Here is a 72,089-nt window from a genome sequence, read left to right as displayed (position 1 = left end):
GGTTGATCCCTGATGTGTTGGCTGCAGCCATCCTGAATAACATAATTAGCGAGGCTGGGCCCCTGGGATTTGTAAGCAAACATGTGCTGTGTGGCAGAGTCTCTCTCCCTCACTTCCGCATGTCCTAGCTTTCCTGAGCTGGCACTTGGAAGAAAGACTCATGTCAAAAGTAAAGCCCAGTATATGTAACACCACAGCCTTGACACAAGCAAAGGACAGTATAAAGGAGCTAATAACAGCTATGGTGGAATTCAACAAACACCCACCATCAGGTTGTTTAAAAATGTTTAAAACCTTTGAAAAGAGCCTTCTGGGTTCCAGGGACTCCCTTCAAGGCATGACTCCTGAGATCTGTCCTGGGAAGTAAATGACATCCCTGCACGTTGTGGTTTATTGGGACCACACAAAACTTTCCAACACAAGAAAAGTTGTCACATTCCCCAGGCACAGAGAACAGGAATAGCCTGAGTCATTCTGCGTGGCCCTGTGGTGACTATCTCCTGCAAGAGGTACCTGCCGCTGTCAGAGACATCTGGAACAATAGTGCAGTGCTGAGGGCTGCGTTTTCCAGGAAAGGTTCTGGGTTCTGCTGCTGGTCGTATTTCCCCCTGTCTTCGTGAGGGTTAATAAAGCTATGCTGAAATGGCTCTTCACTATTTGGATATCCAGGTTGGATATTAGGAAAAACTTTTTCACTAGGAGGGTGGTGAAACACTGGAATGCGTCACCTAGGGAGGTGGTGGAATCCTCTTCCTTAGAAGTTTTTAAGGTCAGGCTTGACAAAGCCCTGGCTGGGAGGATTTAGTTGGGGATTGGTCCTGCTCTGGGCAGGGGGTTGGACTAGATGACCTCCTGAGGTCCCTTCCAACCCTGATATTCTATGATTCTATGATTCTATTTTGGGGCTCCTGGTCATCCCAGACTATGGTTCCCATTGCCAGGAGGTGAAAAGTCCCACCATATGCCCACTCATATCCCCTCAACACCATGCCTCAGACTCATAGCACCTACACTGCACTGAAGGCCTTGTGAGATCCCTGTGGCCATGGGTGAATTTCACCCTTAAGAGTAAAAGGGAATGAAACTGTGCTGGTGAAAAATCCAAAAGGTAGCAGGGTTTTTCGGCACAAAGCATCTTTCCTGAAAATACAGCAGTGCTTTCTGCCAGGAATGGCTGCAGATCATTTCAAGTTTTCAGGAATCACATTTTATAATGGCCAGGGTTCCTTCCCCACTCTGAACACTGGGGTACAGATGTGGGGACCCGCATGAAAGACTCCCTAAACTTATTTTTACCAGCTTAGGTTAAAAATTTCCCCAAGGCACAAATTCCACCTTGTCCTTGAACAGTATGCTGCCACCACCAAGTGATTTAGACAAAGAATTAGGGAAAGGACCACTTGGTGTCCTATTCCCCCAAAATATTCCCCCAAGCCTACACTCCCTTTCCTGGGGAAGGCTTGAAAATAATATCCTCACCAATCGGTATAGGTGAACACAGACCCAAACCCTTGGATCTTAAGAACAATGAAACCTCAATCAGGTTCTTAAAAGAAGAATTTTATTTAAAGAAAAGGTAAAAGAATCACCTCTGTAAAATCAGGATGGTAAATAATTTACAGAATAACAAAAGATTGAAAAACACAGAGAAATCCCCTCTACCTTTAGTTTCAAAGTTACAGAGGAAAAAAAAACAGGGATAAACCTCCCCCTAGCAAAGGGAAAATTCACACGTGGAAAATAAAAGGTAATCTAACGTGCCTTCCCTTATTTACTTACTCTTTGTAATATCAGAGACTTGTACAGGATGGTTTATAGGAGGAGTTTTTTGACTTGATGCTTCTCTGCTTTCCTCAGAGAACACACAAACAAAACCTTCCCCTCCCCTGCCCCCAACATTTGAAAGTATCTTCTTTTCCCATTGGTCCTTTTGGTCAGGTGCCAATCAGGTTATTTGAGCTTCTTAACCCCTTACAGGTAAGGAGGAATTCTAGGCTACCCTTAGCTGTATGGTTATGACATGCCCCCCAAATCATAGACAATGCTGGACAGCCTGCTCCACACTGGCTGTGATTTCTTCCTGGAGGTCTAGGAGAAAACAGAATTAATAAGACACATGCACCTCTAGATATACTTCTGATTATATAAAAACTAACAATAATTTCCACATTTCAAGGACGATTTTAAACAGTTGATTCTGGGAAACTTTCATGGGAGAGTGCATCAGCCACTTTATTAGAAGCTCCTGAGATGTGTTGGATGTCGAAATCAAAATCTTGGGGAGCTAAACTCCACCGAATAAGTTTTTTGTTATTGTTTTTTGATGGGTATGAAGCCACTTCAGCGCAGCATGGTCGGTTTGCAGGTGGAAACGCCGTCCCCAGACACATGGGCATAGCTTTTCCAGAGCATAGACAATGGCATAGCATTCCTTTTCACTGACCAGTGGCTTTCCGTCTCAGACAGTTTTTTTGCTAAGAAACATGACAGGATGGAATTCTTGATGAGGTCCTTCCTGCATTAAAACTGCTCCCACACCACGCTCGGACGCATCTGTGGTTACTAGGAATGGTTTGTCAAAGTCTGGGGCCCTTAGCACAGGGTCAGACATGAGTGTCGCTTTAAGCGGTTAAAGGCCTTCTGACACTCTTCAGTCCACTGAACAGCATTTGGCTGTTTCTTTTTGGTTAGGTCTGTCAGTGGGGCAGCGATTTGGCTGTATTGCGATACAAATCACCTGTAATAACCGACCAAGCCTAAGAAGGATTGGACCTGTTTCTTTGGCTTTGGGACAGGCCACTTTTGGATAGCATCCACTTTGGCCTGTAGGGGGTTGATAGTTCCTTGACCCACCTGGTGTCCAAGGTAAGTCACTGTGTTCAGGCCTATTTGACATTTCTTAGCCTTAACAATTAGTCCTGCCTCCCTTATGCGCTCGAAGACTTTTTGTAGATGTTCCAGGTGTTCTGACCAGGAATCCAAAAATATGGCCATCTCGTCAAGATAGGCGACTGCAGAGTTTCCCAATCCCGCTAAGAGACTATCTACAAGTTTTTGGGACGTGGCGGGTGCAATTTGCAGCCCAGAAGGGAGCACATTAAACTCATACAGCCTGACATGTGTGGTTAAGGCTGACCTTTCCTTGGCGGATTCATCCAGTGGTACCTGCCTGTACCCCTTGGTTAAGTCCAAGGTAGAGATGAACTGGGCCCGTCCCAGTTTCTCTAATAGTTCATCTGTGCGTGGCATTGGATGGTTGTCTGGGTGAGTTACAGCATTTAGCTTATGGTAGTCCATGCAAAAACGTATCTCCCCATCTGGTTTGGGAACTAGAATCACTGGAGATGCCCATGCACTGCCAGAGGGGCGGATTACACCCATCTGTAACATATCCTGGATCTCCCGTTCTATAGCAGTTTTAGCTTGAGGAGACACCCGGTAAGGTTGAGCTCTATTTGGGTGAGCATTACCTGTGTCAATGGAGTGGTATGCCCGTTCAGTCAGTCCTGCGGTGGCTGAGAACATTGGCGCGTAGCTAGTGCACAGGTCCTGGATCTGCTATCGCTGCATACGCCCAAGGGTCATGGAGAGGTTCACCTCTTCCGCACCACCAGCACATTTCCCTTCATAGTAGACACCTTCAGGCCACTCAGCATCATCCCTGGGCTCTAAACTGACAAACCTTTAATTCTCTGGAATGAAAGGGCTTTAAATAATTAACATGGTACACTTTCGGCTTTAGGTATGAGGTGGGGAATGCTATGAGATAATTAACAGCTCCCAGGCGCTCTTGGACTATAAATGTCCCTTCCCATAATGCTTCCATCTTACGGGCCTAAAGAGCCTTCAAGACCATGACCTGGTCCCCTACTTTGAAGGAACATTCTCTGGCATGTTTATCATACCAGGCCTTTTGCTCTTCCTGATCATCTTTTAAGTTTTCTCTAGCAAGGGCTAAAAAGGTTCAGAGGGTGTTTTGTAGGTTGGTTACAAAGTCCAGAATGTTAGTTCCTGGAGAAGGCATAAACCCCTCCCATTGCTGCTTCCCCAACTGTAATGCCCCCTTAACCTCATGGACATATACTAGTTCAAATGGTGAAAACCCTAAACTGGGGTGTGGTACAGCCCTGTAGGCAAAGAGCAACTGCTGCAACACTAGGTCCCAATCATTGGAGTGCTCATTTACGAATTTATGTATCATGGCCCCCAAAGTTCCATTAAACTTCTCCACCAGGTGGTAAGGGGTGGCAACCAAGTGATTTATCCAATGAGCTTCCCAAAGGCTTTTCATGGTTTCTTCCAGGAAATTAGTTCCTGAATCCGTAAGGATGTTGGAGGGCCAACCTACCCTAGCAAAAATGTCTCTAAATGCCTGGCACACACTTTTAGCACTGGTGTTGCTTAGAGCTACTGCTTCTGGCCATCAGGTGGCAAAATCCATGAAAGTCAGTGTGTACTGCTTCCCTCTGGGTGTCTTTTTCTGGAAAGGACCCAGAATATACACAGCTACTCGCTGAAATGGGACCTCAATGACGGGGAGTATTTGGAGAGGGGCTTTGACCTGGTCTTGGGGTTTTCCCACTCTTTGGCACACCTCACAAGACTGGACATAGGTAGAAACATCCTTGCCCACTCCCTCCCAGTAGCATGACCTCCCCAAACGGTCTTTGGTCCTGTTCACCCCAGGATGGCCACTAGGATGATCGTGGGCTAAACTCAAGAGCTTTCCCTGGTACTTAGTTGGAACTACCAACTGTCTCTGAGGATGCCGGTCTTCCTGGTGCTCACCCAGAAGAGTTTCCTTGTATAAAATTCCTCTTTCTACAACAAACCGGGATCGATTAGAAGAGCTGAGAGGCGGTGGGTTGTTCCGTGCTGCCATCAAGCTCTCTGGAGGCTTTCATCTGCTTCCTGTTCGACCTGGAACTGTTCCCTTGATGCTGGAGATCTCAATTCCTCACTGGATTGTGGACTTGGGCTTGGTCCCCCTGGAAGTGATGCAGGGGATGGGGCTGCTTCCATGAACCGCTCTCCGTGGGTGCGCTAGGTCAGGGTTCGGGCTCTGGCTGAGCCTCTTGTGTAGATTTAGCTGCTGCTGCCAGGGTGGGCTCGGTGGTGCCCTCTGGTTTTGGGGTTGAAGACGGGGTTGCAAGCACTGGATTCAGGGCTGTCAATGGTTCTGGTGCTGGTTGCTTTGTCAGTTCTGGTTCTCGGACTGGCTTTGGCTGGGTCTCTGGTAACACAGACTGGGTCCTTGTCCAAGGCTCAGGGACAGAGCTAGGTGTGAAGGCCTGTTTAGCCTGGCTGCGGGTGACCATTCCCATCCTCTTGGCTAGCTTCACATGGTTGACCAAGTCTTCCCCCAGCAGCATGGGAATGGGATAATCATTATAGACTGCAAAATTCCACATTCCTGACCGGCCCTTGTACTGGACCGGCAACTTGGCTGTAGGCAAGTCAAAAGAGTTGGACTTGAAGGGTTGAATCGTCACTTGGACTTTTGTGTTCATTAAGCTGGGGTCCACTAAGGACTGGTGGATAACCAACACTTGTGCTCCGGTGTCCCTCCACGCAATAACCTTCTTTCCACCCACACTCACAATTTCCCTTCACTGTGAGGGTATCTGGGAGGCATCTGGGCCTGAGGACCTTTGGCGTGACCCCGGTGCAATGAACTGTAATCTGTTGGGGTTCTTGGGGTAGTTGGCCTTCCCATGCCCCAGGTCATTAAATTTAAAACATCGCCCAGCTGACTGGTCAGTGGGGCAGGGTGGGTTGCTGGGGAATGGTGTGGTGGGACAACAAGGGGTCTGGGGTTTTCCTTGGGATGTAGGTGGGGCCTTGGGCTGCCCCCAGTGGTAGGGTGTTGTCTCGGGTTGCCCCTTCTGATATCCACTCCAACTGCTACTAGTTTTTTTCTTTTCCTCCACCTCCACCTATTTGGTTCCAATCTCCCGTGCCTCGATTACAGTTTTGGGCTTCCCATCTAGGATGTACCTTTCTATTTCCTCAGGAACACCCTCTGAGAACTGTTCCATTTGCATTAGGGGAGAGACAGATCTTCCCGATATTTAACGCTTGCTCCTGATATCCAGGCATCCCAATTTCTTACAATGTGGTCGGCGTGTTGGGAAAATGCCACGTCTGGTTTCCACCTTAGGGCTCTGAACCACTGCCGGGCATGCTCGGGGGTTATCCCCATTCTAATTCTGGCCTTATTTTTAAAAAGTTTGTAACTATTCATGTGTTCCTTAGGCATTTCAGCTGCTATCTCTGCTAAGGGTCCATTGAGCTGCGGTCTCAGCTCTACCATGTACTGGTCTGTAGAGATGCTGTACCCAAGGCAGGCCCTTTCAAAATTTTCTAAGAAGGTGTCTGTATCATCGCCTGCCTTGTAGGTGGGGAACTTTCTGGGATGGGAAGCGGTACCTGGAGAAGGATTGTTAGGGTTGTCTGGTATATTTTGCTTAGCCCTTGCCATCTCTAACTCCAGTTCATGTTTCCTCTCTCTTTCTTGCTCCTCCATCCTGGCTTTTTCTGCCTCCATCCTGGCTTTTTTTCTGGCCATCTGTCTATCATGTTCTTTTTGTCTCTCTTCAGCTTCAAATCTGGCTAGTTCCAGTTATGAAATATTTCCCATATTTCACTTTGCTGTTTTGTTTTTGTGTAGTAGCGTCAAACAGATCAGACATTTCTCATTACAAAGCTTATCTCAAGAGCCTGAAAGAGGTGTGCCTGGGCCAGGCCAGTGGGTCGATTTTAAAAAACAAATAAAAAATTATCTGAAATTGTGTGACCAGGTGATCTGGGCCTTTCTTTGGGGTGGTATTGAGAGGTGATGTAAAGAGGAGGCAGAAGAAGCCATTTGTCACCCTAACAGGAAGTTTTATTGCTTTTTTAAATCCAGGAACTACGCTGCATATTCTAAGGCACCATTGACTGACATCTTCCCTATTACCTAACTGTTTACAACTGTATAAAGAGAACTGGTGTAAGTCCTGCTTCCCCCACCTCCCACAGATCACATGACTGACCCACTGAGAGACAGGTCTTCTGGGCGACATTAAGGGCAGTCTCAGCAGTGGGGAGAGGCTAGAGATGGGGACCTGAAAAGGGGTTACTGAAGGACCCCAGGGACGATTTTGTGTATGGAGGAACCAGGTTGGTGTCCATTACAAACTGAGCTCACCCCACTTATATCGAATAGCATATTTTCAGGATTATGTCAGTTAAATGGATTTCTACTTGTTATGCCACTTTGTAGTGCAGCTTTTGCTGAAATACCCTTGCAAGGAAATAGCATTAGTCTTACACCCGGAGCTGGAAACATGGAATGATATTGCCAATCAATCTTCATCTTGCCTATAGGCGTATACCCTGAAATTCTCCACTCTGCTACCTGTTAGAGCTTGTCCTTAATGAGTGGGAGACTGTGGGTGCTTTGAACTGTGCTTTAGAACTAACCTCTCATATCTTGTAGACTGAAAAAAATTACAGTAACCCCAGGTCAGGGTAATAATGTACTTTAGTGCTTGAAAATAATGTAGCTATATTAATTTGAGGACAGAAATAGCACTCAATTTTCAAATACTGTGGATGTTCCATTTTCTCAAGAGATGTCTGCTTTATAGGATTGCTTGCCCAATGGAGGTATTATTCAGTATTTGCTAAAGCATTTGCATTCTAACCTATCCCGTTGCGAAAAATAGATCCTCGGTTAACTATTTTATAGCTTGCAGTAGTGAGCTGGGCGTGTGCTTTATAGGACAGATATGAAGTTACAATCCCTTCCCCAGAGAGGATGCAGTCTAACTTGAGATGAGACACATTTTGGTAAGATGGTGTGGCATCCAGCCAGTCGATAATGGTGCTGCTTGGTTTTTCCATTCCCCAGGATTGGTGATGACTAGAGTAGTTTTCAAAACAAAAAGCAAAGCTTAAAAGAGCCAGGTTATGCGTGCTATCAAAGACAAACAAACCTGAGAGCTGTTACTTGATCCAGAGTGCTAGGAAATGTCCCCCACCAAATAACAATAATAAATAATAATCAATGTACATTGGCCATTTCAGCTGGCCATTAAATCAGTTCTTCATAGATTCAAAGCCAGGAGGGTCACCTGTAAGCCTGTAGTTTGACCTTCTGTATAATACAGGCCACAGAACTTCCTTAAAATAATTCATACAGCAGATCTTTTAGTAAAATATCCAATTTTGATTTAAAAATTAACGGTGATGGAGAATCCACCACAAACCTTGGTAAATTGTTCCACTGGTAAATTACTTTCACTGTTAAAAGTTTCCATGTTATTTCCAGTCTGAATTTGTCTCGCTTCAACTTCCAAACATTGGATCATGTTACACGTTTCTCTGCTAGATTGAAGAGCCCTTTGTTAAATATTTGTTCCCTGTGTAGGTATTTTAGCCATGGTGGAACTTTTTTGGTTCTATTACTATGTTTGTTTGTTTTTTTTTAATTTGGGGTATACATTTATGTTGAGCCTCTATTATGGTGTCTTTGAAAAGTTTCCATGCAGCTTGCAGGGATTTCACTTTTGACACTGTACCTTTTAATTTCTGTTTAACTAACTTCCTCATTTTTATGTAGTCCCTCTTTTGGACATTACATGCTACACTTTTGGGCCACTGTGGTGTTTCCCCTGCCACAGGGATGTTAAATTTAATTATATTATGGTCACAATTACCAAGTGGTCCAGCTATATTCACTTCTTGGACCTGATCCTGTGCTCCACTTAGGACTAAATCAAGAATTGCCTCTCCTCTTGTGGGTTACGCGACTAGCTTCTCCAAGAAGCTAGTTAAGGTGTCAAGAAACTTTATCTCTGCATCCTGTCCCGAGGAGACCTGTACCCAGTCAATATGGGGAGAGTTGAAATCCCCCATTATTATTGAGCTTTTTATTTTAATAACCTTTCTAGTCTACCTGAGCATTTCAGAGTCACTATCACCATCCTGGTCAGGTGGTCGGTAATATATCCTTACTGCTATATGCACAATCTCCCCAAGGAGCTACTGGGTGTACAGGAAAGAGGCTACTTCTGGTGGATGTCCTAGGAAGTATGGCACCCAGTATTTCTGAGTTCTTTAGCCAAAGAGTAAAATGGAATGAAATTTATGTACATGTGCTAATACCAACTCCTTCCAGACAGCAGAACTCTGAAGTTCTGGAGAGTGAACTTTCTTTCTTTCTTTCTTTCTTTCTTTCTTTCTTTCTTTCTTTCTTTCTTTCTTTTTGTTTGTGTGGTTAGTCAGTCAAAAGTCAGGGAACGGTAAAGTTAAGGTTGGTTGTTCATGCAACTTTAACTGTGTCCTCATGTGTGTAAATATTACAGTTTAATTGTTAGTTACATGATCACTTACTAGTTCTCAAAAAATATATACTATCAGATTTGTTCTAGAAAATTAGATTAGTAACAACTAATTTGGCTGTGTATTAATCTGTGGGACACTGTCCATGACGTCATTATATCAATAAATTAATCTGTACTGACACAGCTAGTGAGTACACAATAGAGTGGCAGAAAAAACACTGTATGAAAACATCAACATTTCAAAGTTGTTTCTTTTTGTTTTGTTGGTTTTCATTAACTCTTTTAATTGAAATTTGAACCAAAACCACATTCAAAATGGTTATTTCTTTTTTTACTGAAAACCAGATTTCTGTGAACCATTTACCAAAATCTTAATACATGAGAAAATAATGCTTCTATTAATTATTAACTTTTTTTAAAAAAATGCAACTCAAAGCATTTTCCAGTCTCCCCTCTCCCCCCAAAATGGTCATTTTTTTAAATGAAAACTTTCCAATTCGTAAAACTTCAAACAGTTCTAGTATGCAATATAAAATTAGAGTAAAAATGTGTGTGTGTGTGTGTGTATGTGTGGGTCTGTGCGTGTAAATGTTTTTGGCATATATTTGTGGCCTAATTTAACAGATTAGTTACCATTTTAATAGTTGTTTCTTTCCTGAATTGCAGTGAAGAAAACCTATGTTGCGCATGTATAAGCAGTTACATTAGATTTAACTGGTTCATCGCTTGAATTGCATCGGAGGCCTGTTCTACTTCTGAGGAGAAAGTTGTGTAGCATATGGATGCTGACACAATTACTAATGTAGGTCCTTTACAGAAAGAATTGATATGAACGCTAAACATATATACAATAACATTCTTTTGGAAATGTAGAAAAGACTATGGACCAGGGTAGCATAGTGGAAAAGCCAACAGGAACTTCAATGTCCTAATTCTGACGGGTGTCAGCATACAGCCTTTAACAACCTACTAGCATAGTTTCCACATGGATTTTTATATTCTACTATATTCAGTTAAATCATTTGTAGCTGAAACATTTTCTGATACATTCTACATTGCAAAAAGAACATTCACATGAATGGTAATAGTAATCCAGCTATGTGATATCCCCTTCATATGAATATAACTATTATATTCAGTATAAGGCTTTCACAGCCTCTCTCTCAATATGTGGAACCTTCACTCATGTGAAAATTATTCTGCTGTCAACTTTATGGATAATAAACCTCTGTAGCAGAAGGTTGAGTTGCATATCATGGAAATCCTCATTTTCTATAATTTTGCAAGCGTTCTTGTGCGCGAGAGCCTTTCATTGTTCAGCTACAGTCTCACTAGACCAGAATGAAGTAAACCTGTCCCAAGGCCTGTCATTATAATAAGCCATTGGTATGCGCTGCACTATGTATATTGTCAGATGGACTTATCATTTAGTCCAATGTTTGCCAATTTATTTAACAATGTTCTGTTATTCCTAAAATGTCCATTAATTCTGCAGCAGAGGATATGAATGGTGTTAAAAGCCTCCATTCAGGCAGGAATGGTCTTACTTACTCCCTGGTTAATAGATACCCAGTCTTAGTGTAAATTAGACAGTCTGAGTTTGAAACTTAATTAAGAACAATTATAGGAAAAATAAACTCTGCTCCTGCTAGCAGTCACGCAGGGACTGTTCATCAGTGGGTGTAAACGGACAGAGCTCTTCTGATGTCAAATGAGTGACGCTGACTTACAGCAGCTGAGGATCTGACCCACTGTATTTTCAAGGCACCAAGATAGCAAACTGCTCTCACACAAAGAGACACATGGAGGTAGATTTTTGAGGCCAGAAGGGACAATTAGATAATCTGCTCCAAGCCTTGACACAGGCAAAGAACCGAGCCCAATGACCTTTGTTTGACTAAAGCATATCTTCCAGACAGGCATCCAGTCTTGCTGTGAAGACAGCCAGAGATGGAGAATCCACCACTTCCACTGATAGTTTGTTCCAGAGGTTAATCACCCTCCCTGTTTTTTGCCTTATTTCTAATTTGAATGTGTCTGGTTTTAATTTCTATCCATTGGAAGTCACCTCTTGAAATTCTTTCTAATAAACTAAACCAACTGAGCTCCTTCATTTTCTCCAGTCCTCAAACTATTTTTTTGGCTCTTCTCTGAACCCTCTCCAATTTTGCCCCATCCTTTTGGAATTGAGGACACCAGGGCTGGGTACACAGAAATCCGGTGTCATTCTCATCAATGCAATAAACAGAAGTAAAACTCACCTGTCCGCTCCTACTCACCACACTCCTGTTCATACACCCAAGGATCGCATTAGCCCTTTTCGCCACATCCCTGCACTGGGAGATCCTGTTCCGCTGCTTGTCCGCTGTGACCCTAAAGCCTTGGTGTTTAAAATGTAAGGGCCATGTTAAAAATTGAACCTGACCATTAGCGGGGAGATAACTCACCTGGAAGCTGATTAGCAACTTTAGCATGGAGATACAGCAAAGGAAAGGGAGACTGTGAAAAAGGATCCATCATAGATTAAAGAAAAAGTGTATGAGAAAAAGACTAAAGAAAAGTGCACACGCAATGCAAAAAGTGGTGTCTTGTTTTCTGGATAGACCTAAGTCCCTCAATCGGAAGTAGAGGCAGACAAGAGGGACAAAGACCCTTGCTTTGCTAGGGTGGGTGACACTTGTCGAAACCTCAGGCCTGCTGGGAGGTGCCCACGGTGCAGTGCAGCAGAGAGTAGCTGAGGCTTATCAGACGCTCTGTGCAGAACCCAAATGTCTGGGACGCCACAGTGGGGTGTCTGAGCTGAGGTCTCTGTATAGCCTCCGCAGCAGGGCCGGTCTGCTCACCGTGCATTTCAAAGCAAGGCAAGGTTCCTAGGGTTGCGGGCTCTGATGATATTTTGGAAGTCTTGTGATATCAGGTAGCTTTATCCAGCTTCCCCTGTTGTCCGTGAGAAATCCCATGAACTTTTCCCCCTACTCAAAATGACCACCTTTCCCCACCACTTTCTATGGCGAGGGTTCTCGATCTTTCTCTGTCTGAGTCTCTCCCTCCCACCCCCACACATGCTATAAAACTCCAGGGCTGGGGTGGGGTGGCTCAGGGTTTCAGCCACCAGGGGCATGGGAGTGGGGGGTCCTCAGGGCTTCAGCCACTGAGGGGGAGGTCTTGGGACTCCAGACTTCGGCCATGGGGCATGGGGTCTCAGGGCTTCTGCCCTGCAGGATGTCGGGGCTGGGAAGGTGGGGAGCCAGGGCTCCAGTCTTCAGTTCCACAGCTCCAGTCCTGGCTTTAGCCCTGCGGGGAGTGTCAGGGCTCAGGGTTTCAGCCCCACAGGTAACACTGAGGCTCAGGGCTCCCCACAGCTCTGCTTCTGGTTTCAGCCCTGCAGGGGCTGCTGGGGCTCAGGACTTCAGCCCCATGGCTCCACTCCCAGCTCCAAACCTTAAAATATAAACAAGGGCCTTTTTCTTTCCCTTTTTCTAAACGCTTAAACTGAAATAAACTTTGAAATTGTAATGTTATTAAAAAAAAATCCAATCCTAGGCAAAATTTACTCATTAAAAGAAAGATTATGTTGCAACAATTGGACCTGAATATTTATCCAAATTGTGAGCTCAACTGTAAAAAGTATGTAAAAATGATCAAATGTTAAAACAATAATAACAAATATTAATACAAATACAAATACAAAAGAAAGACAGAATAACTAAATTATTCTCTACAATAAAACTTTAAAAACTGTGTTAAAACTATGCTTGTTAAAAACAAGAAATATAGAGCCAAAAATTAATGAGCCAAAATTAGTAATATTAGGCCTAATTAGCAGACAAAATAATAAGGGGATAGGCTATAGCACCCAGCTTGCCCCTTTTGGGGCCTTCAAAAAAATACAACCAAAAAGAAAAGGAAGAAAAAACAAAGGCTACTGGAAAGAGCGTCACCATCACGGCTCCACCCTGACCTTTTCCTGGTACCCCAGGACTTCATCAAGCTGTTCCTAAAAGGTGTCCTGACCAGAACAGGCCAGAGAGAGGGACCTCATTAGCACTTCCACCCATCCTGGCTCCAGCTGCATTCCAAATATCACCTGGGATGAGAGCTGTTATAATCTTTAATACCAGGTAAGCGACTGTCAAACTGGGGAGCTTTTACTTCTAAAAATAAATGTTAACAACAGCATCAACCACATCTCCAGCCCATCCCAACCAGCTTCTCGTCTTTTCCCCAAAGGACAGTTATCGCCATCTAAGAGACTGTCAAACAAGAGGGTATTGTCTTTTAAAAAAAAATATCTACAGGGAAAAGAAATAAGAAATGCTGTTAGAATAAAAGCCTTATTTAACACTTTACATTTCAAATGCTTTCCCTGTTTTACCTTCTTCTCTGCATCTTTAATAAAAGATGGAAAACAAATTAATTGTGAGTTTGCCATGGTGCTAAGCAGGCTGAAGTCTGTGTACACCGAAGCCCAGATGTTGTTTACCACCATTTAATGTCAGACAGTGACTGGGTTATGTTAACACTTTTAGCCCATTGATTCCACCTACATTAATACACCAGTGCCCACATATTTTGAGCAGCATCTGTTCTTGGGAGGTAGCAATTGCTTAGCTATGCAGTCTATTGATTTTTTTCCGTATTATTATGTTATGGAATTATTCTCGTCTTCGATTCTAACCACTTGACTTGTTTGTTGAATTGATTTGGTTTCCAGCCCTGCTCCTCGTGCAGTGATTGACTTCATTGGAGCACATGGGCCGTCTGTAAGGATTTGGGAGTCACAACTAAAGCCAGCTAAGCAGGCGTCACTTCGAGTGGTCAGTTTGGACGAGCTATTACCAGCAGGAGAGTGAGTCTGTGTGTGTATGGGGGTGGTTTTTGGAGGGGGGTGAGGGAGTGAGAGAACCTGGATTTGTGCAGGAAATGGCCTAACTTCATTATCATGCACATTGTGTAAAGAGTTGTCACTTTGGATGGGCTATCACCAGCAGGAGAGTGAATTTGTGTGGGGGGGTGGAGGGTGAGAAAACCTGGATTTGTGCTGGAAATGGCCTAACCTGACGATTACTTTAGATAAGCTATTACCAGCAGGACAGTGGGGTGGGAGGAGGTATTGTTTCATATTCTCTGTGTATATATAAAGTCTGCTGCAGTTTCCACGGTATACATCTGATGAAGTGAGCTGTAGCTCACGAAAGCTCATGCTCAAATAAATTGGTTAGTCTCTAAGGTGCCACAAGTACTCCTTTTCTTTTTACTTCTTCCAGAGTTGTTTTATTGTCACTTATTCACCTTATAAATGCTGAATAATTACGCTGAAGTAATAGAAACCACTGTTTGTTTCAGAAACGAACCCTGCATCATTACATTTCCTGAGCTCCAGTCCCTGGCTAACCCCAAGCGTCTTTGTACACGATTTTGCAGAGCAGCTTTTGGTTTCTTTGGTTGCTCCACGAATGGCGCTTGTCTCTCCTAAATATAAGCAGCGGCTAAAAGCTATGGGCTGGACCATGCTTTCAGCATGCAGCATGTAGCACAGGGTTGTGGGGTGGCAGGGATGCACCTCCAAGGTGACAGATTTCTGCCTTCCCTTGCCCACTGCACCTAGAGACAGCCCGAGACCGGGTGGGCTGAGACCCACTTCACTCAGAACAACTCAGCACCTTCCCCTCTCTGATTTCTCCACTGGGGCATAAAGCAGCCAGTCTAACGGGACTGCAGTCCAGGCTGAACCCCCTCCTCCTCCCCTCGCTCCCCTGGTTGGCTCTCTTCCACCTCTGCTCCCAGGCCCATACACCCAGGGAAAACAGCTCCTGACAGCAGCCTCGCCCACCTCCCCCCGTCAGCCTGCTGGCTGGGCACCCCACGGGATGAGGCTCCTCACCTGTGAATGGCTCTGCTCCAGCTGCCAGCAAAGTCAGCAGACAAGTTTCAACTTCCCCCCCACCATGTCTCCCACCCTCCCAGAGGCAATGCATGGGGTGGTCACGTGCCCCCCCCCCAAAAAAAAAACCCTTTAAATTGTGCCCCCCACAAACAATTATGCATCATATCCGTGCACCTCCCAGGAGAAGAAGTCACACAATGCCCCATAGGGCTTCCCTGTTGCTTTGGGGCCAGGGGAAATGACTGACTGACTGTGCTATCTCTGCTCAAATAAATAAATCTACTGACTATGCTCAAATAAATTTGTTAGTCTCTAAGGTGCCACAAGTCCTCCTTTTCTTTGTGCCCATTATGTGGACAGCTGGATCCACTGTCAGGCTCAGAGGTCAGGTGCACCTATCGGTCTATCTAATCCCTGCCCTCGCCTGCCTTCTCTCCAATCAGTGGCTCCTGGGGGAAGCCCTGAGGGAACAGCCCCTGTGCTCCCCTGAGCACAAAGTCTGTGATTGTTGCTGGTCTTTATGCCTTGTGCAAAGCTGGTGGTAGGGGCAGGGCTTACTCCCATTCCCCCTGAGCAGCCACCTAAACACAGCACACAGCCCAGGCCTATCTGTGTGAGACCTGACCAGGAAAAATCAGTGAGTAAAACAACCTCTCCCCCGTACCCTGAAAAAAATGGGAGAGATGGACAAGGTTAACACTAATCATAGAATCATAGAATATCAGGGTTGGAAGAGACCTCAGGAGGTCATCTAGTCCAACCCCCTGCTCAAAGCAGGACCAATCCCCAACTAAATCTTCCCAGCCAGGGCTTTGTCAAGCCTGACCTTAAAAACCTCAAAGGAAGGAGATTCCACCACCTCCCTAGGTAACCCATTCCAGTGGTTCACCACCCTCCTAGTGAAAAAGTTTTTCCTAATATCCAACCTAAACCTCCCCCACTGCAACTTGAGACCATCACTCCTCGTTCTGTCATCTGCTACCACTGAGAACAGTCTAGATCCATCCTTTTTGGGACCCCCTTTCAGGTAGTTGAAAGCAACTATCAAATCCCCCCTCATTCTTCTCTTCCACAGACTAAACAATCCCAGTTCCCTCAGCCTCTCCTCATAAGTCATGTGTTCCAGTCCCCTAATCATTTTTGTTGCCCTCCCCTGGACTCTTTCCAATTTTTCCACATCCTTCTTGTAGTGTGGGGCCCAAAACTGGACACAGTACTCCAGATGAGGTCTCAACAATGTCGAATAAAGGGGAACAATCACATCCCTCGATCTGCTGGCAAGGCCCCTACTTATACAGCCCAAAATGCCATTGGCCTTCTTGGCAACAAGGGCACACTGTTGACTCATATCCAGCTTCTCATCCAGTGTAACCCCTAGGTCCTTTTCTGCAGAACTGCTGCTGAACCATTCGGTCCCTAGTCTGTAGCGGTGCATGGGATTCTTTCATCCTAAGTGCAGGACTCTGAATCATGTTGTAAATCATAATGTAAATGCCTAGGGAGAAAAGACAATGAGCCAAAGGACAACTACAAATTCATGTGATTGAAGCTAATATCCTAAAGCCGGCACAATCTCGATTCAGGCCAGGATGGGTTGGAAACAGCTTTCATGGTGCTGACGGATGATGTCCTGCTGTAAGTGGTTCGAGGCCAGACATCCATTCTCATTCTCCTGGCCCTCTGCGGCACTGGACACTGCTGACTACAAGATCCTGCTGTCTTGCCTGAGAGAGGTGGCAGGGATCCAGGATAATGTGTTAAAGTGCTTGGAATCCTTCTTGGAGGGGTGCCCCCAAAGAGCAGTGATGGGAAACTGCACCTCCACCTCTAGACCCCTTGCTTTCCGAGTCCCGAAAGGATCAGTTCTCTTTCTGGTCCTATCAACAACTGCATACAACCACTTAATAAACTGGCCACAGGACACAGATCCCAGTGTCTGCAATATCCTCTGACACTTCTAATTCCATCTCTTATCACCTCATCTGCTTGTGGGCAGATGAAACAAACAGTGTCTTTGTTCTTTGTTCACACATATTACTGTCAAAAATCAAACCCAACGTTCTATCCTAGACTAACAAGCAGGCCGATATACTAACAGACCCGAGCAAGACAGTGGTGATAGTCATAGGCAGAGGAAAGTATTCTGAAGAATGTGCAGCTGCAGTGCACGCTCCTTTGATTGAAGGTTCACACCCACAGTATTCTTGGATTCCTTGTTGATGCTGAGCTCCAACATAGCCACATCTCTGAGTACTGCTTTCTGTAATCTTCGGTAGGCTAGGAGACTCCACCCTGATCTGGCCTCAATTATTCACACCATCCTCACTTCTTGTGTGGACTCCAGCAATGTGATATGCCTGGTCATGAAGCCTTCAATGCTTGGAAAACTCCAACTAATAATGAATGCTCCAGCACATCTCCTCTGCAATATGGGTTACCAGGAACCCATCACGTCAGTCCTCCACTCTATGCTAGCTTCCCATAGATTTCTTGGTCCCTATCTTCATAGTACTTGTTGGCTGGAGCCCAGGGTATCTGAATGTTCAACTAAAGCTTTGGGATAAGGAGAGTGGTCATCGACTCTGCTCCTCAGACACAATGGAACTTTCTGCCACAAGAGTAAAGCTTGTCAGTGTGGGAGACAGAAACAAGAGTTCAAAAAATGAAAACAAAACACTCCACTGCACATACAATTGTCCCTGTTAGGAAAGGATGAGAGAGCTCAAACCTCATGTGACAGATGTTAGTCGTGTCACTTAATTCCTGCCTGGAGGGTGTTTGGATACTATGGTGATGAGGGTGGTAAAAGAACCTACATAGAGCAGAATGAAAAAGGTTTTCTAAACAGACTGGGTAACCAATATTGTAATGTGGTGAATTGTATTGCTATCTCACTATGCTAATCTTTATTAGATAGCATGTAAAGTAGAGTCCAGAAGTGCCTTCATATGAGAGTCTTAGGGTATGTCTACACTATGGAATAAGGTCGAATTTATAGAAGTCGTTTTTTTAGAAATCGGTTTTATATATTCGAGTGTGCGTGTCCCCACAGAAAATGCTCTAGTGCATTAACTCAGCGGAGCGCTTCCACAGTACCGAGGCTAGCGTCGACTTCCGGAGCGTTGCACTGTGGGTAGCTATCCCACAGTTCCCGCAGTCTCCGCTGCCCATTGGAATTCTGGGTTGAGATCCCAATGCCTGATGGGGCTAAACCATTGTCGCAGGTGGTTCTGGGTACATATCGTCAGGCCCCCGTTCCCTCCCTCCCTCCGTGAAAGCAAGGGCACACAATCGTTTCGCACCTTTTTTCCTGAGTTACCTGTGCAGACGCCATACCACGGCAAGCATGGATCCCGCTCAGGTAACCGTCACCGTATGTCTCCTGGGTGCTGGCAGACGCGGTACGGCTTTGCTACGCAGTAGCAGCAACCCCTTGCCTTGTGGCAGCAGACGGTGCAATACGACTGGTAACCGTTCTCGTCGTGTCCGAGGTGCTCCTGGCCACATCGACTGGGAGCGCCTGGGCAGACATGGGTGCAGGGACTAAATTTGGAGTGACTTGACCAGGTCATTCTCTTTAGTCCTGCAGTCAGTCCTATTGAACCGTCTTATGGTGAGCAGGCAGGTGATATGGATTGCTAGCAGTCGTACTGTACCATCTTCTGCCGGGCAGGCAAGAGATGAGGATGGCATGCAGTCCTTCTGCACCATCTCCTGCCAGCCAAAGATGTAAAAGATAGATGGAGTGGATCAAAACAAGAAATAGACTAGATTTGTTTTGTATTCATTTGCTTCTCCACCTCCCCCGTCTAGGGGACTCTTCCTCTAGGTCACACTGCGGTCACTCACAGAGAAGGTGCAGCGAGGTAAATCTAGCCATGTATCAATCAGAGGCGAGGCTAACCTCCTTGTTCCAATAAGAACAATAACTTAGGTGCACCATTTCTTATTGGAACCCTCCGTGAAGTCCTGCCTGAAATACTCCTTGATGTAAAGCCACCCCCTTTGTTGATTTTAGCTCCCTGAAGTCAACCCTGTAAGCCGTGTCGTCAGTCGCTTACAATTGTTCCGCACCTTTTTTCTGTGCGACGCCATACCAAGGCAAGCATGGAGGTCGCTCAGCTCACTTTGTCAATTAGGAGCATATTAAACACCACACGCATTATCCAGCAGTATATGCAGCACCAGAACCTGGCAGAGCGATACCGGGTGAGGAGGCGATGTCAGCGCGGTTACGAGAGTGATGAGGACATGGACACAGACTTCTCTCAAAGCATGGGCCCTGGCAATGTGGGCATCATGGTGCTAATGGGGCAGGTTCATGCTGTGGAATGCCGATTCTGGGCTCGGGAAACAAGCACAGACTGGTGGGACCGCATAGTGTTGCAGGTCTGGGACAATTCCCAGTGGCTGCGAAACTTTCACATGCGTAAGGGCACTTTCATGGAACTTTGTGACTTGCTTTCCCCTGCCCTGAGGCACATGAATATCAAGATGAGAGCAGCCCTCACAGTTGAGAAGCAAGTGGCGATAGCCCTGTGGAAGCTTGCAACGCCAGACAGCTACCGGTCAGTTGGGAATCAATTTGGAGTGGGCAAATCTACTGTTGGGGCTGCTGTGATACAAGTAGCCCACGCAATCAAAGATCTGCTGATATCAAGGGTAGTGACCCTGGGAAATGTGCAGGTCATAGTGGATGGCTTTGCTGCAATGGGATTCCCTAACTGTGGTGGGGCCATAGACGGAACCCATATCCCTATCTTGGCACCGGAGCACCAAGCCGCTGAGTACATAAACCGCAAGGGGTACTTTTCAATAGTGCTGCAAGCTCTGGTGGATCACAAGGGACGTTTCACCAACATCAATGTGGGATGGCCGGGAAAGGTACATGACGCTTGCATCTTCAGGAACTCTGCTCTGTTTCAAAAGCTGCAGGAAGGGACTTTATTCCCAGACCAGAAAATAACTGTTAGGGATGTTGAAATGCCTATATGTATCCTTGGGGACCCAGCCTACCCCTTAATGCCATGGCTCATGAAGCCGTACACAGGCAGCCTGGACAGTAGTCAGGAGCTGTTCAACTACAGGCTGAGCAAGTGCAGAATGGTGGAAGAATGGACATTTGGACGTTTAAAGGCGCGCTGGCGCAGTTTACTGACTCGCTTAGACCTCAGCGAAACCAATATTCCCACTGTTATTACTGCTTGCTGTGTGCTCCACAATATCTGTGAGAGTAAGGGGGAGACGTTTATGGCGGAGTGGGAGGTTGAGGCAAATTGCCTGGCTGCTGATTACGCGCAGTCAGACACCAGGGCGGTTAGAAGAGCACAGGAGGGCATGGTACGCATCAGAGAAGCTTTGAAAACCAGTTTCATGACTGGCCAGGCTACGGTGTGAAAGTTCTGTTTGTTTCTCCTTGATGAAACCCCCCCGCCCCTTGGTTCACTCTACTTCCCTGCAAGCTAACCACCCTCCCCTCCTCCCTTCAATCACCGCTTGCAGAGGCAATAAAGTCATTGTTGCTTCACATTCATGCATTCTTTATTCATTCATCACACAAATAGGGGGATGACTACCAAGGTAGCCCAGGAGGGGTGGTGGAGGAGGGAAGGAAAATGCCACACAGCACTTTAAAAGTTTACAACTTTAAAATTTATTGAATGCCAGCCTTCTTGTTTTTTGGGCAATCCTCTGTGGCGGAGTGGCTGGTTGGCCGGTGCCCTCCCCCCCCCGCGTTCTTGGGCATCTGGGTGTGGAGGCTATGGAACTTGGGGAGGAGGGCGGTTGGTTACACAGGGGCTGTAGTGGCGGTCTGTGCTCCAGCTGCCTTTGCTGCAGCTCAACCATGCACTGGAGCATACTGGTTTGATCCTCCAGCAGCCTCAGCATTGAATCCTGCCTCCTCTCATCACACTGCCGCCACATTTGAGCTTCAGCCCTGTCTTCAGCCCGCCACTTACTCTCTTCAGCCCGCCACCTCTCCTCCCGGTCATTTTGTGCTTTCCTGCACTCTGACATTATTTGCCTCCACGCATTCGTCTGTGCTCTGTCAGTGTGGGAGGACAGCATGAGCTCGGAGAACATTTCATCACGAGTGCGTTTTTTTTTTTCTTTCTAAGCTTCACTAGCCTCTGGGAAGGAGAAGATCCTGTGATCATTGAAACACATGCAGCTGGTGGAGAAAAAAAAAGGGACAGCGGTATTTAAAAAGACACATTTTATAAAACAGTGGCTACACTCTTTCAGGGTAAACCTTGCTGTTAACATTACATACATAGCACATGTGCTTTCATTACAAGGTCGCATTTTGCCTCCCCCCACCACGTGGCTACCCCCTCAACCTTCCCCCCTCCCTGTGGCTAACAGCGGGGAACATTTCTGTTTAGCCACAGGTAAACAGCCCAGCAGTAATGGGCTCCTCTGAGTGTCCCCTGAAGAAAAGCACCCTATTTCAACCAGTTGACCATTAATTATATCTCACTCTTCTGAGGATAACACAAAGAGATAAAGAACGGATGTTGTTTGAACGCCAGCAAACATACACTGCAATGCTTTGTTGTTCAGTGATTCCCGAGTACGTGTTACTGGCCTGCAGTGGTAAAGTGTCCTACCATGAAGGACGCAATAAAGCTGCCCTCCCCAGAAACCTTTTGCAAAGGCTTTGGGAGTACATCCAGGAGAACCGCGAATGCCAGGGCAAAGTAATCCTTTCACCTGCTTGCTTTTAAACCATGTATAGTATTTTAAAAGGTACACTCACCAGAGGTCCCTTCTCCGCTTGCTGGGTCCAGGAGGCAGCCTTGGGTGGGTTCGGGGGGTACTGGCTCCAGGTCCAGGGTGAGAAACAGTTCCTGGCTGTCGGGAAAACCGGTTTCTCCGCTTGCTTGCTGTGAGCTATCTACAACCTCCTCCTCATCATCATCTTCTTCGTCCCCAAAACCTGCTTCAATATTGCCTCCATCTCCATTGAAGGAGTCAAACAACACGGCTGGAGTAGTGGTGGCTGAACCCCCTAAAATGGCATGCAGCTCATCATAGAAGCGGCATGTTTGGGGCTCTGACCCGGAGCGGCCATTCGCCTCTCTGGTTTTCTGGTAGGCTTGCCTCAGCTCCTTCAGTTTCACGCGGCACTGCTTCAGGTCCCTGTTGTGGCCTCTGTCCTTCATGCCCTGGGAGATTTTGACAAAGGTTTTGGCATTTCGAAAACTGGAACGGAGTTCTGATAGCACGGATTCCTCTCCCCAAACAGCGATCAGATCCCCTACCTCCCGTTCGGTCCATGCTGGAGCTCTTTTGCGATTCTGGGACTCCATCATGGTCACCTCTGCTGATGAGCTCTGCATGGTCACCTGCAGCTTGCCACGCTGGCCAAACAGGAAATGAGATTCAAAAGTTCGCGGTTCTTTTCCTGTCTACCTGGCCAGTGCATCTGAGTTGAGAGTGCTGTCCAGAGCGGTCACAATGGAGCACTCTGGGATAGCTCCCGGAGGCCAATACCGTCAAATTGTGTCCACAGTACCCCAAATTTGAGCTGGCAAGGCCAATTTAAGTGCTAATCCACTTGTCAGGGGTGGAGTAAGGAAATCGATTTTAAGAGCCCTTTAAGTCGAAATAAAGGGTTTCATCGTGTGGACGGGTGCAGGTTTACATCGATTTAATGCTGCTAAATTTGACCTAAAGTCCTAGTGTAGACCAGGGCTTAGTGCTAAAGACTGTTAAATGCTTATGTCATATCAGTGTCCTTCAGGGGTTTTATTCAGTTTTAATTGATGAACCGGACATATATAAAAAAAGGGACTTACAATACACTTTAACAGGGTCCCTTCTCATGTCAGCTGGCTGGTTTGAAACAGAGTGAAGAATCTAGTCATATCAGCCAATGTAAATGATGTCCATAGGTAAAAGAAATCTCTGAGTGTGTTCAGTAAAACTTTCCTGGCATGGTGAAAGGTAAACCAAGTGCAGGATATTCCTTCCCCTCGTCCTCTCCTGCACAGAACAAAAGACATGAAGGCAAATGCCTGCTCAAAGCCAAGTCGAGGCACTAAAATTGAAAGGCTGCACTCTGCCACCCATACATTGAGTAGTGCTTTACTCCATGAGTGAAGTCAGCAGGACACTCACAGACGGAGGCTTTACTCAGTGTCAGGAAGGGTGGTAGAAGAAGGGCTATGGTCTAAAGATTTTGCCATCTGAAAGACCCATCTAACAAGAGTTCTGAGCCAGATTCTGATCTCAGTTATACCATTTTAAATCTGGAATAACCCCACTGATGTCAGTGGTGCTGCTCCAGATCCAAACTGGTATATCTGAGAACAGAACCTGGCTCAGAATTTCTGTTAGCATCCCTGCTGACAGTCAACCTGAGATCATAGAATCATAGAATCATAGAATATCAGGGTTTGAAGGGACCTCAGGAGGTCATCTAGTCCAACCCCCTGCTCAAAAGCAGGACCCATCCCCAATTAAATCATCCCAGCTAGGGCTTTGCCAAGCCTGACCTTAAAAACTTCTAAGGAAGGAGATTCCACCACCTCCCTAGGCAATGCATTCCAGTGTTTCACCACACTCCTAGTGAAAAAGTTTTTCCTAATATCCAACCTAAACCTTCCCCACTGCAACTTGAGACCATTACTCCTTGTCCTGTCCTCTTCCACCACTGAGAATAGTCTAGAACCATCCTCTCTGGAACCACCTCTCAGGTAGTTGAAAGCAGCTATCAAATCCCCCCTCATTCTTCTCTTCCGCAGACTAAACAATCCCAGTTCCCTCAGCCTCTCCTCATAAGTCATGTGTTCCAGACCCCTAATCATTTTTGTTGCCCTTCGCTGGACTTTCTCCAATTTATCCACATCCTTCTTGTAGTGTGGGCCCAAAACTGGACACAGTACTCCAGATGTGGCCTCACCAATGTCGAATAGAGGGGGACGATCACGTCCCTCGATCTGCTCGCTATGCCCCTACTTATACATCTCAAAATGCCATTGGCCTTCTTGGCAACAAGGGCACACTGCTGACTCATATCCAGCTTCTCGTCCACTGTCACCCCTAGGTCCTTTTCCGCAGAGATGGGGTGGACTAGGCCCAGTGCCCCCCTGCTGGAGGCCTCATTATAGAATCATAGACTATCAGGGTTGGAAGGGACCTCAGGAGGTCATCTAGTCCAAGCCCCTGCTCAAAGCAAGACCAATCCCCAATTTTTGCCCCAGATTCCTAAATGGCCCCCTCCAGGATTGAACTCGCAACCCTGGGTTTAGCAGGCCAATGCTCAAAGCACTGAGCTATCCCTTCCCCCACACTTGTCCCAGGAAAGAAGCAATAGAGAGGTCCTCCAAGCAGCCTAGAGTGGCTGCAGGAGAGGCAGCCAATGAGTGATGCTGCAGGGAGCAGCCAATCAGGGCCCAATAAGGCCCATATAAAAGGAGCTGCGGCACCCAAATGAGAGTAGTCTGCTAGTAGGGAGTGGAGGAGGAAGAAGCGTTCTGGCTAGCTTGAAGGGCTACAAGGGCCAAGGCAGGTAGTTACTGGTGGAGATTAGGGGAGTGAGGGACTAGCTTCTGGCTGGCTGCTGGGACTCAACTAAGACAGGCTATGAGGAAGTGGCCCAGGGAAACATAGAACAACAATTACTAAAGGGACGCTGTATGAGGCTGTTATACTTCCAGGGTCCCTGTCCCCACCAGCCGTGGGAGGAAGTGCCCATGCCCTAAGGAAGAGAATTAGAACTGTGGCACCCTCAGGAAGGGGGCTGCACTGGACTGACTCAGCGGGGAGCTGTGGTCAGCAAACTGAGCCCAAGAGGGGCAGCTCAGCAGGAAGCATAGGCACCAACTTTCCAGTGTGCCGGGGGTGCTCAACCCCGGCTCTGCCCCAGGCCCCGCACCTTCCCCCAAGCCCCCACCCTCACCCCATGATGGGCCCTGTTGGGCTAGTTAGAGACTGAGCCCAGGGAGGGCTGCAGGACATTGAGGACATTTTGGATTGTGTACCCCAGAAAGGGTTTGCCTCTTTCACACACGGACAGAGTGTGACTTGGCTGGAGGGCTGATTCACCAAAGAGCCACCCGACAAGCGTAGCGGCTGACGGGGTACCGTAAGTGGAGACAATTCAGAAAAACCTTCAGGCATACACACACTCGACCCGGGGGCACTCGCTCGAGGTGAGTGCACCCGTTATTCAACCACAGCAAACTTAAATGCCAAAAAACATACTTAGTGGTGAATATATTAATAGTCTGGGGGTATCTGTGTGTCATTGTGAGCTTATATATAAAGACCTGTGCAACTCCAAGTGCACAACAGGACTGTACTGGATTCTCACTGAGTGAAGTAATTGTTCTCTGTTTTTTGTATCGCGTTTAGAAAGTCCGTTAACATACTGGAAAAATGCAAAGAGGTTTTTCTTTTCTTGTGAAAAGTGAGGGCAAAAATTTAGAATCCAAATGCTTCAGACATAATGGGTTAACAGAAATACTTTTAATCAAATATGTCAACAACTAGAACGAACAGCAGCCACACTGCTTCCTTTGTGATGATACTGCCCGACGTTGGCTATGGCAGGGATATAGCACCATGTTCTCTTTGAGTGCTTCCATAAGATTGTCTTGCATCAACAGAAACAAGCAGCTCTGAGATTAATACCTTCTAAATTTCACCCAGCTCCTGCAATAATGCAGCATGTCATTAGGCAGGGCCATCCTTACGATTTATGGGGCCCTATGCAGTATTATTAAACTGGTGCCCCTGTGCCTGACAGCAGCCCGGGCTCGCATGTGTATTTTAGATAAGGGTGGTCTTCAGACTTTTTTTTTTCTTTAAACAAATCCTTCAAAATAACCAAGCATTTAAGGCTAAAGATGAATACTCAGATTGTGCATCTAAAAATCAATGCAAGAATTTTTTAGAGATGTGATTTTTATGATCTTCATCAACATACTAATGAAATATTTTTAAAGCAAATTTTAAACTAAGATCCGGTAGACTGACATGTCCTGAGTAAATATTACAGTAATGCACAACTGTTTTTGTCAGTAAATTCAGAAACTGACAGTATATACCTCCAGGTTGGCAAATGCCTGTTAAAGAGCCATTCAAATGGTCATGAAGCCATTTAACAGTTTCAGTGTCGTGCTAACCATAGAATATCAGGGTTGGAAGGGACCTCAGGAGATCATCTAGTCCAATCCCCTGCTCAAAGCAGGACCAACCCCAAGTCATAGTTCTGGAAGGCCTTTTCACTTTTAAGTTACAAGATCCCCTCCAGAGTAAGACTCAATAGGCTGCAGCAACTAGCTGTGGGAGCCTGCAGGAAGGGTCAGAACAGGAATAGGAAGAGGCGGATGGTGGACACAAAGACGCGTGGTGCCCCAAATTTTCAGGTGTCCTACACATCCGTGTATGCCTAAGGACGGCCCTGCATTAGTGCTTGCTTGTTTCCTAGGAGGTTAAAAAAAGGGGGGGTGGGGGGAGAGGCCTTGAATCCCAGCCCTCTGAATTGGTGAGAGTCGAGGCCCAGCTATGTGACAGCTCCTCCTTGTTCCTTTCAACCAACTGCTAGGAGGAAGCAGTGATAAGCCAACGCTCCATCCCATAGCTTCTGGCATGTCTCCTTTTAGTAGTCGCTCTTCTCCCTCACAACTGCATGGTCAAACAGGCCGATTTGTGTCCCAGGCCCTAGAAGGACCGCTGTCCAACCTGGGGCATGAAAACTGAGGTGAGCAGATGGTAGAATATTCTTAGCAGCTGGCAAAATGAGTATAGAGTGGTGGGATCCCCTTTCAGACCCTTCTACTGCCAACTGATGTGAGGTTAGAAAATTCTCCCTGTTTCGGCTCCATGCAATCACAAGTTTTATAATATGTGTTTTCATAGAATTTCAGGGTTGGAAGAGACCTCAGGAGGTCATCTTGTCCAACCCCCTGCTCAAGGCAGGACCAATCCCCAACTAAATCTTTGTGGTGTTGCAAGGACGTATGGTTAGCACCTGATTTAATCTGAATTTGGAAGTTTATCTTTGTAGGCAGAGGGAGCTCTTCATCATCATGTCTCTTTCTCAAATATTGTCCCATCCAAGAGTCTTTTGAGGTCAGTGAGAATCTTCCCATTGATCTCAATGTGCTAGAGATCGGGGCCTTAGGCAAATTGGAAGGAAGTTTTCTGTAAAGCCAGCTGTGTCAAGGTACTAAGCAGGACCTGCTGAACCAGCCCTCTGTCACACCAGCTCCAATTAAGGGAGGTAAATTGGAGCTGGCTAGAGAAACCTGTGCGTCATTGACAAAGGGGAAACAGCTGCCATCCCAATTAGCCTGGGGCTATATACAGGTCTAGAGGAAGGAAGCGGGGGGGAGCCAGAGAGGGAAAGGAGAGGGGTAGTTCTTCCCTTGTGGGTGCAGAGGCTAAGGAGTCCTCAAGGCTGAAAACCCCAAGCTGTATAGGGTGAGAAGGTGGTGGGATTGCACCCTGTAAATAAACTGCACTCATGATTGCTGAACCTGAGGGTCTCTGAGTGGTTTTTGGAGCAGAGCAGAGGCAGGACCAAGGGGGGGCCCTTTACAGAAGTTGCCAGCTGGTGTAACATGTTTCAGCTTCCTGACCAGCTCAGCCCTTGGGTAAATTGGGTTTTGGTGCCTGGTTGTTTTCATACCTACCTCCACTATCTCTGTATCCTGGAGGGCTCTTCACTGGAGGCAAGAGTTATGCAGGAGGAGGCTCTGACTCAACTAGATGCAATCTATCTAAAATAGAGAAGATGCAGCAATAGGGAAAGGCTGAAAGGTGACTGCTCAATATTGCCGACTCGAAGTGGTGGACTAAGTGTAACTGAATGAGTCAGTATATCAGCATGAAAAACAATGGTTGGTTTAATGGAAAGTTGAGAGATTTAGTACTTCCAATCAATAGGCTTGTTATTATCATAATCACTTGCATATCCTGATCAATAATTATAAGAACATAATCTGCTTACAACTGAATGACAGATACAGGGATGAAGTTAAGAGGCAACTTGCAGCTTTATTAACATTACACTGGTGAGCGGTGTTATTCATGCCTTCCCCACCCCGCCCCCTTTGCCAGCCATTTAATTGGGCCCAGTGCAGGGTCACAGACCTTCCACCATGTAACCAATACTTGGGGTAGCCCCCTCCTCAGCCAGACCGCAGGACTCAGCTCACTGCTGACTCCTCTCGTCTTTTACCTGCCCTGTCAGGGACAGGATACATGGGGGGTCTTCAGTCTGCCAAGGTCCAGGTCTCTTTCCCCTTATGGCAAAGCTCCCCCAGCCATATCCCAGGCCCCGTTCCCCTCTGGGAGCTGGCCCTGGAAGCCTCTATCCGCAGGGGACACCAGCCACAAGTGGTGATGAACTCAACGTTCCCTTGTTATTCCTAAAGTTTGTATTCCTATTCGTACCCCTCCGGACCAGAGCTGGGCCTCCACCATACTGCCAGGAATGTGAAAACCCTCCAGTCCCCGCCAGTTTATCCCACCAGAAAAAAATCCCTTCCTGATCCCCAAACAGGCACTGGATCAGCCACCCTGAATCCTGCAAAAACAGCTCGGTATCCCCCAGCCGCAGGGTGGGGGAGGGGAGCAGCATGGCAAGATGTCCCATGGAAGCCTTGGGAGGCTTTACATTTTGGGGGGGCATGAGAGCCAATCTGCTCCCCTCATACCCCACTCTGGCAGGCTGGCCAATGGGGGCAGAGAAACCCTGGCTACGTACAACCTGAGGCACAAGGAGGGACTCGGCTCCAGCATGTCCCAGGAGCTAGCCCACTTCCTGTTAGTCCAACCAGCTCCCCCTTAGCTGAGACTGGAAGGGAAATGCATTTAGTTTCCTCCCAGCGAAGGTCTGTTCTACCCAGCTGAATGTAGAATAGCTCTAAGGGAAGAGAGATCAGCAGGCAAATGCACCTCCGAGGATTTTAAACATTGTTTCTAAACAAAAAGGGCATTTTACTATCACTGCCAAAATGTTTATAATTCAAATACGAATCAGTATCTGTACTCGCATTGTGAATACAAATAATGTCTCCTTTCCCCTCATTGGTGGTCTATTTACCTTATGACTTGCACCAGTAACCTTAAATGCTGTTAAGAGTTTTGCATAGAGATTGCATATCAGATGTGCTAGAATGAGAGAATGTAGAAAGTTTTTCAAGGTTTTTTTTTTTACTTTGAGTTTGAACTCACAGATGCATTAAACAAATCCTATCCAAGTATGGGAGAATACTCTTGGTTCCTGCTTTCCATCAAACCTATACATTTACAATTTATTTATACATTTAATACAAATATTCTCCCTCTGGGGTGGGGCAAGCTGCTTCTTCCCTCAGGCACAGACCCAGCCATCCCCACCATGTACATGAAGACAAAGGCAGCAATGTGAAGTAGCCACTTATTTTAGACTTTCACAAAGTTTGAATCATTTCAAATGATGTTTTTCAACTGACATTTCCCAGTTGGGTGAGAGGCAGACTTGAATTATAGCCTGAAGTCCTGGGATTTCAGAAAGCACTCAACAGAGGAGACTGTCATCTAAGGCAGGAGGAAGTCTCTTAGTGAAGACCTTTGTCGTAAATCCTTGAGGGCTTTTACCTGCTCATACCGAAAACAACATATTGGGCTCTGCAAAGCCTCTGACTTCCCTGCTCCAAGCAGCTCATGCATTCACTACATGTGTTTAGCCTCTTTCACTGAGAGTATTTTTTCATACTTTTTGTCTTCATCTCTCCTCCCTCCACCTGGCTTCTTCGGTTTTTTTGGAATCTCTCACTGGAAGCATGGGCGTAGTGCCAATGATTTCAAGGAAGACAAAAAAAGAGAGCTCATTTTTAAAGAGAATTCCATTTGGATTTACATTTGTTTTCTCTTGTGTATGACAAATGAAGGATCATTTACATTTTTCAAAGGGAAGCACAAACAGTCAGTGGTTGTTCAACAGAGTGAAACACATCTGCCAGGCTGCATTGAATCAAGACTTGCAAACCAATCTCCTGGTCTCAGCCTTCTGCCTAATGCAGGAGCTCTTTTCATCTCGCTCAGCTGCTGGTGCTGCTGGAAATATCCCAGTTGCTGCTCTGCTGATCATGGCGGTGAAGGGAAGACTCCCATCACTCCTTTTTTTTTTTTTTTTTTTGACAAATGCTGCTTCCTCCTCTGCCTTTCATAAAGGCTTCCCAAATCTCTGGGGCATTAGTTATTTAAACCTATGTGACAGGGTGGGGCCAGATGGCTACAGGAGAGTGATAGAAGGCGGATATATTAGCCTCAGGTTAAGTAGGTCCCTTTTCCCTGGGTAAGGTAACAGGGAAGGTTCCAGAACGGCAGATTTGAGCCACAAAAGTGGCCAAACTGAGGGCTGCTGTGAACCTCTGAGGCAAGAAAATCCACCAATAAGCACAGGACCCACCAAGACAGAGGAGGAACTTTGTCACATCTACTAAAACCAGGTGTCAAATTCTATTAGAAATAAAGGACCTTACATGATACAAATCTTCAGAAGAGTAACTCCCTGTGCCCTCCCTATACATTTGCTCATATATATAAAGCAATAAACCATATTTTGACAGTATATTTCCTGTCTTCAAGGTATATTAGCACCTCCAACTAGCCTTCAACTCTGATAAAAATATGAACTAATCCTAGCCCTCCAATTTCACATTGGCAGCAATCAAGGACAGTGGCCAAGTGACAGTTCTCTAATTCCTCTGAGAGTGGAGAAGCGGAGACCATGAAGAACCCATATTCAGTTTCTCAGTCTCCCAATGGTAATTTCTCAGATGCCTTCAACTGCCAACAAAGAGACTACACTGTTGTACTTGTGACAGGTTTTTTCAGGTGCAGGCAGGTTTCTTATAACTGTGAGCTTTTACTTGCAATTACTTCATTGCATAATGTTGAGTCTGGCAAATACTCTGCAAGGCTGAAAATGACCTTGTGACACGATGAGCAAAGAGAGCCATTCACAGCTACAACCTTTGCGCATGCTTGGTTCCGGGCATTGAAAATGTACTACCACAATGCCCTTAGCTTTCTGGTTGTGTCTGCCTTCAGTACCCCCAACTAGAGTGGTTTTGTGACTACCCAGAGAGACTTATTATTCAAAGGTGGACTTTCAGGAGTCTCCTTTCAGTGCCAAGGGGCCATGGGAGGCTCTCTCTATGTTCCCTGAAAGACAGGCATCTGTGGGCTCATTCGACCCCCCCCTCCCGGTACGTGATGGTTGAGTGTGTAGGTGGCGATGGAAGGGAGGGTGAAGGGGATTCTCTTAGAACAGAGGGCTGAGAAAGGGCACAATGAGGGGAGGGAGGAGAGGATAGAAAGGAGCACAGGGTGAGATTGAAGAGAAGAGACTGCAAGGTAGCAGAAGAAAGCAGCCAATCAGGCTAGGAGATGTGTCCAGAGTAAAACCTGTAGTAGGTCTATCATGCAGACCTCATGGCTGTCCATAGTGACTCACCCTGCAGCTGTGTCGGCACCTGCCAGCTGGAGTTTCTGTCTTGGGGTGTCTGCTTTCTTTAGGCTCCCTGCCTGGGGATGGAATGGGCCCCCATGGGACCTGGTGCCTCCTGAGGGAGGGTTTTCATTCCAGCACAGTTCTGGTTGTGGGGAGTTGGGAGGAGGGATCGCCCCATCTCCTCATGCCCCAGGAGATGCTGTTGAAATCCCCTCTCTGGCTGTGCCTGCCTGTTTGATTCTCTGGTCCCTGGACTGCCTCCACCAGTCTTGTGTTGGTAGATATGAGGACACGAGGTGCAAGCTCAAAGCAGAAAGCCAGGTTCACTGCATCTACCACACCGAGACCAGTAAGTGTTAGGTAATAAGGATCGGAAGGGAACAGCAAGTGGTAGGCGTTTGCAGTTGTTAATCCACAAGCCCTGTTAAGGAGGATATTTTCCATGTGAAACATTGCAAAATGAAATATCATTCCACAGAATTTCATTGACATTCAGGGTTCGCTGCCAAATCTCAGGATACTGCCAAACTTGGCCGGTACCAACAATGCCCTGAGAAAGTGAACCAAACCATCTGCATTAGCAGAGCAGTCAGCGTCTAAATGAATAATGGGGGTCTGAAAAGCCTTTTTCTGATACTTACAAGAATATTGAAAATAGAATGAATTAGTTCAGTAAAATTTTCATTTCCATACAAATCAGCTTGTTTCTATGCAGCATGTGAGAAAAAATCTAGACAATGAAGATACCAGTACCTTCCACAAAAGCTGTATCACTTAACTGTAAGATTGCCAATATTAAACCTTGCCTTGTCTGATGTGCTTTATAGGAGGACATTTAATAGCTATGTTAAACCCTCAGACCTCCCAAAACATAAAAGCACAAACCACAGCCAAATCACTACAAAGATTTCCTTGGAAGGAAAAAAAGACCCTACTACATATAAACCTATAATTTTCAATTGCAGAGAACAGAACGGTACCTGGGTGAAAGAGTAGGCTTATATTCGCAAGAGAGTCCATTGATTCTGCTTAAATATATTCAGACATCAAGCATCTTTTTAGCTCTAATAAATTAAATTTCAGGTTAAATGCAAATATCCTAGCTTTTAAATAAATATATATATATATATATATATATATATATATAAAACCTGACGATTGACTCTGGGGAGTTTTAAACTTTACTAGAAAAAGTATTTTTGTATTCAAATGCCCAAAATGTCTTTTTTTCCTTCTAGTCAGTACTTCTAAGAATAGGACACGTTTTCAAAAAAACCTTTACCACGGTTTGGGGTTTATTGTCCAAACCAGCATAGTAAATATCTGGATTAAAAAAATCATTTTTTTAAAAAAAGATCTAGATGGATGTTACAGTAGTAGCTGCATACAATCTGAATCAGTCATTAGGGTAGATCTTTACAATTTGGGTACAATAAAATTTCTCTTCTGCCAACGGTTTTCAGATCACAGCATTTGATTTTCACTTTCAGTGTTTTGATCAAATGAATCTTTCCTTATCCCCCTCAACCTCTCTTTCTCTCCCCCCCACCCCCCAACCCCACGCACACTGTTCTTATGTGGCTTGGTATGTGGGATTTGTAGCTGTTTTTTCAGGGGGCGGGGAGGGGTTGTGGTTTTTGTTTGTTTGTTTTTTTTTCAAGAAAAAAATGTCTTTTTGGTGTGTGTGTGAAATGAACAATTTTCTCTTTCACTTAGATATAAAAGAAATAATCTAAAGTCACTTCATTTAATGATAGGCAAACAACCTGCCCAGAGAAAGCAAAATGGGCAGCCCCTGTCTGCACTTTGTGCAGCTTGTGATGCTCCACACAAATCACGTTGGAGAACCAGGATAAAACTGCCCTAGACCTGTTCAGCATGTTAATGGCAGCACCTCTGTGCCCCAGCTGCCCCTCTGATTTTAGTCCAAGTGTTAGACAGCATGACACCAACGCAGAGGTGAGGAATGGACAGATTAGGGGTCTGCCAGGCAGCCGTGGGCTAGTGTCATTCAGTGATACAGCTCAGTGAATTATTCCATTTGTCTGATACAAATAACCAGGGGAAAAGTGATATCCAAAATCATTGGCCTGGTTCCACGTTACAATATGGGAAACCCTGTTTGTAGTACATGTTTAGGGCGCTCTCTCCCTGGGAGAATGGAGACCTTGGGAGACTGGGCTCACTGCCCAGGCCGAGATCTGTCTGCGACTTCTCACTTACAGGTTTTGTTGGTGGAAAGCTGAAACATGAACAGCAGTGGAAAAGGGCTCCAGAGCTGTGGTGTACAGGTGACAGTCTGGAGGGTGGGTGAGATGTGAGCTAAGGAGATTCATAATGCAACCGCTGGAACCTCTCTCTACTAACTCACTCTAACTAACCCACCAGTCCTGGACCCCTTGTTCAGGTGAGTGATCCTCACTCGTGTGAGTGCTGCAGCTGAATGAATGCAGCCGCTTGGAGAGCGAAGGGCTCTCAGAACCAGCCCAGTCACTGCTACTGGTATTCAACAGGTAAAACAAGCAAGGGCTGTGCTCGCAGAATGGCCTGTGAGTGAGGAGCGCTAGGTTCTATCCGAGCCGAGCTACAGACTCCATGTCACTCTGGACATGTCACTTCGGCCCAGGGTTTTAAAGGTCTTTGGAGGGTTTTTTTTTTTTTTAAACATGTTTAGGCATTGTTCTGCTCAGCCCCGTCTCACTGAAAGGCACTTTGGAGCTCAAGTCCCACTGACTTAATCACTTCTGAAAAGATGTGGGCTCCTAGGTCTCATAGGCCTTGCAACACTCAGCAGAGCTACTTAAATGCAGGCCTCAGTCCTCCACTATACCATGTGGCTAACGATGATAATAATAATTAATTAATACCTGCTTTCTCATCCTCTGTCTTGTCTGTTTAGCCTGTAAGAGGTAGTCCCCACCCCGAAGAGCTATCTCCGTGTCCATGTTCTATGTGTGGTGCACAATGGGGCCCTGATATCGGCGGGGCCCACCAGGTGCTATTGTAAAGTCACGTTTTGGGGCTGATCGCAGATTTCTTGTGTGCCCAAACTCTTGACTGCGCTCATGACAATTTTACATGTTCCATAAAAGGAAGCTGGGCCTTTGTTTATAAAACAAGTTTAAGTGTAAAACTGGGGTGTGTACACATTTAGGATGGGATTTTCCAAAGCTAAGGTTAGCCTAACTCTGCTCCGGAAAATCAACTGTACCAACACACAGTGCGTTCCAAGATCCAACCTTTGTGGTTTTTTGCACTGTCATCTTTGAAAGTGCACAGCCTGCTGGACTAGATTGCTGAAACCATGCAGCCATCTGCAAGGAATAAAGCATACTTGTCTATAAGTAGTTTATGGGAATGGTTTAACTTTTCACCGTTCTTTGTTTGTTAATGTGGATCACATGATCTTTTTTTTGTGGCTCTACACAATACCTCAAAGTATTCATATGTCCAAACTAAAGTAATATACAGTACAGCTGAATCATAGAATCATAGAATATCAGGGTTGGAAGGGACCTCAGGAGGTCATCTAGTCCAACCCCCTGCTCAAAGCAGGACCAATCCCCAACTAAATCATCCCAGCCAGGGCTTTCTCAACCTTAAAAACTTCTAAGGAAGGTGATTCCACCACCTCCCTAGGTAACGCGTTCCAGTGTTTCACCACCCTCCTAGTGAAAAAGGTTTTCCTAATATCCAACCTAACCTCCCCCACTGCAACTTAAGACCATTACTCCTCGTTCTGTCATGACTATTTATGATTGGATCAATCAACATGTTTCATGTTGATTTCAAACTTTTTAATTTTTAACCCCTTTTTAGTATAAATTCACAACATTTTGAAAAAGAAAATAGTTTCCAGTTGAAAAAATGCAACTTTTCAGCTAGAATATGTTGGAACAGGCCATTTAGACATTTTTGTTTCCAATGTTTTGTGTGAAAATCAGTACATCTCACAGTTTTAGTTTTAACAAATTGATATTTCCCAATGAAAAGGTGTTTCGAAAAATTCCCGACTAGCTAAATAGAGATTTAGCCAGGTTCAGAAAATGTGATCGAAACTGCCGTATATGGTTACCTGCTCACAAAACCACCGCTGGATGAAGCAGTGTGAGTGTGAATTGCACCATGCAATTCATGTGGTCTCAGCTTCTCTGGCCCTGGCCAGCTCTAGTCACAGCTCCTCTATGTCCAGCCAGCCCCACCTCTCCCTGTATTCTGTCCTGCGCATCCCAGCTCGCTTTCAGTGATGGAGCGGCTCCAGTCCTCCTGCCAAGGGACCTGCACAAGCAGCCATCATATCTGACCCAAAATTATTTTTACCCTTAAATAAAGGCTGGCTTCTGAGTTGGTTTGAGCATACAGCGCAAGTTCAGGGTTTTGTTCAGGAATTAGCATTTCTGCATAACACTTATTACATGCAGAGGCCAAATCCTGCTCTCATTGCCAAATGCAGTGGGGTATCATTAACATATTTCAGGGCGGGCTTTGGCCCTCCATATGAGAGATCTCCAATGATGACCGTCCAGGGCCACTGCCAAACTAACCCTACCATGTGCTTAAGGATACCGCTAGAGCTTGTGTCTTTGTGCACAGTCGAGAGAGGCCTGCAGGAGTCACGGGCAGCACTGCGGGTCAGGCCTTGTTGAAGTATGTGACCAATATTGGCTGGGCTTTCACTATCAAAGTTAACAATGAAGAGTACCCTGCTAGGCACAAGGCAACTCAGAGGACATCAGCTGGGCCTGCCTAATGGCAATGGGAAAGGAAGAGAAAAATATCCCCATCAGAGTTCCTATGGCTGTGACGGACACCAATAACATCAGAACCAAGATGAACATTGTTTCTTACAGGGAGGCTGGGGTGAAGGAACTGCAGGAGCAAATGTAGAAAGAGGAAAGAAGAGCAGAGAGGAGAGTGTGTGTGTGGGGGGGGGGGTGAAGATTCCCCCATGACCTTGTGGCCTTGACAACACAACTTACTGCAATGTCAGGACAGTAGATTAGGGAACAATGTCAGATGGGTGCATCATAAATGTAAGGAGAACTGGATAGGGGGCAAGGACAAGCTCTAAGAAGTTATTTTAGAATCAGCTCATACAGGTACATGCAGTCTGAGTGGTGCAGCTTTGGAAAAAATGTGGATGAACCAAACTGGATTTACCAACAAGAACTGGCCAGAAAATAGGGCCAGCGGGGGTTTGGAGGGTGTCATAGAAAAAAATGGACACAAACTTTAATTTTTTTTTAAATTTTCTACAGAAATATTCGTCTTTTCAAATGTTCAAAATATTTTGGCTGAAAACTGAAATATTTTGATTAAAAATGGCATTCCACTGCCTCCTGGGAGCTGTAGTTCAAGGCTCAGTTCTCTGTCTGGACTGCATCTCTCAAGATGCATCACTTTACTCCCTCTTGGTGAGGCCTTAGCCATGTTGCATCATGGGAGAAATAGTCTGGCCAGGGAGCCTAGCCAATGGGGCAGGGTGGACACATTAGGCACCGCGGCTCTCCTGAGGGGGCACAGGTTCACTTTTAACAGAAATATTTCAGGTTTTGGACACTCTTCCCCCCCACCCCATGTTCAGTTGTCTGATGAAACATTTTCTGTAGAAAAACACTTTTAGTGAAAAATTTCATGGTGCCAAAAACCCCGTTTTTCACTGAAAATTTGTTTTGATCGGAAATGTTCACCAGCCCTGTTACCAGCTACGGCAGTTACGGACACCCTCATTCTACTGAGGTGACTGTGGCTCAACACATGCGTAAGTGAGTGCAGGCCGAGGGCTGGCCGCCTGCCCTGGGGTGCATTTCACTCGACGCCCGTAGCACTGAGATCCGCTGTGTTAGTTATCGAGCAGCACAAATTCAGTTTGGGTCCAATGTGGAAAGACCTACACTCCATTTATTTTTCTGTACTTCAAAAACAGATTAAAGGCATGATAGCGAAAATCTTTATTACTAGCTTTGTGAAAACCAGTTGGACATTGACACATGCCTGATAAACAGTCTGGCCAGGCTGTGACAACAGTTTAACCAATCCCATAACTATTTTCCAGCAGTCTGGCCTCTAACACTTTCTTAAATGACAGTATTTCTCTATCCTAAGTATTCATTTCCAACTTCTGCAAAGCCTAAGCTGTGCGAGTTGTATATATCCCATCATTCCAGCCTATCTGCTACTACTCCGCTAGAGAAAAATGCTGCTTTTTAATCTGACAGTCCATAAATGAAGCAGTTATGTGTCAAATAACATCTTATGACAAACTTGCCAGAGGAAAGACTTATTTCTTTTGCTGGTGGTTTCACCACATCTTTTTCTCAATTATTTCTGACATTTTGCCCACGAAATTATGAGGAAGTTCTTCAGAGGAAAGGAAGTAATATCTTCTTCCCATCAAGAGCACAGTGCAAATGTCATACAATGAACATTAGACAGAAAAAGAGCTAATTCTGCAAAAGTAATGTAAAGCTGAGTGAGGGTTAGTGGATCTATTATACTGCTAATGAACGTGCATGATGACTGTTTGTGTACCCTTCTCTGGTTATGCTATAGTATATGTTCCAAGAAATTAAAACCATGTCAGTACTCTACTGACCACATTTTCCAGAGGTTGCAGGTGCACGCATCTTTGGGTTTTTGGTTTTCTTTTTCTCTTTTTCTTTTTTTTAAAGACTCTCACCTCCATCCTCTTGTAAATGAGTCAAATTCTGCCATCTTGATGCAGTCAGGGGGAGTTTTGCTTGCATAAGGACAGCAGAACTGGCAGCTGGCAGAGAGAGAAGGGAGTGAGCTACTGCTAGCTCATTGAACGGAAGAGGAATACAGTGCGCCCTTTGGTTACCTGGCCAAGGCAAGCCCTGTAGGTGCTACAAACACAACCACTGGCAGGTTCTAGCAGCTGGTGGTTCCCCAACAATCCTCACCTGGGAAGCTCTTGAAAGAGTGGCTCTTCCTCAGGCTGGCAGAAGGGAATGAAGCAAACAGTCGACATGTGCAGACGGGCTAGCTGCCTGAAAGAAAACTTCTCATAGGGGAGTCCCATCTGAAGCTCACAAGTGTTCCCAGGAGCCCCACAAGTGAAGGGGAGTTACATTTCATAGCAGTAGTCCAAAGAGTTTTAAAAAAACAAAAAACAAAACCGCCAGGAGCATGTAAGAGCATTGTACACACTGCCAGGGCTCCTACAAACCAAGTGTTTCTCAGCAAAATGACAGGAGGAAAGCTGTACTCTGAGTGCTCCCACAGTGAGATCTCCCCAGTGCCAAACACTCACACTAGCCCCGGTGCATCTCTTAAGCCTCATATTAAGGGCTTAAGTGGTACACAAAGCCTTGTGCTGGCTCTCTCTCTTGCAGTGTATTTCTCCCCATCGAGCAGAGCTGGAGCACTTCAACTCATTTTTCCCCTTTGTAAAGGTGAAAGTCAGCTCAGGCACTGCCCTAAGGAATGTAGACACTTTCTGCTTTCCACAGACATGCTCCTCTTTATTTAAAAAAAAAATCCCCTGCACTTTGCAACTTCCTTATTATCCAAGAACTCTTTTCTCTTAACAAAGCAAGTGTTTCCTTTGCTTCTCTCTCTTAGGGCTACCCAGGTTCTTAGAACAGGGGTGAAGGAGTTCAACAGAGAGGTGGGAGAACTTCTGATCCAGCTCCATCAGCCACTGTCAGCTGATGCCGAGGCAGCAGGCATTCAGGCTCCTGGAATGAGCTGCTGACAGATTCCCCGTCACTTAACAGACGTGCTAGTAAGCGTGAGCTTTTTCTAGGGCTCACAAGACCTTGGAGTAGGTCTCTCACTCTATTTTTTGTTGGGGTACGTAAGGGTTAATTAAAAACCTGGGTAACTGCAATAGGGAGGAAGGGCACAGGCAGGCTCTGTGTCTCTGCTTGATAGACAGAGTTGCCACCCTTTCCCCTCCCCTTCTGCTTGTGAAGGATAGATAAGCGTTTCAGCTGAATGAGGAATGAGCTTGTCTGAGGGACACCCTTTGAGTGAAGAAGTGTTATCTTCCCCGTCCCTTCCTTTCCCAGCTACATAACGAGCTCGGGGTCATGGCTCCTTCCTCCTTCCCCTGTGAATTTCTGATTAAGGGAATGTGTAGCTACAATTACTGCAAAGAAATGTATCGTCAAGGTAAAAATGTCTGTATAATATGCTTAAAGCTGTAAAGAGGGGCGGGGATAATTATATTCAGTGTAAAGCTATTAATATTCATTATATGAGCATTCATATTACTAAATAAGGGTTTGCGGAGTGTTGTAGTAGATGTGGGTATTTACATATTAACTTTAAAAAGTATGATGTAAACACGTCAGTGCTTATTCAACAAGCGGGTTGAGGGGAACAAGTACCACAATAAAGAAGCCCATTTACTCAACCAGCCTCTGGGTCAGCTTGCTCATTCTTTTCATCTCTAACATTTTCCACCGCTGTGGGCTGCTGCAGGCAGGTAGAAGATAAGTGAAAAAGAATAATCATCTTTGGCTAGCTGAAATAGATAGAAGGCAGAAGATGATGCTCTCATACCAGGATGCCTCCTTATCCATACTTCCTGGCATAACCTATCACCTGCCCAATGCCCCTCCCCCAGCAAACCCTCTCCTTCCTGTTGTCTTCTTTGCGAGATGGCTAAGCAGACCCATTCCCCATCCACAATGATATTTGTTTCTGGGGGTGACTAGTGGGCTCACTCCCTCAGTCTGGGTCAGCAGAACCATTCAGTCAATGATTCCTTCTATGTCTCATGCTGCTCCCACTCTTTATTAGCTGAAATACCCAAATTTCTGCCTGAGAGGGAACCAGGAATTCGTAAAATCGCCATCCTCACGAGATCCTTCCATTCCCTGTTCCGACAGTATTACCTTTGGTCTAATATTCATCACATACAAATCACCGCAATCACTTAAAAAATGTTTTGTGGGTGGGCAAGTCAAGCACTGGAAAGAATGGAAATGCTAATTTGCGGTTGCCCGTGCAATCTTATTACTTCCCTTTTTTTTGCATCCATTCTATGCACTGAATGAGGTGGAGGTCCTGTGGGGAAAAACAGTGTGTGATTGTGTTGGTAAAGGCTATAACAGTGCATGCATCCTGGACATCTTTCCCCATTCAACATAAACTCTCACACTCACGCTCGAAAGAATAAATCTAGAGTGTGCCCCAAGACAATGCAGATGTCTACATGGTGCAGGGCAGTAATACTCCTCATTCTCTCATACACTAACAGGGATTAGGCAGATTTTGGGCAGAGACAAGGTGGGTGAGGTGATATCTTCTATTGAACCAACTTCTGCTGGCGAGAGATAAGCTTTCAAGCCACCTACAGCTCTTCAGATTTTGAACAGATCCACCAAGCTTCCATTCTAGTATCAGATCCTTCTCCTTCCTTGGTGATGGAGCTAGAGCCTTCAGCAACCTCTTCCTTTTATCCCAGCCTATTAAAGCCACCTGCTTTTCAGCTTTTGAAATCGTTGCTTTATATTTTGTAATGAAATGTCTTGTGAATGTGAGAGGCAGGAAAAATATGACTATAGATTTTTATGGGTCTTTTGTGTGAAAAGAAAGAGGAAGAGCTCTGACTCTAAAGAAATGATGTGGTTATTATTTCCCTCTGAATTCAGAATGGTGACACTGCTTTTTGCTTAATAACTTATAGCTATTAGGTTATGCTTCCACAAAGCTAGCAGTGGCGGTATTGTAAACCAGTCCTGCAGGTAGGCTTGAGTCTCTAAGGTTTTCTTTCATGTGGAGCTCAGGGGAAAAAAATAGACATCTGAAAACTGCACAAAGAATTGGGTCAATCCTGTCAAGTTTGGATAAAAAAGACACCACCTCCCAAGTAAATACATTGACTATGTGCGTCTTGTGCCACAGGGTATCTGGAAACATGCACTGTACTGATGTCACAGCAGCAATCATTTAATACAAAGTCATCCATAGTGCAGTCTTCTTCCAGCTTCCAGCTCAGGGCACTGCAGTCAGGTGCAGGTCACGATCTGTCACACTTCAAGTGGCAACACAGGCTCCCTTACACCCCCTGTTTTCACTCAATGGTAATTTTCTGAAACTATCCCTAGGGGCTTTCCAGGCTTGGGGTCTGCACAGAGGTAAATTATTTTGTGTGTGTGGAAAGGTTGGGCAAGAACAGTTCAGCTCCTTCTGCGTATGAGCATACTAGGTTTGAGGAAAATGCACACCCTTTCCCTAGATATGTGATTCTTGTGACATTTTTTTTTTTAAAGAACAGTTTCACAGATTAAGGTTTCAGAGCAGCAGCCGTGTTAGTCTGTTGAAGTGAGCTGTAGCTCACGAAGGCTTATACTCAAATAAATTGGTTAGTGTCTAAGGTGCCACAAGTCCTCCTTTTCTTTTTACAGATTAAGGAGACATTGTCAAAGGCTTCCAAGTGACTTTCAAGTGGAACTCTCACTGACTGTGAGTCTCAATGAAACTTCCGAGTGCTTACATCATCTTGGAATATGAGACTGCCTGCTAAGTCACTTAATTGCTTTCAAAAAGTTCCCTCAAAACAGAATGTCTGGGAGTTGCACATTGAGCTCTGTGCTGGAAATAGCCACCGCTGAGGACTAGCTCGGTGGAGCGCGGTGGTGAGAATCGGTTTGATCTGACTGACTCCACTTCCGACCATCTCCTGCTCTGCCCATGCAGAGGGTCTGGCACGTTTTCTCCCTAAAGGTAAAGTGCTCAGCTGTAAATGACTGTACGAGATGGCAGAGGAGCGGAGGCATCAGTGCAAAGCAGCCCATCCAGAGTAGCCTCCTTTCCCCTCCACGTAGATGGTCTCCTATGGGCTGGATGGACAGGAGGTGGTGGCTGAGGAAGGGAAGCAATGTGGAGACACTGTCCGCAGCTCCGTAGTTAAGGCGGAGCTGAAGTTTGCACTGAAATCGGGCATCCAACCTCTTTGTTATGGATGAAGACTGCAATGTATCCTCCTGAAAACTACCGCTCTTGCTCAATAGTTTGTATTTAAAATTAATACAATTTTATTTTAAGGGTCTTTTAAGAAATTGAGCTGTGGATTCCTCTGCTACGCACATACAAATGGGTGTGACCCGGAAGTTACCTACTACCTCTCATTCACTTTCCTGTGTCCAGTAGGCCCATGATGGCAGCCTCCATCATACAGGAGTTACGATCTCTAGCAAGCACTTCCTGTTTTCTCCCACACTGCCTCTTGGTCGGGAGATGCTTTCCAAAAACGTCCATAAAACTACTTCATTATCCTCCTCTTCAACACCCTCTTCAAAACTCTTCTTTGCCATGGAGGCAAACTGTTGTCAACTTTTTTTTTTTGGGGGGGGGGTTGGGGGTAGGCTACTCCTGAGAATGCTCCAGACAGCCACTAAGTAATGGCTGCTACATTTCTGCAAAAACATGTGACCAGATCACATGACTCTGGACTCCATTTTGGGTACCTGTATTTTTCCACAAACTGGGCTGGGAGCTGTTTTTCAAACAAAGGGTTCCCGCCATGTGGTAAAGCTAAATAAGGCCGTGGTTCTTCACTCCCCCACAACTCAACACCTGAGAGAAGCTCCGAAAGAAAAGGACTTGGAATGGTGGTAGGGATTCCAAGAGGCAAAGCAACTGCGGCTTGTGCCTCGAGAATCTGCGAGCTTGCTTGTATCATCAGTCAGGGTGAGAAATTGCTAATTCATTTCCAATCCTTCTAGTATTTTAAGCGTTAGTGAGCAGGTTTTTTTTTATTTACTAGCTAATCCACTTTGATCTGTTTGGCATGACTTATAATTACTTAAAATCTATCCCTTGTAGTTAATAAACTTGTTTTTATGTTTTAATCTAAACCAGTGTGCTTTTAAGTGAAGTTTCTGGGGAAAAATCTCAGCCTGGTTAACACAAGTCATAGAATCATAGAAGAGTAAGGTTGGAAGAGACCTCAGGCCCTAAAAACCTCTAAGGATGAAGACTCCAACACCTCCCTAGGTAACCCATTCCAGTGCTTCACCACACTCCTAGTGATATAGTGTTTCCTAATATCCAACCTAGACCGCCCCCACTGCAACTTGAGACTGTTGCTCCTTGTTCCGTCATCTCACACCACTGAGAACAGCCGAGCTCCATCCTCTTTGGAACCCCCCTTCAGGTAGTTGAAGGCTGCTATTAAATCCCCCCTCACTCTTCTCTTCTGCAGACTAAATAAGCCCAGTTCCCTCAGCCTCTCCTTGTAAGTCATGTGCCCCAGCCCCCTGATCATTTTTGTTGCCCTCCACTCGACTCTCTCCAATTTGTCCACATCCTCTCTGTAGTGGGGGGACCAAAACTGGACACAATACTCCAGATGTGGCCTCACCAGTGCAGAATAGAGGGGAATAATCACTTCCCTCGATCTGCTGGCAATGCTTCTACTAATGCAGCCCAATATGCCGTTAGCCTTCTTGGCAACAAGGGCACACTGTTGACTCGTATCCAGCTTCTCATCCACTGTAATCCCCAGGTCCTTTTCTGCAGAACTGCTGCTTAGCCAGTCTGTCCCCAGTCTGTAGCAGTGCATGGGATTCTTCCATCCTAAGTGCAGGACTCTGGACTTGTCCTTGTTGAACCTCATCAGATTTCTTCTTGGCCCAATCCTCCAATTTGTCTAGGTCACTCTGGACCTTATCCCTACCCTCCAGCATATCTACCTTTCTGCCCAGCTTAGTCTCATCCGCGAACTTGCTGAGGGTACAATCCATCCCATCATCCAGATCATTAATCAAGATGTTGAACAAAACTGGCCCCAGGACTGACCTCTGGGGCACTCCGTATGGTACCGGCTGCCAACTAGACATTGAGCCGTTCATCACTACCCGTTGAGCCCAACAATCTAGCCAACTTTCTATCCACCTTATAGTCCATGCATCCAATCCATACTTTTTTAACTTGCCGGCAAGAATACTATGGGAGACTGTATCAAAAGCTTTGCTAAAGACAAGATATATTACGTCCACTGCTTTCACCATATCCACAGAGCCAGTTATCTCATCATAGAAGGCAATCAGGTTGGTCAGGCATGACTTGTCCTTAGTGAATCCATGTTGACTGTTCCAGATCACCTTCCTCTCTTCCAAGTGCTTCAAAACATTTTCCTTGAGGACCTGCTCCATGATTTCCAGGTGCACATTGCCCTCTCCACATTGAGAGAGGGTCAAGCTTTATTAATGAGTTTACACTGTACAGATCCGTGTGCAGTGCCAAATGGTAAAATTGTGGGTTTATACTCCAGTGTGGGTGTGGGGTTTATACTCCAGTGTGGGTGTGGGTTTATACTCCAGTGTGGGTGTGGGGTGCCACCTGCTGGTGTGTTGGGTGATAACTGGGCCTGGAAAGGCTGAATCTCCAGCATAGCAGGGTGAGCAGACCAACCCAGCTCAGGGGTTAAAGCCCATATTGGTTCCCAGACTACACCCAAGGGTGACAACCTGTCACAGTTCCCTTGTACTCTCCTGTCTGTATCCATCTGTTGTCTTGGGTCTTATCATTTAAATGGTAAGCTCTGTTTGTGCAGCTCCTAGCACAGTGGCCCATGACTGAGTCTGCTAGCAGCAACAGTAATACAAATAATAAATAACAGAAGATGTGCATCTGGCCCAGTGTCTAACTAATAAATCTCCCCAAGAAGGCTTTGGGTTAAAATGGTATTTTAATACAATGTATGAGCAGCAAAATGGATTAGGGTGGAGCCCGCAGTGTGCTAGACACTGATACACGTAAAGACTGTACTCCCAGGTAGAAAAGGGCCATGCTATAAGAGGATTTCAATGTGTAGTTTTTATCTTTCTTTTCTAGTTTCAAAGATTTCACATAAAAAAGTAGTGCACGTATCATTTGAACTTGCTCCTTTTATAAGGGAATATAACTGGAGTCGTTTTCAGACATAGTCCCCAGCCTAACTGGCCGATATTGGATTACGGCAATGCAGTTAATAGACAGACATGCAAGCTTGTCACTTTCTAATGCAGTGGATGTGCTGTGTAGCAGAATTGCTAGGATTCGTGTTCAGTTGCAGCTTTGGGACCCATCATTGTGAGATGTTATCCTCTATGAATGGGCTTTCTTTATCTCACAGAAGGGAGAACCATAGCAGCATATGCAATTGTAATGGTTATTTCAGCACCCTGAATGTCTGATCAAATCCTATTTGTATTCTCTCCAGGATGTGTTTAATAGATCATTTTCTATAGTGAAAATGATGTCTAATTATGAAAATATAGCTCTTAAATCTTTTGTTGTTTCTCCTATAAAAACAGATTTCCCTTCCCTGGAAGTAAATAATGGCTCTTTATTTATTTATAAAAGTAGAAATATATTATAATTTCTTGTCACTTGCACTGAGATGTAACTGTGTGGGTTTCTGTTAATTTTAATTATGTCTATGAAAGTTTGTAGCAACCCCCTGATAATGTATTGAAAATGTATTAGTGGGCTTATTTCTACAAAGAAATATTAAAACTATCTGTTAGCAGCATACTGTCCACGATGGAGGATTTCTGAAGTTAAGAACTAATTGTACATCAATACATAGATTTTTTTTCCCATTTGTTTCTTCTTTGCAAAATGGATCACCATCCAATGTAAAACATGGGAATCAAGCCAATATACCCTCAGTACAATGCAGTTTGTGGAATAAGAGTACATAAGAATGGCTATACTGGGTCAGACCAATGGTCCATCTAGCCTCATATCCTGTCTTCCAACAGCGGTCAATGCTTCTCTTGGATGGTTTAGACACAACAAATCCTGCATCTTGGCAGGAAGTTAGACTCTATGACCCTTGCAGTCCCTTCTAACCCTGTGGTTCTATGATTCTAGGTGCTTCAGAGGGAATGAACAGAACAAGCAATCTTTGAGTGATCCATCCCCTGTTGTCCAGTCCCAGCTTCTGGCAATCAGAGGCTAGGGATGCCCAGAGCATGAGGTTGCGTCCCTGATGATCCTGTATAATAGCCATTGATAGACCTATCATCCATGAACTTATCTAGTTTTGAACGCTTTTATAGTTTTGGCCTTTACAATGTCCCCGGCAATGAGTTCCACAGGTTGACTGTACGTTGTGTGGAGAATTTCCTTTTGTTTGTTTTAAACCTGCCACCTATTAATCATAGAATCACAGGACTGGAAGGGACCTCAAGAGGTCATCTAGTCCTGTTCCCTGCACTCATGGCAGGACTAAGTATTATCTCTGACAGGTGTTTGTCTAACCTGCTTTAAAAAATCTCCAGTGATGGAGATTCCACAACCTCGCAAGGCAATTTATTACAGTGCTTAACCCCCCTGACAGTTAAGAAGTTTGTACTAATGTCCAACCTAAACCTCCGTTGCTGCAATTTAAGCCCATTGCTTCTTGTCCTGTCCTCAGTGGCTAAGAAGATTTTTTTTTTCTCCCTCCTCCTTGTAAAAACCTTTTATTTACTTGAAAACTATTATCATGTCCCCTCTCAGTCTTCTCTTTTCCAGACTAAACGAGCCCAGTTTTTTCAATCTTCCCTCATAGGTCATGTTTTCTAGACCTTTAATCATTTTTAATCATCAACTATGACCCCCAGATTGCTTTCCGCAGTACTCTTTCCTAGGCAAAAAGAAAAGGAGTACTTGTGGCACCTTAGAGACTAACAAATTTATTTGAGCATTTTTTTTGACTAACAAATTTATTAGGCAGTCATTTCCCATTTTGTATGTGTGCAACTGATTGTTCCTTCCTAAGTGGAGTTCTTTGAATTTGTCATTATTGCATTTCATCCTATTTACTCCAGTTTGTCCAGATCATTTTGAATTTTAATCCTATCCTCCAAAGCATTTGCAACCCCTCCCAGCTTGGTATCTTCCACAAACTTTATAAGTGTACTCTCTATGCCATTATTTAAATCAGTGATGAAGATATTGAACAGAACCAGACCCAGAACTGATCGCTGCAGGACGCCACTTGATATGCCCTTCCAGCTTGACTTTGAACCACTGGTAACTACTCTCTGGAAATAATTTTCCAACCAGTTATGCACCAACCTTATAGTAGCTCCATCTAGGTTGTATTTGAATACATTCTTCTCTTCACATTCTTAGTCATATCAGTTCAATTTGTTTGAGGTTGTTCTGCATTTGTCTTTTAGCATCCTTCCCTTGGATTGTTAGTTTAATGACCCCCTGGCTACTCCAGCTAAAAGATACTTGTGAGATGCAGGCTGTCACATTTCATGTAGCTCTCTCTCCCACTGGAATGTTCCACAAAACCAAAACCTTCAGCTTCATATCAAACAGTCAATGGAATTTTCTGCCTTCTCTCACTAGTGGCTGGATAGGATATCAGATAAGATCACTTGGACTTTTCTTTTCTTCTTTCAGAGTAACAGCCGTGTTAGTCTGTATTCGCAAAAAGAAAAGGAGGACTTGTGGCACCTTAGAGACTAACCAATTTATCTGAGCATGAGCTTTCGTGAGCTACAGCTCACTTCATCGGATGCATACCGTGGAAACTGCAGCAGACATTATATACACACAGAGACCATGAAACAATACCTCCTCCCGCCCCACTGTCCTGCTGGTAATAGCTTATCTAAAGTGATCATCAAGTTGGGCCATTTCCAGCACAAATCCAGGTTTTCTCACCCTCCACCCCACTACACACAAACTCACTTTCCTGCTGGTAATAGCCCATCCAAAGTGACAACTCTCTTCACAATGTGCATGATAATCAAGGTGGGCCATTTCCTGCACAAATCCAGGTTCTCTCACCCCCTCACCCCCCTCCAAAAACCACACACACAAACTCACTCTCCTGCTGGTAAAAGCTCATCCAAAGTGACCACTCTTCCTACAATGTGCATGATAATCAAGGTGGGCCATTTCCAGCACAAATCCAGGTTTTCTCACCCCCCCACCCCCATACCCACACAAACTCACTCTCCTGCTGGTAATAGCTCATCCAAACTGACCACTCTCCCTACAACGTGCATGATAATCAAGGTGGGCCATTTCCAGCACAAATCCAGGCTCTCTCACCCCCCCGCCCCCGGACACACACACACACACACACACACAAACTCACTCTCCTGCTGGCAATAGCTCATCCAAACTGACCACTCTCCAAGTTTAAATCCAAGTTTAACCAGAACGTCGGGGGGGGGGGGGTAGGGAGATTGGCACATTGTAGGGAGAGTGGTCACTTTGGATGAGCTTTTACCAGCAGGAGAGTGAGTTTGTGTGTGGGGGGGTGGAGGGTGAGAAAACCTGGATTTGTGCTGGAAATGGCCCAACTTGATGATCACTTTAGATAAGCTATTACCAGCAGGACAGTGGGGCGGGAGGAGGTATTGTTTCATATTCTCTGTGTGTATATAATGTCTGCTGCAGTTTCCACGGTATGCATCCGATGAAGTGAGCTGTAGCTCACGAAAGCTCATGCTCAAATAAATTGGTTACTCTCTAAGGTGCCACAAGTACTCCTTTTCTTTTTTCTTTTCTTCTGTTTTCTTCCAAGATCCTTGAATTCTTCGATAATCTGTGTAGTGCTATTCATGATAGTCTGCACTAAATATGGAATTATTAATTTCCTCATAAGCTTTAATATGGTGCTCATCACTGTAGTATCCAAAGGCCTCACAAATATTTATATTCACAACTCCAGTGTATTTGGGCACAGTCTCATACACTTTAAGGCCAGAAGGGACCATTGTGATCACCTAGTCTGAGCTCCCGCACATTGCAGGACAGAAAAATCCACCCACCCCCTCCTGTAATAGACTCCGGTCACAAGTTCAAGCTTTTCTCTACAAGCATGAAGGTTAGAAATGTACTTTGTTGTTGTTTTTAATGGAAACTGAGTCTCATGCTCACATGATTCCAGAAGCTGAGGCTTTAAGGAAAATAATAGTTAGTGAAGCTACCTGGGAATACTCGAATAGAACATTTTTACATTGGACAGTGCAGTTCTGTTGAAATCAAAATACTTAACAAAATCATGTTGATTTTGAAATTTGGCTTCATGGGGGAAAAAAGTCCCAACAATGTCAAAATATCCCATTTCAACACTTTCAGAATAAAACACTGACTTTTCCTGTAAAAATGACTTTTCATTTTGATTATGTATTTTATATATTATAATATGAAGTCAAAATCAAAACAAAACATTTCAATTGAGTCACAGTGATTTTTAAATTTTGGGGTTTCCTGCCTAATCAAAACAAAAGCAAACTATCAAAATCCTCCACAAAAAAGAATTTCTATTCTGTAGCTAATAGCAGAAATCTCATGGCAAAATCACAAGAGTTGGCAGTACAACCTACAGACAACAACCTAACTCCCTATGCGGCACTGCTTTGTGGACTGAGCAGCATCCATCCTCTGCACTGAATGAAAGGGGAGACGTGTTGAGAAAATAGTAGGAGATCATGTAATTAAAGACCGTACCTGACAGCACATACACACAAGCTGGGCTGCCCTTCTGCTCTCGGGATTCTCACTGCAGTGTATATCGCTATAGCAGTAACCAACTGCAGGGTCCCCCTCTGGTTGTTCAGCAGTGACAGTTTACATTCTGTTTTACACTACACAGGATACTTAGCATAAGAGATACAGTTTCTTAATGCTAGGCAATCTTGGCTGGTTCCAGTCTGAATAGAATCCCAGAAGTCCGATACTTGTGATCCATCTGAGCCGCCTCACTGTCCATACAACAGGCCAAGGTCTCGTGTATATCAGCTTTGATTTCAATAGAGCCACCTCCATTTATGTCAGCTGTCTTTGGGACACGGACTGTCTCTTGTTAAGTCTCTGAAGTGCCTGGCCCTAGAGAGTGTCCTGATTTGGATGAGTTGTCTAGCTGCGAGCGTAATAGAAATAATAATAACTATCCAGTTGAGCATATTGTCGCTGCTGATGAGGGTGTTGGGACTGGAGTATTAGCTGTTTGGAATTTTGGAAGGGTAGATCTTGAACTGGTAGAGACTGGAGTGAGGAAGTGCATACAAAACTTTCCAAAGTCCCCATGTCTCAACTGAACACTGACAAATACAGAGCTGGAAGTGGTCTGGCTTACCTGTGTGTTAGTATTAAAAATAAGTGTTAGAATTAGAAGAATGTGTTTCATGTTTAGACTTTATTGAGTGCTTGTGAGTTGCTGCCTGCATTAATCTCACTTATAACTGCTGTTTCCCATATTGTAAGGTTGTATTGTGAGCCTCTGTGACTGTGTGAATCCCCTGATGGGAGAGATTCATTAACTAGCATGAAGTGCTGCTCTCCAACAGAAGCCATGACATCTTGCCCAACAGGAAAAGTCCACTGACAACAGAGAGCCTATTGTGGGATGTTAAAGAAGACAAAATGTGTTGACTGTTCTACCCTCCCCCCCTGAAGATGAGTCATGCAAGTGGATTCCTCCCATCAGCTGAGTTTGCAGCTCAGCACACAAGGGTATGTAATGAGCACTGCAAACGCTGTGTTCCTTCGGCACAGCACCATGGCCACACCTCTCCCCCACTCACTCTTTCAGGTGGACAGCCTGTTGGGAGCTCTCCCCTCCAATACAGTCCAGAGATCTAGTAATAGTGTCAGGGAAGCTACACTCGCTATTCCACAGCTTCACGTCCTGTCTGGAAATGGGAAGTGACAGAAACTTCTTTGAGCATCTCAGAACTAACAATGCAGGCTGCATTTAGTCTGCTTCTAAAAATGAGCAAAGCTTGTGGGGAGAATGCACTAAAAACTCATAAGACCATAAAAACGGCCATACTGGGTCAGACCAATGGTCCATATAGCCCAGTGTCCTGTCTGTGACAGTGGCCACTGCCAGGTACTGAACAGGGAATGAACATAACAAGGAATTATTGAGTGATCCATCCGCTGTCTTCCAGTCCCAGCTTCTGGCACCCAAAGGCATGGGGTTGCATCCCTGACCACCTTGGCTAATAGCCATTGATGGACCTATCCTCCATGAACTTATCTAGTTCTCTTTTGAACATAGTTATAGTTGTGGCCCTCAGACTGTCCTGGCAATGAGTTCCACAGGTTGGATGTGTGTTGTATGAAGAAGTCCTTTCTTTTATTTGTTTTAAACCTGCTGCCTATTAATTTCATCAGGTGACTCCTGATTTTTGTGTTATGAGAAGGAGTAAATAACACTTCCTTATTTACTTTCTCCACACCAGTCATGATTTTATAGATCTCTATCATATCCCCTCCTTAATCATCTCTTTTGCAAGCTGAAAAGTCCCAGTCTTTTTAATCTCTCCTCATACGGAAGCTATTACATACCTTTAATAATTTTTGTTGCCCTCTTCTATACCTTTTCCAGAGCTCATATCTTTTTTAAGATGGGCCGACCAGAATGATACACAGTATTCAAGGGGAGGGCATACTAGGAATTTACATAGTAGTGTTATGATAGTCACCAGTTACCCACAGTTATAGCTGAGCTGCCTCCGATGCCCTGCTGCACTCTCCTGCTCTAAGGAAAGTTGAGATAGGTTCTGCTTTGAGCAGGGGCTTGGACTAGAACCTCCTGAGGTCCCTTCCAACCCTGATATTCTATGAAAGGGATGTGACATGTACCCCATAATGCCTCATGGGAATATGACATAACTGGAATGTCTTTTATGCTACATGTGCCATGTAACATATCTCTGTAAAGGTTATGGTCTACCTAATCTATTCATTCTATTTGTATACATATATCATTTTTATATTCAAAGTTATGAATATTGGCTGTATACTTGTATGATTCTAAGTCGGTTTTAGGGAAGCAGTTGGTCAGCTTCCTGAGAAAAGGCTATTCTCAGTAAATGCCCAACCAAGAAGCCCTTAAGCCAGCAATGAACTTAGAGATGCCAATCCACATCTGGGTTTTCCCAGGAATGTGACCTGGCTGGTAAGGCACTCAGTCATGCATGGACATGTGACTTGCCCAGGTGACTCAAAAACTCCATTTTGTAGCTGGACTTTGCATTGGAGAGAGGAGGGGTCTCTACCCACAAAATAAAGTCTATTTAGACCCCCGGGAAACCCCTCCATTTTGTCTTCAGCTGGCTAAAGAGAGAGCTTCTTCACCCCCAAAGATACCTGAAAGAAACCAGAACAAAGGACAGCAACCACAGGAGTGTGAGTGATTGCTAGACCCAGACTAGAAGGAGAATAGTCTGTAAAAGGAAGCTTACTGGAACTGGTGAGGTTTTATCTGTATTCGGTTTGATTAGACGTAGACTTGTGTGTTTTGTTTTATTTTATTTTGCTTGGTAATTCACTTTGTTCTGTCTGTTACTACTTGGAACCACTTAAATCCTATTTTCTGTATTTAATAAAATCACTTTTTACTTATTAATTAACCCAGAGTATGTATTAATACCTGCAGGGGGAGGGGGAGAGACTGCAAACAGCTCTGCATATCTCTCTGTCAGTGTTATAGAGGGTGAATAATTCATGAGTTTACCCTGTATAAGATTTATACAGGGTAAAACAGATTTATTTGGGGTTTGGACCCCATTGGGAGTTACCAATCTGAGTGTCAAGGACAGGAACACTTGCTAAGTTGCTTTCAATTAAGCCTACAGCTGTTAGGGAACTTGGTTCAGACCTGGGTCTCAGTTTGCAGCAGGCTAGCAGGTCTGGCTCAAACCAGGCAGGGCACTGAAGTCCTAAGCTGACAGAGCAGGTGTCAAGGTTCCTTCCCCACTCTGAACGCTAGGGTACAGATGTGGGGACCTGCATGAAAAACCTCCTAAGCTTATCTTTACCAGCTTAGGTCAAAACTTCCCCAAGGTACAAAATATTCCACCCTTTGTCCTTGGATTGGCCGCTACCACCACCAAACAAACACTGGTTACTGGGGAAGAGCTGTTTGGAAACATCTTTCCCCCCAAAATACTTCCCAAAACCTTGCACCCCACCTCCTGGACAAGGTTTGGTAAAAAGCCTCACCAATTTGCCTAGGTGACTACAGACCCAGACCCTTGGATCTGAGAACAATGAACAATCCTCCCAACACTTGCACCCCCCCTTTCCTGGGAAATGTTGGATAAAAAGCCTCACCAATTTGCATAGGTGACCACAGACCCAAACCCTTGGATCTGAGAACAATGAAAAAGCATTCAGTTTTCTTACAAGAAGACTTTTAATAGAAATAGAAGTAAATAGAAGTAAAGAAATCACCTCTGTAAAATCAGGATGGTAGATACTTTACAGGGTAATTAGATTCAAAACATAGAGAATCCCTCTAGGCAAAAACTTAGTTGCAAAAACTTAGTTACAAAAAAGATACACAGACAGAAATAGTTATTCTATTCAGCACAATTCTTTTCTCAGCCATTTAAAGAGATCATAATCTAACACGTACCTAGCTAGATTACTTACTAAAAGTTCTAAGACTCCATTCCTGGTCTATCCCCGGCCAAGATAGAATATAGACAGACCCACAGACCCTTTGTTTCTCTCCCTCCTCCCAGCTTTTGAAAGTATCTTGTCTCCTCATTGGTCATTTTGGTCAGGTGCCAGCGAGGTTACCTTTAGCTTCCTAACCCTTTACAGGTGAGAGGAGCGTTCCCCTGGCCAGGAGGGATTTTGAAGGGGTTTACCCTTCCCGCTATATTTATGACAGCAGGAAAGCAGGAGCAGAAGTAGTCTTGGCACCTCAGGTGGCAGCTTCCAGGGGGGTTTCTGTGATCCAGCCCATCACAAGGGGAATCCTGAAAAATCTGTTATCCCGGTGTGGGAAATGTTGGTAAATGGTAGGTTTGTAACAGAAGCCACTCTAAGTTACCTTGACCAGTTAATTCATTGTTAGCCTCAACCCTTTCCTGAAGTGCCACATCTAGATCTGAGTCATCCTGACAGTCATCCTCCAAGTTAATGTAGGTCTTAATCCTACTGTCTAGGCACAGCCTGAATTGCTTAGATCAGCAGGCCCTCACAGAGAAGTTACTGGGAGCGTTACTATGTCTCACAGAATTATCGTAAGGTTGTCATGCACCGCTGAAAGTTGCCATGAAAAAGAGACTTCTACATTGCTCTGATTTCTTTCTAGTTCTGGTCTGCATTGCAGGCGCAGTTTAGAAGGGCAGTCAGGCTAGCAGTGGCGAACAATGACACACCATTTCTTCGTACTTACTGCAATGAACAAATAACAATGAGCGTGTTCTTCATTCGCTGGGGCTTACCTGGTTTATGGCGATCGATTTGCTTTGATAAAAGTAGGTGGCTAATAATGAAGCCAAAACTACAAAAGAATTTGACCAATGTCACTCGTGGCCTGAGAGTTTTCAAGCATCATAACGATACTGCTCTGACTTTCTCTCTCCAATTAATTGTTTGCTTTTTCCCTTGTGGAAAACCAGGTCAGCGGTCCGTCTGAACTGGAACTAATCTAAGCCAGTCATCCATTGCACAGCTGAGAAGTCTGACTCTTGGTCCTCGGAGTGACAATGGCGCTGAGTGCCCTGCAGCTCCTGTTCAGAAAATGCTCTGAGAACAGTGGCACCCCTGGGGGTGCTGGGACCTTCCAACACGTGCCCCGGCACGGCCAAGACTGAGGATTTCGGGTTGGCCCAAGGAAAACTTCTGTATTCCCATTTATTTATTTTTTAAAAACAAAAGTGCCAGAGATCCACAGCTGTTGGGGCCTTTGCAGTTTTTTAAAATAATCCAACCAGCAATATAAACTCAACAGCAGGGACTCAGAGCACGGAATATACCCCGTCTACCAAAAAACCCAGCAACCAACCATGCAAACAAAAACCTCCCACCTGTGCCCTCCATGTGAAATGTCTAATTTTGCTGTCTCTATGGCTCAGTTTCTTTCTAAGGTGATTTTCCAAAATTAAAAGTGGTGCTTTCCCTTCTGTGTGGCATTTGAATACTGACATACAGGATTGGGTGTCTGTCTCCCTGTAGCATGAGCATTGCCTGGCTCGGAATCCAAATAATTCCCAGTGTTTGCTGGTGTGATGTCCTGTGTTAACTCATGTACGATCCTGCTATAACATGGCCACCAGCTAATGCTACAAGGGGAACCATGGCTTCTTGCCATGTTTTCACTAGAATAAATTGAGTGGTTACCACTGGTTGCTATGTTATACCCAGCAAAGTCACAGGTCACCAGCATGGTGCCAGTGAGGGACGACTTTGCCGCCATTACATCAAATGAGAAATGTTTATAATGAAGAGACGATTTTTTAAACTGTGGAGAGATGCACGTAAAAGCTGTGCTCATTTACAATAGTCGTGCACATAGATTGAGTATAAGTGCATGCAAATGTCACTTGCAAACCAAGAGCCTGGTCCAAAGCCTATTGAAGTCAATGAAAAGACTCTGCTTGATTTCAGCAGGAAGTTAATCAAGCTCCTTCTAACCATTTGCCATTGCTACTTGAGTTGTGAGTGCGGTTGCTCCTTCTTCCTGCTCACAATAGCTACACACTCAGCACAATTTTAGTGTATCGAAAAGCAAATGGAGAGAAGACTTGATTACAGTGTGCAAGGACCTTCACAGGGAGAAAATACCAGGTACTAAAGGGCTCTTGAATCGAGAGAGAAGGGCATTACAAGAACCAATGGCTGGGAGCTGATGCCAGACATTCAAATAGGAAATAAAGTAGAAATGTTCAACTATATGTGTATTAACCACTGGAACAAACTATCAAGGGAAGTGTTGGATTCTCTCTCTCTTGTTGTCTTCCAATCCGGACTAGACCCCTTTCTGAAACACGTGTTTTACTCAGACATAAGTGATTTGGCTCAGTTCAGGGGTAACTTAGTGAATTGTACTGGCCTGTGTGATACATGAGGGCAGACTCGATATTCTTATGGTCCCCTTTGGACTTAAACTCTGTAACTCAAGGTGTGGGCCAACACTAGCGGTCCTGCTTTGAGCAAAGTTCCCTTCCCCCTCAGGAAACGTTGCAGGATCTGGTTCCAAGCCCTTTACTAAAAGTTTGTTTTTTTCTATTAGCTGATCATGGATGGGCTGCTGGAACGAGAAGATTCATTGCAAATACGAGCACACTTTGGCAACAAGACGTAGAAATGATAGTGTAAAAGTCGGCAAATACTGAACATATAAGCATTGCACAATAACTTTTTAGAGACCTATTGAGCAGCTTCTGGGGTGTTTGATTTCCACACACAGTGCCCCAGGCACCCAGCTGGAACCCAAGGAAAGCTGTCACTCTCTACCAGTGCTCAACACAGCCATACCCTGCTTTTGAATAAATTTAGAGTCGCAGCAGCAAATAATAGCCTTACCCTGTGGTGGAACTGTCAGCTCCAGAAAGAACACAGTGAAGTTCCCTTCCCCCACAAACAGAATCTAAAACTATTCATTTAACTCATTGTAAGACATTTCCTGCTCATGTTAGTGCAGCTGAGGCCAAGGTAAGCAATCAAATATACCTATTTAGTTGTATAGTTGGAGCCAACCAGGTAGAGTCTCTGATCTTTACATTCTGGCTGCAATTCTGTGGCCACCATGCAGGATTACAGTAAACCCTCCAGCATGGCTCTCTCTCACTGTACAACAGAACAATTGTACACTTGTTTTACAAGAAGCCCCTAGTCAAAAAATAACTACTGGGAAACCCTTTTTTATTCCCCCCTCCCCCCCGCCAATTTTAAGCTTTGTCAAAAGCAAATTGTCTCCTCCTGCTTGCTGCTGCTTTGTTTATTTCCATGATATTTTGCTTTCACATTTTACAAGTTTTAATTCATTCTATTTTCCTGATTGTATTTTAATTGCTTATGCAGTTTTTGAAAGACCCTTGACAAAGGGGTGCCTCCTAAATAAAAGTATTATAATTAAATATAGATACATAATGATTCCATAAATAGCATATAAAAACAATTAGATATATTTTATTTTAAGACTAAATGTGGGACTCAATGACAAACGATATAAGCCACTTCACTAATAGGTTCTATAATTCATTTGCATCAAAACTCACAGATGCTTTAGGGCAAAATTGGTTAGCACAGCACTGCAATTCCCCAGTGCCCAGTCAAACTACTGGTCACTGGGGCAGAGCTGAAGTTATTTTCATTTTACTTCCTTATTTTTCGATCAATAGCTCCCCCACCAGTAACCACCTTTAGAGGCCTAGCTGTAGACCGCAACACCAGAACTGTATTCCCAAATCTGTTCAGCTGTAGTTTAGTGGGGCTCGGGGAGAAGGATACATCCCCTGACAGTGCCCTGTGAATCACCTCACACTGGCTGTCTCCTGAAGTGGGATATGAGTCTGAGCCCATGTTGAGTCATTCGAGTTTCCTTTACACATACACTGCACTCACTGGCAGGGCTGAATTATCTATACGATTGCTTTATCATATGGGCAACCCTTCGCTGGGAATTAAGGCCAGACCAATAAAGTCATTGCAGTAAAGCATCGAGTGTGAACATGAGTCAGCCTGTTTCTCAGCCTGCCTTCTAAGCTGGAAGTCAAGACATAGCCATGGCAACCTGAAACTACTGGCAAATGAGAAAGGAAAAGTGCAGCTGAAATATTTCTTTAACTTTTCTCCAGCACTTCCTGGGTTGGGCTAGGATGGAAATGTGGGAATAGCCATGTCCAGGATACTTTGCTAGTTTCAGGTTGGTATCCAAAATACATATGTGCATAAGTATAGAAAAACAAGCCCACCCCCCACCACCCTGCCCTCAAAAAACCCTGCATAGGAATTGCCCGCTTGGCTTAGACCCTAGGTCCTCTTGTCCTGTATCCCGTCTCCGAGAGTGGCCAGCACCAGGTGCTTCTGAGGAAGGTGTAAGAATCCCACAGTAGCAAATGTGCAATAATCTGCCCCACACCATTAGGTCTTATTTTGTTCTTTAATAGTTCGAGATTGGTTGAAGCCCTGACTCAGGAGGTTTTACATCCCTTCCATAATTTATTAGAATTAATGATGGATAGTCTTTTTAGACATATAAATGTGCCTTTTTGAATCTTGCTAAGTTCTTGGCCGCTATCACTTCCTGTAGCAGTGAGTTCCACAGTTTAATTACACACTGTGTGGGGAAAGTATTTCCTTTTATTAGTTTTGAATTTGCTGCTCTTTAATTTAATCAAATAGCCCCTTGTTCATGTGTTAGGAGAAAGGAAGTACAGAAGTTCTTATTCTACCTTCTTTAGTCCATTCATTATTTATATAATTTTATCATGTCTCCTCTTATTTGACTCCTTTCTGAGGGACTATCCTGATGTATTTGATCTCTCTTTATAGGAGAGTTTGTCCAGGCCTTTGATCATTTTCATTGCTCTTCTCTGAATCCCTGGTAGTTCTCCAGTATCCTTGGAGATAGGATGATGAATACTCCAAATGGTCAATTTTCATTGTGACTAATGGTTAATAGCAGGAGTCTGAAGGTTCCATACAAGGTCCTGTATTGTTTAATACATTTTGCAGATGACATAAAGTTATTTAGGTTAGCCAGGACCAGTGAGGATTGTGAACTTCAGAGAGACCTAAAGAAGATAGGGGAAGGGGCAACAAAATGGCAAATGAAATTCAACATCGATAAATGCAAAGTAATGTGCATGAAGGGGAAAGTGAAACTATGTCCATACCTTTCAGGGTCTAAATTAACTGTATCAATTCAAGAAAGGGACCTGAGTGTTATCGTAGACAACTCACTAGAGATTTTTGTTCAATATGCAATTGTGGTAAAAAAAAAAAAAGCAAACACAGGAATGGGATTGTGAACAATAAGGAAAATATTGAATTTTATTTGTATTGGGTTGCCCATTCCCCTAGCTTCTTTAGGTCTCTGTGAAGTTCCTCAAATCCTTCTCTGGTCCTGACTATCCAGAATAACATTGTCATCTTCACATTTTTCCCCCTCAGTCCTCACCACTCCTTTCAGGTCATTAATATGTTTATTAAACAACAGAGGACCTGGAACCTTGAGAACCCTGCTGTTAACCTTCTGCCATGATGAAAATTGACCATTTAACCCTACTCTTTTTTTTCTGTCTCTTATCCAGTTTTTGATCCATGACAGTATGTTGTTTCTTGCCCCATGTCAACTTAGGTTCATTAGTAGCCTCTTGTGAGGGATCTTGTTAAAGGTCTAAGCAAACAAGGCCTAGGCTTGTTGTCTTATTGCGGGTGAAGTTTGAGGTTTGTTCTTGCATAATTGGGTCTGATTGCAGGAATGGGGCCACAGAATGTCTTAAGTATTTGGGGACACATTCATCCATGCTTTCTGGACAGGGAGTTACGAGTTGGATAAATCTTGCCCTTTGCTTTCAAATATGTGAAGCTTTATCTCACTTTAGTCATTCTGAGGAGATGATCTTGTCTGAGATTAGAGAAAAGTATAGACAGAAATAGGAAGGAAAATTGGGAGGCTGTTAAAATCAATAAGCTGTAACTTGGCTGTTGGAATACCTCGGTTTTCCCATCGTTGGAAGAGTGGAAAGGCATTGCTCAGTTCTATTCTATGTTACTTTACTGTATTGCATTTTACATGTGGTAGCTGAATGTTGGGTTGTGATCCGGAAAGGAGAGGTGCAAAACAAAAGCAGGAAATTCTCCCCAACTCAAAATCCTCATGGCTTGCTTTAATTTTAAGGGACAAAGCTGAATAAGATGAGATCATCACAGCAGCGGGCACACCAGAAGCAGAGAGGTCTGCTCTATTGCCAGCTCGAGGAGTAGAGATTTCACTGGCTGCAATGGGACACGTTCCGACCTGTTGTACATTACAGAGGCTTCACTGATTTAAAACATGGCTGGATTCACTCATGGTATGATGCCAATCACTTTTGTTGGCAGTACTCACCTGCCAATATTGGGAGGTCAGATGGCATACAGTCTGGGTCTAATACAGTAACTATAAATTATACACTATCCATCTCTAGTCCAAAGACTTAGCCTACTAGTGGTGTCTTTTACAATAACCTACACCTCTTCTTGTTCTTCTCTGGGCCAACACAGAGTTGTTATGTATGACGAGCATATAAGCACTATTAGTCTGATGGTGTAACAAACATAGGGAAGCTAGTTAATGGAAATATACCAAACCAAAAAGTCATGCAAAACTAAATTAAATATATAATTAAAGCAACAGATACCATCTGTTCACACTCTCTAAAGGCCCAAGTAACTGAGATGAAGGCAATTGCAGCAGGCAATAATGAAACTCTGCTGTAGAATTGCAGGCTCTATGCTTCACAGTTTATTCTCCATTTCTTAAATGATTATCCTAAATCATATGAATACTATTACCTTCACCCATATATTACCTGCCCTGCCTTCCTTTTGCCTATTAAATCCACCAGACTTCATCAGTGCAATCTAGAACAGAAGTCTTTAGCTGAAGAAATAGAGTAGGAAATTGTGTCGTTAATTTCTCGGCAGCAGTAATCTCAAATACTCTGTACGTTTTTTCAGTAAGAAGCTGTGCAAGCAAAATGGGTGCTAAATTATGCATTTGACCCACCTGTATTACGTACTTAATATAGTTATGTTTGTTGTGTTGAGTTATACAATTCTGCACCACTGAACAGCTCCTGCATGCTTTTCACTGACATGTACAACAGTCAGGACAATTCCAGCCAAGACAACAGTTATCAAAGTTCTAAGTAAAATGAAAACCTATACAATTAAAATAGATGTTTGCTGAGAGCTCAAAATTTCATTTATTTATGAGAGACCCAAATGCCAGAGATATTAGCTAGGAAGGGATTACCTGATGACTGGGAGCATGCCTAAAATACCAAATACTTTTAGTTATGTATGTTAAGATGGGGCAGTGAATTATCAGCTGAATACAGGCTGATTAGGACAGAAAGGAATGAGTCTACTTAACAAGGTCATTGTGGGTCAGGTGGTGTAATTTTCTCTGAAATATCAGATTTTGGCCACTGGGGAAGGCTGGATGCTGCACTAGATGAACCAAAGATCCGATCCACTGTGCGGAGTCTGTTCTGCGGACACTTCTTGTAGACATTCCTAGAAATATTGCTCGAGCCTGCAGGGGTGTAATCAGGAAGTCCAAAGCACAGTTGGAGTTGCAGCTAGCAACGGATCTTCACGGTAACAAGAAGGGCTGTTAGCAACAAGAAGAAGGTCAGGGACAGCGTGGGACCCTTACTGAATGGGGGAGTCAACCTAGTGACAGATGATGTGGAAAAAGCTGAAGTACTCAATGTGTTTTTTGCTTCAGTCTTCACAGACAAGGTCAGCTCCCAGACTGCTACACTGGGCAGCACAGTAGGGGGAGGAGGTGAGCAGTCCTCAGTGGCGAAAGAACAGGTTAAGGACTCTTTAGGAAAGCTGGACATGCACAAGTCCATGGGGCCGGAGGCGCTGCATCCAAGGGTGCTGAGGGAGTTGGCGGATGCGACTGCAGCGCCATTGGCCATTATCTTTGAAAACTTGTGGTGATTTGGACAACTGGAAAAAGGCTAATGTAGTGCCCATCTTTTAAAAAGGGAAGAAGGAGAATCTGGGGAACTACAGACATGTCAGCCTCACCTCATTCCCCGGAAAAATCATGCAGCAGGTCCTCAAGGAAGCCATTTTGAAGCACTTGGAGGAGAGGAAGGTGATCAGGAACAGTCAACATGGATTCACCAAGGGCAAGTCATGCCTGAGCAACCTGATTGCCTTCTATGATGAGATAACTGGCTCTGTGGATGAGGGGAAAGCAGTGGACGTGATATAACTTGACTTTAGCAAAACTTTTGACATGGTCTATTCTTGCCAGCAAGTTAAAGAAGTATGGATTGGATGAATGGACTATAAGGTGGATAGAAAGCTAGTTAGATCGTCAGGCTCAACAGGTAGTGATCAACAGTTTGATGTCTAGTTGGCAGCCGGTATCAAGCAGAGTTCCCCAGGGGTCGGTCCTGGAGCTGGTCTTGTTCAACATTAATTTCTGGCTTCATTAATTATCTGGATGATGGGATGTATTTCACCTATAGCAAGTTCATGGATGACACTAAGCTGCAGGGAGAGGTAGATACGCTGGAGGGTAGGGATAGGGTCCAGAGTGACCTAGACAAATTGGAGGATTGGGCCAAAAAGAAATCTGATGAGGTTCAACAAGGACAAGTGCAGAGTCCTGCACTTAGGATGGAAGAATCCCATGCACCGCTACAGGCTGGGGACCGACTGGTTAATCATAGAATCATAGAATATCAGGGTCGGAAGGGACCTCAGGAGGTCATCTAGCCCAACCCCCTGCTCAAAAGCAGGACCTGCCCCAACTAAATCACCCCAGCCAGGGCTTTGTCAAGCCTGATCTTAAAAATCTCTCAGTTACGTGGCAGTTTCGCAGAAAAGGACCTGGGGATTATAGTGGATGAGAAGTTGGATATGAGTCTGTAGTGTGCCCTTGTTGCCAAGAAGGCTAACGGCATATTGGGCTGCATTAGTAGAAGCATTGCCAGCAGATCGAGGGACATGATTATTCCCCTCTATTCGACACTGGTGAGGCCACACCTGAAGTATTGTGTCCAGTTTTGCACACACCCCCCCCCCCAAATACAGAAAGGATGTGGACAAATTGGAGAGAGTCCAGCGGAGGGCAACAAAAGTGATTAGGGGACTGGAACACATGAGTTATGAGGAGAGGCTGAGGGAACTGGGATTGTTTAGTCTGCAGAAGAGAAGAATGAGGGGGAATTTGATAGCTGCTTTCATCTACCTGAAGGGGGGTTCCAAAGAAGATGGCTCTAGACTATTCTCAGTGGTAGAAGAGGACAGGACAAGGAGTAATGGTCTCAAGTTGCAGTGGGGGAGGTCTAGGTTGGATATTAGGAAAAACTATTTCACTAGGAGGGTGGTGAAGCACTGGAATGGGTTATCTAGGGAGGTGGTGGAATCGCTTTCCTTTGAGGTTTTTAAGGCCTGGCTTGACAAAGCCCTGGCTGGGATAATTTAGTTGGGAATTAGGTCCTGCTTTGAGCAGGGGGTTGGACTAGAGGACCTCCTGAGGTGTCTTCCAACCCTAATCTTCTATGAAATGCATCTCCTGGAAGAGACATTCTGCAGTAGCCAGCCAGAGATTTAAAGCATCAGCTCTGCTCTGAGAAACACTGTGTTTGACTAGGCCTCTCCTATAGTGACTGAAGAAAACACAGCATCATCCATAGTTTGCAGCAAGAGGGAAGATATTTAGCTTCCAAAGCTACCTACAAGCATTCAAACAATCTCATGTTTACAGATAGCATCACTCTGCTGAATTGATTTAGTTTATCCTCCCTTCGCACAATCTCTCCTTTGATTTCCCCAAGTCAGCAGCTGGGTAAATGGACCTGGAGTGTTCTGTTGTTTGTCTAAAATATAGCTCATTCACTGCAGTGTGATAATGTTGCTCAGCCATCTCTCATCTCCCTGCTAGGTAAATCAAAGAAACAATTAAATGATAAGAATGATTGCCTAATAACCCATCTCCTTCTTTGAAACCTGACCCTGGCTTTTCTGACTCCAGTGAAAGTGGGATCAGGCCCTAAATTAACAGGCAGGGTGGCATTTTTCTTAATTTGAAAAATAACTCGAAACACCTCTCCCAAACTGAACCCACAGTGCAGTGTCCAAAAATCTGTCAACATTTTGAATACACACTATTAAGTATTCATGGCTGGGTGTTGACTGCGTATTCCTGCATCAGTGGGGCTGTTTGTGTTTTAGAAGCAGACGACAGCCTGCAATTTGTGGGTTATTCAAGAATGCTGCAGAATGTGCTTTTAAGTATGAAGGCAGACAACTAGATATTGACTAATTTTATAAGTGCTTGTGTACAAATGCTGGAAGTCTAAATACGAATATGGGTGAACTTGAGTGTCTGCTGTCAAATTAGGATATTGATATAATAATCATCACAGAAACTTGGTGGAACGATGATAATCAATGGGACATGGTAATACCAGGGTTCACAATATAAAGAAATGACAGAATAGGTCGTGCTGGTGAGGGAGGGGCACTGTATGTGGCAGAAAGCGTAGAGTCAAATCTGCTAAAAATTTAAAATGAATCAAACTGTACCAGAGACTCTCTATGGATTGACATTCCATGCTTGAATATTAAGACTATAATGGTAGGAATATATTTCTGACCATCTGTGCAGGATTGTGATGGTGCTTATGAAATGCTTAGGAATATTAGAGAGGCTACAAAAACAGAAAACCCAATAATAATGGGCGTTTTCAATGATCCCCACATTGACAGGGAATGTCAGCTCAGGAAAGATGCAGATATAAAATGTCTAGACACCATTAACGACTGCTTCTTGGAGCAGGTAGTCCAGGAACCCACAAGAGGAGAGGCAGTTCTTGATTTAGTCCTAAGTGGATCTGGTCCAAGAGGTGAATATAGCAACATCTGTCAGTAAAAGCAACAATAATTATGACTTAATTGGCATCATAGAGACTTGGTGGGACAATTCCCTTGATTGGAGTACTGGCAATGAGGGATATCATTTGTTCCAAAAGAATAGGTATGGGGGGAAAGGAGGAGATTAAGGGGGATATGATAGTGGACTTCAGATATTTGAAGGGCTGCCATAAAAAAGGATGGAGAAAAATTATACCTTTTTGCCATCGAGGCAGGACAAGAGGCAATGGGTTCAAACTACAGCAGAACAGATTTACATTAAATCTCAGGAAAACTTCCTAACTGTAAACACAGTAGGACAATGGAACAGACACCTAGGGAGGTCATGGAAGCTTCATCTCTGGAGCTTTTAAAAAGGAGCCTGGATAGCCATGTGTCTTGGACAGTTTAGCCCCAACAAATCCTGCATCTTGGCAGGGGTTAGACTAGATGACCCTTGCAGTCCCTTCTTACCCTATGATTCTATAAGAACATAAGAATGACCCTACTGGGTCAGACCAAAGGTCCATCTAGCCCAGTATCCTATCTAGTGACAGCGGCCAATGCCAGGTGCCCCAGAGTGAATGAACAGAACAAGGAATCATCAAGTGATCCATCCCCTGTTGGTCATTCCGAGCTTCTGGCAAACAGAGGCTAGGGACACCATCCCTGCCCAGCCTGGCTAATAGCCATTGAACTTATCTAGTTCTTTTTTGAACCCTGATATGGTCTTGGCCTTCACAACATCCTCTGGCAAGGAGCTCCACAGACTGACTGTGCATTGTGTGAAGAAATACTTCCTTTTATTTGTTTTAAACCTGCTGCCTATTAATTTCATTTGGTGACCCCTAGTTCTTGTGTTATGAGAAGGAGTAAACCACACTTCCTTATCTACTTTCTCTACACCAGTCATGATTTTATAGACCTCAATCTCAATCACATCTCCCCTTAGCCATCTCTTTTCCAAGCTGAAAAGTCCCAGTCTTATTAACCTCTCCTCATACGAAAGCCGTTCCATACCCCTAATAATTTTTGTTGACCTTTTCTGAACCTTTTCCAATTCCAATATATCGTTTTTGAGATGGGGTGACCACATCTGCACACAGTATTCATGATCTGGGTGTACCATGGATTTATATAGAGGCAACATGATATTTTCTGTCCTATTTTCTATCCCCTTCTTAATTATTTCCAGCATTCTGTTCACTTTTTTGACTGCCACTGCACATTGAGTGGATGTTTTCAGAGAACTAGCCACACTGACTCCAAGACCTTTTTCTTGAGTGGTAACAGCTAATTTAGACCCCATTATTTTGTATATATAGTTAGGATTACACTTTCCAATGTGCATTACTTTGCATTGATCAACATTAAATTTCATCTGCCATTTTGTTGCCCAGTCACCCAGTTTTGAGAGATCCTTTTGTAGCTCTTTGCAGTCTGCTTGGGACTTAACTATTTTTAGTAATTTTGTATCATCTGCAAATTTTGCCACCTCACCGTTTACCCCTTTTTCCAGATCATTTATAGAATATGTTGAATAGGACTGGTCCTAGAACAAACCCCTGAGGGGGACACCACTATTTACCTCTCTCCATTCTGAAAACTATCCATTTATACCTACCCTTTGTTTCCTATCTTTTAACCAGTTACCAATCCATGAAAGCACCTTCCCTCTTATCCAGTGGCAGCTTACTTTGTGTAAGAGCCTTTGATGAGGAACCTTGTTAAAGGCTTTCTGAAAATCTGAGTATGCTATATCCATTGGATCCCCTTGGTCCACTTGCTTGTTGACCCTCTGAAAGAATTCTAGTAGATTGGTGAGGCATGATTTCCCTTTACTAAAACCATGTTGACTCTTCCTAAACAAATTATGTTCATCTATATGTCTGAGTATGATTCATCAATATGAATGACTATGATTCTATCACGTAATCAAATTTAACTTCCTTTTTTTGGGGTGGGGGGGAGAATACCAAAGAAATCAGCCACAGTATTATTATATTAATAGAATCATAGAATCATAGAATATCAGGGTTGGAAGGGACCTCAGGAGGTCATCTAGTCCAACCCCCTGCTCAAAGCAGGACCAATCCCCAATTAAATCATCCCAGCCAGGGCTTTGTCAAGCCTGACCTTAAAAACTTCTAAGGAAGGAGATTCTACCACCTCCCTAGGTAACGCATTCCAATGTTTCACCACCCTCCTAGTGAAAAAGTTTTTCCTAATATCCAACCTAAACCTCCCCCACTGCAACTTGAGATCATTACTCCTTGTCCTGTCCTCTTCTACCACTGAGAATACTCTAGAACCATCCTCTCTGGAACCACCTCTCAGGTAGATGAAAGCAGCTATCAAATCCCCCCTCATTCTTCTCTTCTGCAGATTAAACAATCCCAGGTCCCTCAGCCTCTCCTCATAAGTCATGTGTTCCAGACCCCTAATCATTTTTATTGCCCTTCGCTGGACTCTTTCCAATTTCTCCACACCCTTCTTGTAGTGTGGGGCCCAAAACTGGACACAGTACTCCAGATGAGGCCTCACCAATGTTGAATAGAGGGCGACGATCACGTCCCTTGATCTGCTCGCTATGCCCCTACTTATACATCCCAAAATGCCATTGGCCTTCTTGGCAACAAGGGCACACTGCTGACTCATATCCAGCTTCTCGTCCACTGTCACCCCTAGGTCCTTTTCCGCAGAACTGCTGCCTAGCCATTCGGTCCCTAGTCTGTAGCTGTTCATTGGGTTCTTCCGTCCTAAGTGCGGACCCTGCACTTATCCTTATTGAACCTCATCAGATTTCTTTTGGCCCAATCCTCCAATTTGTCTAGGTCCCTCTGTATCCTATCCCTGCCCTCCAGCGTATCTACCACTCCTCCCAGTTTAGTATCATCCGCAAATTTGCTGAGAGTGCAATCCACACCATCCTCCAGATCATTTATGAAGATATTGAACAAAATCGGCCCCAGGACCGACCCGTGGGGCACTCCACTTGACACCGGCTGCCAACTAGACATGGAGCCATTGATCACTACCCGTTGAGCCCGACAATCTAGCCAACTTTCTACCCACCTTATAGTGCATTCATCCAGCCCATACTTCATAAAGGGGAATTACACAGAAATGAGAAACCTAGTTAAACGAAAATTTAAAAAGGAATAGTCGCAAGAGTGAAATGTCTGCAAGCTGCATGGAAACTATTTTAAAACACCATAATAGAAAGGCTCATATTAAATGTATACCCCATATACAAAAAAAACCAGCAAGAGGACCAAAAAATGTCACCATGACTAAACAACAGAGTAAAAGAGGAAGTTAGAGGCAAAAAGACATCCTTTAAAAACTGTAAGTCAAATCCTAGTGAGGAAAATATAAAGGGTCATATACTCTGGCAAGTCAAGTATAAAAGTGTAATTACACAGGCCAAAAAGAATGTGAAGATCAAGTAGCAAAATCCGCAAAAACTAACAACATTTAAAAAAAAAAATCAGAAGGTGAAAGTTTGCCAAACAATCAGTGGGGCTGCTAGATAATTAAGGTGCTAAAGGGTCATTCAAGGAAGACAAGGCCATTGCGCAGAAACCAAATAAATTATTTGCATTGGTCTGCACCACAGAGGATGTGGGGAAGATCCCCACACACGAGCCTTCTTTTTAGATGACAGATCTTCAGAAATGGCCCAGGCTGAGGTGTCAATAGAGGAGGTTCTGGACTCAGTGGATGAAGTGAACCGTACTCTCACCAGGCTCTTCTACTTGTACTGCAAACTCTTCAGGGCAGGGGCTGTATCTTACCGTGTACATGCAGCATCTAATTCAGTGGGATCCCCATCTTGACTGAGGCCTCTAAAGGTATGTCCAGGCTGGAATAAACCACCTGCCCCTGGCCCATGTCAGCTAACTGAAGCTCCTGAGGCTCAGGCTGAAGGGCTATCAAATTGTACTGTAGAGGTCTGGGCTCGGGCTGCAGCCCTGGAGCAGGACCAGATGGGATCACCCAAGAGTTCTGAGGGACCTCACATGAAATTGCAGAACTAATAACTGTGGATTGTAACCAATCACTTAACTCAGCCTCTGTACCAGATGACTGGAGGATAACTAATGTAACAACCAATTTTTTTTTTGAAAAAGGCTCCAGAGGCGATCCTGACTGTGACAAACTGGTAAGCCTAACTTTAGTAGGGAAATGGTTTGAAACTATGATAAAGAATAGAATTATCAAACACAGAGATGAACGCAATACATTGGGGGAAGAGTCAACATGGCTTTGATAAAGGGAGGTCATGTATTAGAATTCTTTGGGTCAACAAGTATGTGGACAAGGGGATACGGTGGATATAGTGTACTTAGATTTTCAGAAAGCCTTTGACAAGGTCCCTCACCAAAAGCTCTTACGCAAATTAAGCTGTCATGGGATAAGAGGGAAGGTCCTCTCATGGATTGGTAACTGGTTAAAAGATAGGAAACAAAGGGTAGCAATAAATGGTCAGTTTTCAGAGTGGAGAGAGGTAAATAGCAGGATCGCTCAAGGATCTATACTGGAACCTGTGCTGTTCAACATACTCATAATTGATCTGGAAAAAGGGGTAAAAAGAGAAGTGGCAAAGTTTGCAGATGATACAAAGTTACTCAGGATAGTTACATCCAAACTGACTGCAAAGAGTTACAAAGGGATCTTACAAAAATGGGTGAATGGGCAATAAAATGCCAGATGAAATTTAATGGTGATAGGTGCAAAGTAATGCACATGGGAAAACATAATCCCAGCTATACATACAAAATGATGGGGTCCAGATTAGCTGTTACTACTCAAGAAAGAGACCTTGGACTTATCATGGAGAGTTCTCTGAAAACATCCACTCAATGTGCAGCTCAGTCAAAAAAGTGAACAGAATGTTAGGAACCATTAGGAAAGGGATAGAGAATAAAACAGAAACTATCCTGCTGTCTCTCTATAAATCCACGGTGTGCCCACATCTTGAATACTGCATGCAGTTCTGGTCTCCCTATCTCAAAAACAGATGTATTAGAATTGGATAAAATACAGAGGAGGGCAACAAAATGATGAGGGGTATGGAACAGCTTCCATATGAGGGGAGATTAAAAAAAAACGGATCTTAGAAAGGAGACAACCAAGTGTGATATGATAGAGGTCTATACAATCATGACTGGCGTAGGCAAAGTGAATAGGGAAGTGATATTTAGCCCTTCTCATAACACAAGAACTAGGGGTCACCCAATGACGTTAATAGGCAGCAAGTTTAAAACAAACAAAAGGAAGGGCTTCTTCACAAAATGCACAATCGACCCTGTGGAACTCATTGCCAGGGGATGCTGTGAAGGCCAAAAATATAACTGGGTTCAGAAAAGAATGGGAAAAGCAAGATAGCTCCATCAATGGCTATTAGCCAAGATGGTCAGGGACACAATCCCATGCTCTGGGTGTCCCTAAACCGCTGACTGCCAGAAGCTGGGAGTGATGATGGGATGGATCATTCAATACATTGCTCTGTTCTGTTCACTCCCTCTGGGGCACCTGGCATTGGCTACTGTTGGAAGACAGGATACTGGGGTAGATGAACCTTTGAACTGACCCATTCTTAAGAGCTTATGTTCTTAGACAGACCAGAGGCAGGTAGGGAGTGTGGCTGGAGCAGTCTAGGCTTCTTGGCACTCTTGGAAACCCCACTGGGTGCCTCTCTGCATCTTTCGGCACCTGAATACCTTTGCCAGTGACGCTCAAAGCAGCCCTGCCACACTGGTGATCTGGCTTAGTGCTTTTGCTGACAAAGCCACTAACTTATAAAGAACCAGAAAGTTTGTGGAAACTTTGATGTAACCGTGGACTTTTAAATGCAAAACATCAAGTAAAAATATGTATCTCCCAACACTGTGGTTTCTCCAGCCATCTCACCCCTGGGGCAAACGCCTGTGGGTCTGGTGCTCAGTTCCAGCATGGCTTTTGCATGGTGCCAGAGCAGTGTAATGTGGCCTAAACAGGACGGAAATGCCACCTGTGAATGCCCCTGTGCAGGGGACCAGTAGCTGGGGCAGAGATGGCATCAGAGCTCTCTGCAGGTCCTGCCTCCAGCCTCTGACATAGGGGCTGGTCATAGGCACAACTGAAATACATTGTGCTGTGGCTAGGCTTTCCTTACCAAGGCCTATGGGGACCTTCACCCCACCCCCACTCCATCAGATCCCCAGTGGAGGGACAATCACTGAAAAGCGGGGCCCTACACTCTGTGTGTCTAGTCAGGGGTTTGAAGGCTCTATTTAATCTGCTTTTTAAAGCAACTCTTGGGCCCTTCTTCACTCTGCAGCCAGGAATGGGTTTTGTGGAGCAGGATAAATGGTCAGAGAACCAGGGACCATGTACCTGTCAATATTATTGAAAAGTCATTTGCTCAACAGCGCTACACTGAATAAATTAAACCTCCCTGTTGGAGATAGCAGTTCATTCAGCCAGTGCTTTACAAGCTATATCTTGAATTTTCTCAAAAATTCAATTCATGATCCTAGCTCTCTTCTTTATAGCACTATCTCCCTCCCCACCCCCCTTGGATCTAAACTCCTTTTGATTTTTCCGAGTCTGGAAATCTCAGGATGCATAAGGTGTGACCTTACATGGTGAGTAACGCTTGTGGTGTAACCTCTGTGAAAATGGCGTGCCTCTCCTCATCAGGTCATGTGAGTTCCCCTGCGTAACCCTTGTCAGAGCATAGTAAGAACCGTGAGCCACAAAGCCTGGTCCCCGGCTCCTGCAGCGATCAGCGGTGTGCTTGGTCTGTGAGACAACGTCACCCCTGCCGCTGCCAGGGCCAGCACCCTCACTGGCCTGAAACACAAACTGAAAGTTTTTAAAGGATGCCTGAGGGGAATGAAATATTGAATGCCGAATATGAGTTCCACCACAAATCGTTATCTGTGCGAGCTGCAAGCTCTTCAGCTGCTGGAACGTGCCAGCTGTGGAAATGTTGTGTTCTCTTGGCTCACCGGATCGTCCAGTGTGCAGGAACTTAGAGCAGTGGGGCGCAAACTTTTCCAGTCACCCCCCCTCCTTTGTTATTCACAGAATTTGTCATGCCCCACTC

Source organism: Eretmochelys imbricata, chromosome 6 (genome assembly GCF_965152235.1).
Source record: "Eretmochelys imbricata isolate rEreImb1 chromosome 6, rEreImb1.hap1, whole genome shotgun sequence".
NCBI classification, from domain to species: domain Eukaryota; kingdom Metazoa; phylum Chordata; order Testudines; family Cheloniidae; genus Eretmochelys; species Eretmochelys imbricata.
The sequence above is the reverse complement of the archived record's forward strand: the minus strand, read 5'-3'. Positions refer to the sequence as shown.